Genomic DNA, 66,819 nt, shown 5'->3' on the forward strand with positions numbered 1-66,819 from the left:
TCCTTGACATCTGGGATGCCTCCCCCAGGCCCTGGGGGACCCAGAGGCCCAGGAGCCCTTGGTCATCCCAGCTCCCACACCCAGGTGGCTGTAGGAAGGTCTGGAGGAGCAGGGAGGGGCCCTCAGGGAAAGACTCTGGGGTCCAGGACAGTGGGGGGCGGGAATCCCTCCCCCGTGAGGCCAGTCTAAGCATCATGCCAGGAAGCCATCGCAGACTCACAGGCACCCCTTCTGGCCAGCCCTCTGCTTGGACACCGGGTGTCCTCCCATCCTTGACTCTCGTTTCCCAGGACAGCTCAGGCTCGTGGATATTTGGTAGGAACTCAACCACAGGACAAGGGAACAGAGGCACAGCCCAGCCCGCGCCCCAGGCAGCTCAAGACCTACACCCGGGCTGCCCTCCCCCACCCTCGCCAGCACCCCGACACACGGTCACCTCCTAGAGCCTCCAGACCAGCACCCACCACCTGTCCTCCTGCCTTTGGAGCTGAAGGAATGGCCCTGGTCCCCTCTTCAAGGGCCACCTTAGTGTCTGCAGCCGAGGGGGCTGATGTAGAAACCCCCACCCCACTCAGGGCTGCATGGGCAGCCGCTGCACCCACCTCCTGGCCTCCTGCAGGTCGCTGTGTTGCCATGGCCCCCGCCCAGGTCCCCAGGCCCCCAGGTCACAGCCCCGGCCCCCAGGTCCTCTGTGCGGTTTCCCCCCTGAGGGTCTCTACCTGTGAGCTCTTGCCCCAAGCCCAGGGACTCGCCGAGTCAGGCAGCCCAAACCCACTGGGAGGAGGGAGGCCTGACTTCCACCTGAGGGTTCATGGAGGGCGGGCGGGGGGCTGCTCTCTGAGAAGCCAATGGCCTCCCTTGTGCTCAGCACCACACAGGCCTTTGTGAGTGAGAAAAAGCTGCTGTTCAAACCTTTAGACGGAACATTCACAATCACTATACTTTGCCATCATTTTCATAAATCGAAGGAATCCCAGCCCCCGTCAGCAGGGGACCCCAGGACCCGCCCCTGGAGCCTCCGGCTGGGTGAGGCCTGGGTGCTGCCGGGTGGGCCTGCTGGTAGCGTTGTCGGGCTCAGGAGTCCAGGTCCCTCTCTGGGCCTGGGGCGGTCTTCACAGGCCTAGAACAGGGCAGGGCATCGGGGGCCAGCACCCCCTTCTTGAGGATGAGGTTTCCGTAGAGAGCCGTCTCCCTGCGTAAGGAGCTGAGCTGAGAGCCGGGCTGGGCGGGAGAGGGCCAGGGTGCCCAGATCCCTGCTCCACCAACCACCTTCATCCCACCGCAGGACAGGCCCAGGGACCAGCCTTCAGGCAAACCTCCCCCCCACCGCCCCCCGCCACCCTCCTGTTCCCTGGGGGACATCTAGTCTCAGCCAGGGCAGAAACTGAGTGGGAGTGGGGGGCGGGGGGAGGGCCCCACACTCGGCCCAGACCCAGCTGGATCCACCCAACCAGCTGGACCCAGTGGACCCAGTGGACCCTGCCAGAACTCACCCAGTTGCTACAACAGCAAAAGCCTTTTTGGCCCGGTTGTAAAACTCAAATCTCTCTATCTTTGCCAGGGTGCTCTGGAAGGCAAAATAGCACGGTGCACAGAAACCCTCAGCCCAGCAGGCACAGGGGCACCACGAGGTGTGGCCTCTCTGAACTCCATTTCTCTGGTTCTCCTGGTTGGGTCCTGAGGACACCCACCCTCTGACCTCCGAGGACTGGGCAGGCTGGGACATGGGGGGCTGTGGTGGGCAAGGTGCCTGCCTGGGGCCCTTGCATCCTCTGAGCTGCCCTGGAGGAGTGGGGACCACTGTGCAGGATGGGAGCCCCAGGTGTCCCCTCATCAGATAGGCCCTGCCCAAGACCTCCAGTGGGTGGTCCCAGGAGGACAGGCCCGTCCCCTTGAAGGGTGGAGGGTGACATGCAGCCTCAGGCCAGGCATCTGGCCACAAGACAGGGGCCAGGGGTACCCCGCTTCCCATGGCTCCACTGGGACAGGCTGGGTGGGTGAGGGCCCCTAGGCAGAGAAAGGTGAGGATCCTGGAAGGGAGACTGGGGGCATTGGCACGGGGGTGGCCAGACCCCCAGGGTCACTCTTCCGTGGGGGGTGAGCAGGTGCCCGCACAACCATGGGGTGGAGTTTGGGGTCTTGGTGGTTTGCTCCTCCTGGGCCTCCAAGGAGGTGTAGAGGGTCCCCTTTCGGGTGGGCACCACAGGCTCACTGTGCAGCCAGCTCCGAGGAGGATGGACTGGTAGCTTCTCCACACCGGGGTCTGGAGGCCCCTCTCCCGGTCACTGGGCTCCAGCTCCATGACAGCAGCCTGGAGATGGAAGGGGTCACCTCTGTGCCCACCCACCGAGCCATCCTTGGCGCCTCAGGCCCCAGAATTGGGTGATGGTTCAGGGCTCCTCTGATCAGCATCAGGGCCCTTTGTAAACATGTGCCCCTCCGCCCCCCCACAAGTGGGTCCTCTGAGGTCTGGCAAAGGGGAAACCGAGGCCTGAGCAGCGAGGGGACAGCATGGCAACGAGGGCCCTCACCGGGCTCTCCACATAGGTGTCTAGTGGCAGCAGCTTCAGCACGGCCTCCAGGAGCTGTGGGACGCCCAGGCCTGAGGGCAGAGTGCCAGCCTCAGACTCCCGCCCTCTCCCACCCAGCCCCCAGCTGCCAACACCACCTGCCTGCACGACTGTCCATGCCTTGCACACTGGATCCCGCTAAGTGGCCAGCAAGGACAGATTGGGCCCAGGACAGACGAGGAACCGCAGGCACCTGCTTGCCTGCCTGGTGACACTTACTGAGGTCACACTGGCATCTCCCCGCCCTGGCCACGGTGCCTGTCACTGCCCCAGCACTGGCCATCCCCTCACTCTGCACCACGCAGGTTGTTGGTGGTGACCCAAACACCCGTCCACCAGGAGGGGCCACCTCCTTGACCCCGGAAGGCCCTGGAGATGACCCCCGGGGTTGCCACCTTTATCCTGTGACGAGGACAGTGGGGTCTGGGAAGGGGCCTCTCTTGCCCAAGGCTGCCCCCAAACGCCCCCCTGGGCTCTGAGGCCCCCTGCTCTCCTGTAAAGCTGGTTGGTGATCGTTGAAGTGATGCTCTCTGTACAAGATCGGGAAACAAAGTAGCCTGTTAGAGGAAGAACCTTGATCTCACCATGTAGAGGAAGCCCTGCCCCTGTCTGAGTACGGTCCCTTCTGCCTTTTTTCTCTGCATTGCTACAGGGTCAGGCCTTTCTGCATACATACAGTTGGCCCTCCGTATCCGCATACAGAACCCGTCAAAACAAAGGGCTGACTGAAGGACGTGAGCATCTGTGGATTTTGGTATCCTTGGGGGTCCTGGACCCAATCCCCCCCAGATACCGAGGGACGACTGTAGTGACCCTAACTCCTAACTGCTTGCTTTCCACTGACGAGCAGGCTGTGTGTCATTTTTGGTGGCTGTACCGTGATTTACTTAAACAATGCTTGTGGTCCTTTCCCACGGCCTACTTTGTCCCACCTCCTTGGGGAGACCGGGCACCTCGGGTGACCGGGCCCACAGGGTAAGCCAAGGCATGGCTGGCTCAGCTCCCTGAGCACAGGGTAGAAGCCGAGACCACGGGGTCAGGAACGAGCAGCCCACCACGCAGGCCTGGGACCACTGGTCCGCTCCATCCAGAGAAGCTGAGTGTACCCCACACTTCACATCTCTGTGCCTCAGTGGCCTCAACTCTGCAGGGAGAGTTGTGTTCCTGCTTCACAGCATCACTGGGGTGGGGGTGGGGCAGCCAGGCATGGCTGGAGCCCAGTGCCCATTCAGGCAGGACATGACCAGGCAGGGTTCTAGTGCCCTCACCCCACGCCCCCAGTTACCTCTGGTACTACTAACTCTGCTTCTACCAACCCCAGGGACCTGGCTCCAGGCGCCTCTGAGCTTCACCTCTTGCCCATCCCCAAGGGTCAGAGACCCAGCGTGTGGACGCCTGGGGCCTGTGAGGCCAGGTCACCCGTGCTGGCATTTCTATAGCACCGTCAGGGCTGAACACTTGACCTGGGGCGGGGGGGCACCACTGTTCAGCCAGCTGACAAGGTGCCAGGCCTCAGTTTCCCCATTTGCAAGAAGTCACCAAGTGGAGTCTGAGATGGAGCAGGAGGCCCAGGCTCACCTCTGGGGGCTGGGGGCTGCAGGGAGAGTCTCGAGGATCTGGTACTGGGATTTCCTGGGTCACTGGTGGGTGCTTGGTAATGGATGGGGAGCCGAGGTCCAGGATGACTGCCCAACTTCCCCAACCCCACCGCGCAGGAGGTGGTGGCTCACCGTCGGCGCGGATCTCCTCGGGGCCACACCTGCAGACGGCGGAGGTGGGGAAGTTCACGTCTGCAAGAACTGAACAGCGGGCCGGTTAGACACCCTCCCCACCGCGCGGGTGGGTCTGCGCAGCCCACCCTCCCACTGCGCCGGAGGGGGGGGCCGCAGACCACGCCCACCGCCCTCCCCCCACGCAGGTCAGACAGACCGGGAGAGGGAGCGGCCAGGTGCAGGAGACTCTGCTGGCGTTGCCGCGACCAGGGCGGAGCTCGGACCGCGGCCTCCAGCCCGGGTCCGGCCCCGCAGTCCCCGCCCCAGGCCCACGGCCCCAGGAAGAGAAACCACCGCAAACGTTGGGGGGCAGCCCCGGGCCGGCGGGGGTGGCCCTGGGGGCCGTCTGTGGAGGGGTCTGCAGTCTGGGCGGCACGCAGGGCCTGGGGCCGGACATGCCCGGACGCAGCCCCGCCCGGACCAAGGGCCTCCGTTCTCGTGACCGCCCGGGGCCAACCGAGGCCTGGGGAGGGCCTGGCCGCCCGCCCGGGCCTCAGTTTCCTAAGGAATGCGGACGGGGCGGCCGGAGCGATGTCGCCGCCCCGAGACCCGGAGAGGACACGGCGTGGGCCAGGCCCCGCGCGCCCGCCGGACTTCTGCCCCGGGGTGGGGGTCCCCGAGGCCCCGCCCCCGCCGCTCTCACCGATCTCGCCCCGCCCCCGCCGCTCTCACCGATCTCGTCTCCGTGCCCCATCCGCGCCAGCGCGAAGAGCAGCTCCGGGGACAGCACCGCGGGGACGCCCTTTAGCACCACCATGCTCGCTGGCCTGGGGGGCGGGGCCTGGAGGGAGGGGCGGGGCCTGGAGAGGGCGGGGCCTGGAGGGAGGGGCGGGCCTGGGGAATGTGGGGCAGAACCGCGGGAGGCCCTGGAGGGGGCAGGGCGGGACTTCGGGGGAGGGGGCGGGGCATGGAGGGAGGGCGGGGCCGAACCGCGGGGGGCCTAGAGGTGCGGGGTCGACAGAGGACGGGGCAGAGCCGCGGGGCCGCGAGAGGGGCGCGTGCGGCTGGGCCCTTCGTGGCGCACCGAGGACGTCGCATCGCGCAGGCTGAGCCAGGGTGGGGGCGACACATGGCCCAGCCCCGCAGGCGCCTTTCGGGCCTCGCGCCCCTCGCCAGGTACAAGCCCAGGGCGCCGCATGTCATTGTGGTCGGGGCTCCCCAGCGCCCTCCCCGCAGCCACCCCACGCCCTGCCGGGTCCCTGGTGTCGCAGGGTGGCGGTCGGGGGCCGGGGGCGGGACAGCGCGGACTTACACCTTCAACCAGCATTCTTGACCCGGCTGGAGCAGGAAGGACACCTCCTGGAGGGCCTCGGCGGCCTCGGGGCTCAGCAGATGTGCCGGGAGCACCCGGCTGGGTTCCCTACCCCGTCCCCCAGGCGTCAGATCCCTCAGGTACCTGGCTGGGGTGCAGCGCCCCTGCCCAGGATAGCAGTGTCCTGACCTCTGACCCAGGGGCCCCAGCTGCCCGCCCTCCACCCCACCTCACCACTGGTGGACCAGATGGGCGAGGGAATGCATCTGCAGCTCCTTCCCCTGGAGAGAGAGCAGCTTGCCTTCAGCTGGCCAGAGTCCCCTCCCCCTTTGACCTGGCCACTAGTGGCCTGGAATCTGGGATGCCGACTCCTCATTAACCCCTTCAGAGCAGGGACCACCAACCACACTGTGCCTCCCTGTTCAGGGTGCCGCCACCTCCCACGCACTCCCTCCTGGGAGAAGATGACCACCACTCCAGAGGGGCAGCCACAGCCACCCCACATCTAGTGCTGTGTCAGAATCGTGGTTCTTGGGCCTCACCCTGGTTGGGGTGTTTAGAAGATTGTGTTTTCCAAAAATGGCAGCACCACCATATCTCCCATCCCACAGTGCCCTGGAAAGGCCTCCACTGAGAGGTGGGCTCTGTCCCCTTCCCTTGAACCAGGTGGACCCTTATAACTGCCTCCACCAATAGAATCTGCTGGAAATGGTGTGGCCTGGCTTCTGAGGTTAGGTCATAAAAGGCAGCAGCCCAGCCCTGCAATGCAGCAGGCTCACTTCTCGAAATTTAACTGACGTGCTTACACTGAGGTGTAAGGATTCATGCAAAGAATGTTCACCACATTGCTATGCATGACAGTTCTGATAACAAGAAACTGGACACAGTCTATATATCCAATACCACAGGAATAAGTAAATTACGATACACCCATATCATAAAATACTTCAGGGCCATTAAAAAGAATGCTGGTATTGTTATTTGGCAATGAAAAGAAATGAAAGTCTATTACATGCTACAACCTGGGTGGACCCTGATTTACTAAATTCACAGAGACAGAAAGCAAGCAGAACAGGATTCCAGGGACCTGGAGAGGGAGGAACGGGGAGTTAGTGTTTAATGGGGACAGAGTTTCTGTTTGGGAAGATGACACAGTTTGGAGATGGATGGTGGCGATGGCTGTAGAAAACTGTGAATACACTTAATGCCACTGATCTGTACATTTAAAAAGGGTTAAAATGGTAAGTTTTCTGTTATATGTTTTACCACAATAAAAAAGAATGCTAGACAACAGTGCACTTATATGCACCTGTAAGTAGAAGGACACCCAGTACACGTCACACAAGTGTGTACACGGAATACCACTCTCGTAGGAGGAAAACTGAGCTGCATACCTCTGTGTGTGTGCGTGTGGGCAGAGAAGTCTCTAGAAGCTACACACCTGTTAATGGTGGTTGTCCTGGACTGTGACAGGCTGACTGACTTTAAGGACTCTGTTTGAATCTTGTCATTTATGACAAAAGTTTAAAAAAAGTGATAGAACATTCAACTCGAGATGATTACAGTAAGGACAGTGTGATCTCACATCTGTCACTCAGTCAATAGCACATCTCTTTAAAGCGCCCATCAGCGACGCCTTCCCCGAGGGTCACGGTCACTGGCCGTGACCCACACGCTGGCCGACCACGTGCTCTGTCTGAGCGTGACGTGCTGTACTAAGTGACCGTGTTTGGCCACGAAACTTCTCTCAGTTCCTGAAATGAAGTAAAAACACGCTTGACAGCGCTTCTCACAACTGGTGGGTGAAGACCACCTGCCACGCACGGCCCCGCAGAGTCAGAGAGAAACTGTCACTTTTACTGCCCTTTAAAAGAGAAGGATTTATTTGCTTCTAAAGCTAACAGACCATAGTTTTCCTCTTCAGACAGAGGCTTTAAGGCAGAGGCGGCCAGTGCTCACTGGTCTTTGAAGTTGGCCTGCCTCTTCTCCACGAATGCAGTCATCCCTTCTTTCCGGTCTTCCTGTGGGAAAGGACAGAGCAGAGGTGGACAGTCACACTTTGCTACTTAGCCGAAGTGCAGGGCTCTGTGTCCGGGGTGTGCTGTCGTCGGGTTCCCCCTGCCTTCGGCCCTCCACACTCACAGGGAGGCTGCAGCAGGATCACCCGGAAACCTGGGAATGCTCCAGACTACCTGACCAATTAGGGCCGGCCTGGGATGGGTATTCTAATATACCCCTGCCAAGTGACGGTCACTCAGGAACCACTAACTTGTGTGTCGAATGAATGCTCACCTACAGAGAACCTCAGACGCACACATTTGGGTCATTCACCAAATCACCCCCTGCACTGGGTAGCTATCTGTCAGGTAGTATCCCGAGTGTCAAGGAGGAGGACACGAAAATCCAGACTCCACCTCTGCATCTTTTCCTGTGCGTACACACACACGTACACACGCATCCTCACCTCAAGAGCCAAAGCCATTTTTAATCTTCCTTTCATAAAACCCCTAGATATGACTTCCTGATAATCAAAGGAATGAATTTTAATGACTATTAGAAGAATGATTTCCTTTAAGTTACTGGCAGAAATCCTAGAACATACTGCTCTAAAGCTTCAGATTATAGTATTACAATACAGTGGAACCCCATTCCAAGTAACTGGAATGATCTAGGAACGTTATGGGGGAATGGACTGCATTCAAACACAGGAGCTTGCTGGTTAAGGGCCCCTTGTAAGTTTGTGCACTTTTGAACTTCCACACACTGTACTTATTTGCAGAAGTCCATGCTCACAGATAGAACATATCTGACCCAGCCACGGCAAAGCTAGCCGTTCTGACTAGAGGGAAATGGTATTTAATGATAAAATCTACGAGGAAATTCCCAGCAACTTCTATGGCTGGAACGTGTGATTCTCCATCTGGATGTTGTTTACTCACAGTAGCAAAAGTTGAATAGAAGAGTTTCTTCTCCAGCTTATTTCCCTCTGTTAATGTCATCTCGAAAGCTTGAGAAAGAAAACTCTGAGTTACGAACCAAGATGCTGGATGTGGGAAGGCAGAACTCTTTTCTATGGCGAGAGGAAACACTCCTCACGGAATCACACGAACTTTAATTTCATCCTGATTTAAAATGCAGCCTGGGGGCCGGCCCGGGGGCTTAGCAGTTAAGTGCGCACGCTCTGCTACTGGCAGCCCGGGTTCGGATCCCGGGCGCGCACCGATGCACCGCTTCTCCGGCCATGCTGAGGCCGCGTCCCACATACAGCAACTAGAAGGATGTGCAACTATGACATACAACTATCTACTGGGGCTTTTGGGAAAAAAAAGGAGGAGGATTGGCAATAGATGTTAGCTCAGAGCCGGTCTTCCTCAGCAAAAAGAGGAGGATGAGCATGGATGTTAGCTCAGGGCTGATCTTCCTCAAAAAAAAAAAAAAAAAAATTAAAATTAAAATGCAGCCTGGGAAGCCCCAGTCCCATGCGTGGCTTCTGGGTCCTGCTCCTTTGCCTCCCTTTTCACACGCACCACCCCGGCCGAGAGACCAGTGAAACAAACTGCTCTGAGGGCCTCCCACTCCTGGGCCCCGAGTGTCACTGACAGTGGCCTCAAGAAGGGACAGGCATGAGGAACTGGATGAGAAGGTGGAACAGCAAACTCTGTCCAACCACAAGAGAATTTGAGGTAGCCTACAAAATTGTATTAAGAAAGCATAGGGGCCGGCCCCGTGGCTTAGCGGTTAAGTGCGCGCGTTCCGCTACTGGCGGCCCGGGTTGGGATCCCGGGCACGCACCGACGCACTGCTTCTCCAGCCATGCTGAGGCCGCGTCCCACATACAGCAACTAGAAGGATGTGCAACTATGACATACAACCATCTACTGGGGCTTTGAGGAGAAAAAGGGAAAAAACGGAGGAGGATTGGCAATGATGTTAGCTCAGGGCCAGTCTTCCTCAGCAAAAAGAAGAGGATTGGCATGGATGTTAGCTCAGGGCTGACCTTCCTCACACACACACAAAAAAGTATAAAAAATAATAATTAAGGAAGAAAACCAGAAAAGGGAACATTGTGCCAGAACAGAGAGCAGCCTGGGCGGTAAGAAATGCCCCTGCTGTGGGCCCTGTCTTTCTGCGAAGGTGAACAGGCGTGCTGCTCTCGGGAAGCACTGCCCGTGGCCCGAGCCCCTGGAGTGGGGGTGGAGCAACAGCAGGTGCCTTCAGCTGGGGGTCACTAACCCCACAGTGACAGCGGCGCCCCCTCTCCAGCGTGTGCTCAGCCCTATGTTGACTCTTCACAAACATTAGCTCACTCAAGCGAGGCTGGCAGCAACCCAGGGGACATGACTGTGCTTTCCTGCAGATGAACACGGATGCGGAGAGGCAGAGTGGCTGCCTGAGGGGACACACGTCTGTCCCAGGACAGTCTGACTCCAATGCTGAGAATAAACTGCTATGTCAAAACTCAAGCAATTCTGAGGAGGAGGTCGGAGCCGCTCTGCTGGCAGAGAGCAAGCGCAGAGGCCAGAGCAACAGTGAGCAGCGTGACCTCTGTCCCCGGCTCCATGGGTGTTTAGGGAACCTGCGTCGTCCCTCAGCTGCAGGCCGCTGACCATTTGCACAGCCCCTGACCGATGCAGGCAGGCTATTAGCTGAGGAGAGGCATGTCTTCAACCGGGGCCCGGGAGGTGAACCGTTTCTCAGGATCCAGACTTGCTTTCCTTTAGGGACTGCCACACCCATCTTGCTTCCCTCCCTGCTTCCAGTGACTGTCCCCAAGGCTGGCCCTGGTCTCAGGTCCTGGTACCAAGGGGAGCTTGGAACATGTCAACAGAATTTCTGAGCCAGCAACTAGAAACCAGAACTCTACAAAGAGCCAAAACTGAAATATTGAGCATCCTAACAATTTTTGTCCAGGACGGTTTAGGATGCATAATTCAGAGCCCAAAACTTCAAGCCTCACAACTACTCCTGTGCAGTCCTGGGGGCCCTCTCCACTTTCTCCTCCTGGTGGAACCCCACCTGCATTCACTGATTCCTTGGCCATCGCTGCGACAATTTTAGAATTGCTGGCAATTTTCTCTGCACACTGGATGGCTTCTTCGACCAGTGTCTCAACAGGAAAAATTTTGCTGACAAGACCTAAAACACAAAGAGGTGAACAGCGTACGAAAACCACTGGTCACATTTCTCTGAGTCACTTTGAGAACAGAGGTCTCCGGGTGCTAATGGGGCTGCAGCGACACAGGGAAGGCTCCACACCGTCCCCGAGGCGGCCCATGCCTTTGGCTACCACAGCCACTGCGCTCTTACAGATGCACAAACGGGAAGAAAGGCAGTTGCTGAGGTGGGGGGTGGTGAGGACATGCCTGCGAGGGGCCCAGGGACCCCCCCCATTGCTATGCTGGGATTTGGGGAAACGGATGGTTTTATTATTACTCTTTAACCTGCACGTATGTTTTAATTACCCTTCAGTATATATGGCATTTCAAATAAAAACAAAGGCAGTCAGTCCCCTGGGTCCTCCGGACACCCGACAGTTCTGTACTGATCACCCCAGCAGCACCTGGACGCAGCCCTTGCCCTCCGCTCAGCTCCCCGTGAGGGTAGCTGCACGGGCGGCCCTGGCCCTACCTGCTTGCTTGGCATCCTGGGCTGAGATCCGGTCACCAGTGAGAATCATCTCCATGGCCAGCGACTTTCCGACGGCCCGGGTCAGTCTCTGGGTGCCTCCCGCACCTGCAGGGGCAGAGGGCTGCTGGTCACAGCTGGCTCTGCGGCCAGTGCAAGCTAAGATGCCACAGACATGCTACTGGCAAGTTCCGAGGGGCTGAAGATGGCCCCTTGGGTGGGGTGTGCGGATAAAACCGAGGTGGCCAGCAGGTAGGGAAGGGGAAGCAGGAAGAGAGCCGAGAAACCCCGGAGGAGGCTCCTCTCCCTGCTCAGGGCCCCTCCTCTGGCGCCTCGGGTCCCCCACATCAGCACCTCTCATGCAGGAGTCAGACGCTGGACAGATGTGCTGAGCTCACAGCTCACGGACTTAGACGCTGACCTGGTCCAACCTAGAAGGCAGCTGGGGGGAGGCCTCCAATCTTGGCCTGCTCCCCTCAGGATATGGGACAGGGCAAGGGCTCCCGCCTCTGGGGCTGCTCTGTATATGCCCTTCCCTCCCAGCACTCTCCAGGTGCCCAGCCCCCCATGGACGCTAGCTGGCCCGTGCCCCGCTCACCTTCCCGCTCACTCAACACCCGCCAGCTGGAGAGAGTGGTCTGCCCAGTCACCCGCCCCCATGGTGAGCCCCGGGGCTACCAGAGCGAGCCAAGGGGACCGGCTGAGGGAGACACCCACAATCCCACAGACTCAGGTGCTGCCTCCACGAAGCGGAGACCTGGGCACTGGGACGGGAAGGGCCTGGCTGTCAGCAGAGCTCACAAAGGGCTTCCCTCGCCCTCAGCCGACCCCAAACATCCTCTCCTGACCCCACAGCTGCTCCCCGCCCACCCCGACTGGCTCAGGTGATGCTTCGGGCTGCAGGCTCTACACGCAGGGCAGAGACTCCATGGGGACATAAGCCTGGAGCCCTCATGAGGCGGACTGCAGCGGGCAGAGGTGTCATTGCCCACTGCTCCTGGCGCCCTTCCTGTGGGGGGTCTGAGTCCCTGCTCTGCTGAACCTGGGTGAGGCCACAGGACTTGCTCTGGACACTGAAATGAGAGCAGACGTACCACCTCTGGGCACAAGCTCTCAGCACTGGCCCACAGTCACTGTGTTCTCTCTTCCAAGCTTCTGACCTACAAGGACCCACCATGGACGCAGCTCACGAGCAAGAATCACTGTGGTTGTACGGCACTGTGTAGCCAGCCTTTCAAAATGGTGTCTGACACAGGATCCGGCTGTCATCAAAGGAGCCGGCACCACTCTGAGCACTGCAGTGCCCCCTTGGGCTTAGTGAGCCAGTCGGCAGAGGGAGCGATGTGCGCAGACAGGCAGCCCTGAGCCACCCATCAGACGCTCCTGCTACTACTGGAAAAGCCCGTAAGACCCTACGATGTGGGCAGACTGTGGGAATTACCTGGGGAGTTTCCGCTAGGGACGTTATCACCCTTACCTGGGATGGTTCCTATCAGGATTTCTGGCTGCCCAAACTGGGCTTTCTCTCCGGCATAAATGATGTCACACATCATAGCAAGTTCACAGCCACCTCCAAGCTGCAAAACAACAGGAAATGTCAACAGGGGAACCAATCAGAAAATCACTCTATTTGCCTATTTAAATTTTATATTAAAATGAAACACAGTACAGGATAGAGCAAAGATTAATATAGGGGCGCAAACCTAGTTAGGTGTTCCCATAAACTACCTACAGATGATTGACACTGACAAACTCTTTCTGTAAAAGGCCAGACAACAAACACTTCCGGCTCTGGGCGTCCTACAGTCTCTGCTGTGGCCACTCCACTCTGCTATGGGGGCCCAAAGGCAGCTACACCGAGCGCGAGAACCAATGGGCAGGGCTGTGCTCCAATAAACATTAGTGGCTGACCCCGGCTTACCCCAGGGAGCTTTGTTACATGATCCTGAGTAGAAACGCTCTCTTCACTTCTCATAAGCCACGACCAGCCCCAGCACCTGCGAGTAGTCCACGTGCCTACAGAGACCCCGATGCACCAACAGAGGACATGGACTTTTCAACGGTGGCAGAAGAGGCTGGTTTATAGGTGCAGCTCGGGTTGGAAAAACTGCACAGAAAAGCCAACACCTGCACCTTAACCTAGTAGAGGGGAGACTGTGCCCAGGGGTCACGGGGTCACAGAGAAGAGTGGGGGGGTGGGGGGGCGTTACTAACAAAGGAATCTGAGAGCCAACAGCTAGCCTCTGCTGACAAAAGCAGACGCTGAAACACCTCCTCTCTTTGCAGTCCTTGGCTCCTCAGCCCCATTCGGTAGGAAAGGCCTGCTGGCCTGGAAAGCACACTTAGGCCTTTACAAGGTAACCGCCACACAAGCACGGTCCTTCAACCGTGCTGAGTGAGAGGAGGAGACGTGCTGACACTCACAGCATAACCGTTGACAGCAGCTATGACTGGCTTCTTGACCTGGGTCAGTTGGTCCCAGTGGCTCAAGAACTTGCGGGAGTAACAGTCCTGGAAAGTTTGGTTCTGCATTTCCTTGATATCGGCTCCAGCTAGGGATGGAAAGGAGGTCCCACTTACCAGAGAGCAGGGACTCCACTGCTGCCATATCCCCTACACCAACCGGTAGCTAACGTGCGTCCACCGTGTGCAGGAGATGGGGGCTGCTGGGATTGGCTGAGGCAGGGCCCCGCTCTCAGGGGCCTGTGAGGCGATGGCCACATGGGCACATAGGTGGGCAGCAGGGACAGTGGCAACACCCTGTGATGTGCGTGGACAGAGGTGACACAGAGGGACCAAGGGACAGGACAGACTTGAGGTGGACTCAGAGAAGACTGGGCTCATTCAGTCGTCACTAAGTCCTCAACACACACGACACCTGACCGTCGAGGACCTGAGCCACTCTTATCTTGCTGGCGGAGCACACGTGAACGTCCGACACCCAGAGCAGCCACTTTACACAGGAATAAACCACCAAGCTGTACGGAGGCGTAATCTGACTACAACAGCTCACACCCCAGGTGCCAGCACAATCGCACTGCCCTTGCACGCCTGGGTGACCTGCCACCACACGCACACCACACCTGCAAATGCCTTCTCCCCGCCCGTGACGACGATGGCCCCCACAGCCGGGTCCTCCTCGAAGGCCTCCAGTGCCTGGTTGAGCTCAGTGATGAGGCCATTGCAGAGCGCGTTGAGTGCTTTGGGGCGGTTCAGTCGGATCAGCCCCACACTGCTGTTCTTCCCCTTCTTCTCCACCACGATGTACTCAAAGTTAGTGCCTGGGGGAGAAGGGAAAAGGATTTCCATTTACAAAGGCATCACACTGGGGCGATCTACCCCCATCAGGGGACAGAGTGACCCCTGCCCAGTCCTCAGTGGCAGCTCTCAGCTGCATGGGTGGCCTTTGTACCATTCTTTGCTTTCACAGGTGTTTAAACATTTCCTTAAGTTAAAAAACACCCAGCAACGAACAGCAGCCTTCCCACTCCTGAATGCCTTGGTCCGCGCTTCCCAGAAGGTGCACTAGAGGCAGCCTGCGCTTCTGCAGAACCAACGGATGGGGAAATTCATCCTTTGCGTAAGTGCCAACTAGGTGAGGGGAACTAAGCTGCGAGCACAACAGAGTCCGGCCTTGCTGGGCAGACAGCCCGGTGGAGGTACACACAGGCAAAGGGCGACTGCCATGGCCGGAGGGGCAGCCCGCTCAGACTTGGGGGGTCAGAAATGACCTGGAGAGGAAGAAGGCTAACCCGGGAAGACACAGGTGCCGGCCTGCGTGTTGGGGCAGCTGCTTTCTTGACCGCAGTACCCGCCCCGTGGGCTTGTTGGGGAGGGACGGAAATAACACAGGTCAAGTGTTCCGCAGCAGCATGCCTGTCACATACAAGACCAGGGCACGCCTGCCGATTACAGGCCAGGATGCGGAGAGGAGGGTCAAAGAGAACTCAGAGGACCACTTGGTAGCTAGGTAGTTAACTGGATCCCCGAGTGCAGGAGAGCACGCAGGGACTCCCCCAGCTCAAGGACGGGGCCGCTGTAGCGGTAATGCTGCCGGCGCGCGGAGGGGGCGCCGCAGGCCGGGGGCAGATCCGGGCGAAGCAGCGGACACGCGCGGGCCTGCGCAGGAGGCGCCGCAGCACGAGACGTGCGCCCCTCTCCAACACCGGGGCCCACACCGCGGGGCTCTTACAGCCGTGTCAACCCGCCGAGTCTCACGCCCAACACCCACGGCGGGACCGGCCGGAGGTCTCGGAGCTCAGCCCGCTCCCCGAGCAGAGGGGCGCCGGCGACCGCAGGGCTGGGCCAGCTCCGGCCGCGGGCCCGGGAGCGGGGCCAGGCTGGACAGGGCCCCTGAGGACGCGGGGGTCCCGGTGCGGCCGCGGCGCCGGGCCCCCTGCCCACTCGCACTCACTCGAGGCGAAGCGGCGCGGCGCGAGGCAGCCGGGCGGGGGGCGCAGCGACGCGCGGACGCGGGGCAGCAGCGCGCGCAGGGCGGCCATGGCTTCTGCAGGCGACGCGCCCCGCCCGCCCGCGCCAGTCAGCGCCCGCCCCGCCCCGCCCCGCCCCGCCCCCGGCCGGCACCGCGAGACCAGCCCGGCGGCGGAAGCGGACGCGCCGGGCCGGGGGCGGGGCGACGAGTCTTGGGGCGGGCGAGGGGGAGGGTGAGGGGCGCTCCCCTCCCGACCCCGCCCCGCCGGCCGCTGGGCACCCCGAGCGCTGGGAAGTGCGCCGCACACCCCCAAAAGCAGACCCACCCAGACCGGCCGCTCAAGGAGTCGGTTCCCGGGTCTGACCGCCCACAGCGGACCCGGGAGGAGCGCGCGGGGCGTCGGGCGCCCCGTGCTCCCGCCCGGCGGGCGGCGCCGCCTCTTCTCGCGGGAGTTGTGTTCCGGAGCACGTGGGGCGGGGATGCCCACTCGGCTGTGGACTCAGGGGCGGTGCCATATCGGGTGACAAAGAGGCCGTGAAGGGCCCGCTCAGCCCGGGGTGCGAGGTGTTCCCTCAGGCGCACAGTCGGCGCCCCTCTCCCGGCCGTCAAGTCCACGTGTGCAGTCCGGTTGTGTAGCTGCCTTGTCTCCAGTTTCCCTGGGCGCGCGCCGGGGCCTTGCGTCCAGGTGTGGTCAGGTGTGAGCGGGACCAGGGCACCATGGGGGGCCGCGTGGAGCAGGTCCTCAGCCTAGTGATCGCTGCCTTCGTGGTGCAGGACCCTGTCAATCAACAAGAAGATCAAGGGTGATCGACCAGAATTAAGTTTGGGCCCCTCAGACCCTGTTTTGGCCAGGTTCCCACCCAGGAATGGTGCGGGCAGAATCTTGAAGGTTCTGAATAGGCCTATGAGGGCCCAGCCTGGTGGCATAGCGGTTCAGTTCGTGTGCTCTGCTTCGGTGGCCTGGGGTTCGCTGATTCGGATCCCAGCTGCAGACCTACATACTGCTCATTCAGCCGTGCTGAGGTGGTGTCCTACATAGAACGACTAGAAGGATCTACAACTATGACATACAACTAGCTACTGGGGCTTTGGGGAGAAAAAAGGAAAAAAAGGAGGAAGATTGGCAATAGATGTTAGCTCAGGGCCAATCTTCCTCAAAAAAAAAAAAAGGGGGGGGGCCTATGTAATCTCTTATCCTGATCTTTACCAGGAGACAGTGGGCTGGCCAAGAGGAGATGGACCAGGAGGAAGTGAGAAAGGCAGAGCTGGAAGTCTTCGAGGTGGTCCGAATTCCTGGGGATACCAAATGCCTGGAGCGGAGCATCATCGAATACCTTGACTAGGGCCCGTTGCTGGGTGGCCATTGGCAGATTGTAAAGGGATGGAAAGGCTGAAAACATGTCACAGGGTAGTTTCAAAGGTGATAGACCGAGCTGATGGGACAAGGACAGCAACGCTGCAGCTTGAAATTGTGGCAGCAGCCGGGAGGCTCCGCCAGCAGCCCAAAGAGAAGGCCAAGGCCCGGGCAAGGAGGCCTTCACTCCAGGAGCCGCCCGCAGAGGCGTCCGTCACAGCCCCACGGGTGGTGTCCGTCCAAGGTGGCAGTGTGCTGCTGTGTCGGGCCAGTGGGCTGGGCCACCAGCTCCCCCGGCAGCTTGATTTCAGGGCTCACATCAGGGCCCTCACAGTGGGCATACCTGTGAGAGACCCAGAGACCGGCGGCCAGTTTGTGGAGTTTGGGGCCCCAAAGAGTCTTCAGTCTGCCGACTGACGTGTCCCCGGTGGTAGACCAGACGTCTGGGATGTTGTCAGCAACATAGTGACCCCCACGGGCTTCAGCTTACCTGAACCTTGGGAGAACGTGGCCCAGGCATGTAAGGGAACCTCTGAGGAGGAAGCCCCCCTGAGCCAGCAGCTTTGCTTCAGGCGGCAGAGTGGGGGGAGTTTCCCCAAGGGGAGAGCTGCCCCACTCTGCAAACAGGTGACACTAGGGCCAGGGTGGCTGCACCCCAAACACATATTCCATTGGACTTCCCGGGTCAGCTGGTCCTTTCCTCCGTGGTTGAGGGATGTCAGGCTGTGTGACAAGGCCAGGGGTCAGGTGGTCAGCCGTACGGAGAGCTGGTCCTAGTCCCAGCAGTTGAGCTGGAAGGTGGTGCTGCTGCCTCTGGGTCCCTGTGGCCACTGCCGCCAAAGGCGCGACTCTCTGGTTTCTTCCCGGGGCATTGTGCTGCCTTTGCACATCCTGGGGATGTGCAACGGTCTGGTGGGAGCCTTGGACCAAGGAGAGCCTCGAGGCACCAGCACACTCCGAGCCCTGGAGGCTCCTGTCCCTTCGTGAGCAGTGTGAACCCTACACTTCATCCAGGTGCTTTCCCTTTGGGACTTCAACGTGGTGTGACGCAGCCCCCTGTCGGGCTTAAAGCGCAGGGGGTGCGGAGTGGGGCTCATGGATTGCAGAGTGAGGAGCCCAAGGCCACAGGCCCGGCAGGCAGCACACACTGAGGCAAGCGGCACACAAGCCACCCTCTGCCCCGCCGTCCTGGCAGTGGGCACCTTGACCTGCTTAGTTGCCTATAGGACCAGCTACAGAAACTACTCAGTATCAGGACACGGGTCAGCATGCAGTCTGGGCCCTCTGCAAGGATTTTCAGAGACTGCTTTGGGCCCATGGCAACACCTCTCTCAACGTCATCCTTTTAAAGTGCACACATCCCTTGCACGAACATTTCACTGAAGAAAACTATCATGCATATAAGTCTATTTTCTGTCTCCCTCCGCTGAACTCCATGAGGGCTGGGATTTTGCCCCTGTTACTCAGCGATGAGTCCTCAGCACCTTGAATTATCTGAATAGGTACTGTATTCTCAGGCCTAGGAAGCAGGTTCCTAACCCCCTTTTCACAGTCCAGCAGTGGCACTGAGTGACTGTCTGGGCCCCCTGCTGGCAGCAGCCTGAAAGTCTCTTCTCTGCCTGGAGGGGCTCCAGGAGGAGGATGGCAGTTGAGGGTGAGTTTACCTCTCCACTCCCACCCACTCCTTGGATATACTGGCAGCTGGGCCTCTATGCTCCAGGCAGGAGACTGGAAGACTCTTCCCGGGGAGCCTGACCAGCTGGAGGAAAGACCTAGAGATACTGACAGGGGCTCCCCAACTAACAGCCCCCCTGGAGCACCCTGGAGTCAAGCTCACGTTTGATGGGTCCCACTCACAAACCTGAGGTTTCCAGACCTGCCTGACATGCCTCCTCATGAGCAGACAGACTTTACCTGACATCTCGCAAAGCTTCTTCCTGGAAGACAGAGCCAAAAGAAACAGGAAAGAGACAATTTGGAGCAAACACTAAGCAGGAGAATAACTTCAGTGTCTCTCACTGTATCCTCAGAGAAGCAAGGACATTGCTTCCGTGAAATGAGAGAAAGCTCAACTAAACTGAGTCGGGGAGGCCTGGAGGGGGAGCTCTCATCCCATCACATCCTCAATGTCACCAAACAGGAAAAGAGGACTCATCTCTGACAGGAAGTACAACTACTTTACTACTGAGGGAAGATTTTTCTCCCCACCCAGCAACAGCCCAGCCAATCAGAAATGCTGCAGCTCATCCAATGAGAAGCCATTGCCACCCTGAACTGTCACTCTCCCCCAATGGACTTTCCTTTAGAACAGCCCCTCCCTCTCCCCCTCTTTCTCTATAAAAGCAGCTCTCTCCTTTGTTCTCTGGATTTGCCTGTGGTTCTCCATAGCAGGCACAGCCTGAATTACAATTCTTTTGGCTATTTTTTTTTTTAAGCAAGATTAGCTCTGAACTAACATCTGTTGCCAATCCTCCTCTTTTATGCTGAGGAAGACCGCCCTGGGCTAACATCCGTGCCCATCTTACTCCACTTTACATGGGACGCTGCCACCGCATGGCTTGATAAGCGGTGCATCGGTGCGTGCCTGAGATCTGATCGTGCAAACCCTGGGCCACCAAAGTGGAGCACACAAAGTTAACCACTATGGCACCAGGCTAGCCCCCAGCTATTCTTGAATAAACTTGTTTTGAAGGTAAAATTACAGGTGAATTTGCTTTTTAAGTTGACACTTCCGTAAAGCATGAACAGAACAATTTTCTTCTTTAAAAAGAAACATTTGTAGAAGAAAGAGCTCTTGGAAATTAAACACTATGAAAGCAGAAACAAAAGCCTTGATGGAAGAAATTCTTCAGAAAACAGAGCAAAAAGATAAAGATGAAAAACAGGAGAGAATATATTTGACTATTCAACGGCCAGTCTCAAAGTTCTGACATCCTAAAATAGGAATTCTAGAAAGAGGTAACACCAGGGGCCGACCTCGTGGCTTAGCAGTTAAGTGCGCGTGCTCAGCTACTAGCAGCCCAGGTTCTGATCCGGGTGCACACCAACGCACCGCTTGTCCGGCCATGCTGAGGCGGTGTCCCACATACAGCAACTAGAAGGATGTGCAACTATGACATACAACTATCTACTGGGGCTTTGGGGAGAAGAGGGGAAAAAAAGGAGGAGGATTGCCAATAGATGTTAGCTCACGGTGGGTCTTCCTCAGCAAAAAGAGGATTGGCATGGATGTTAGCTCAGGGCTGATCTTCCTCAACAAAAAAAAAAAAAAGAAAGAGGTAACAGCAAACTGGGGAGGTGTCATTGGTAGAAACAATTGCTCACTGAAATAACCAATGAAGTCACTTCCTAGGACTGAAGGACAGGAGTTTCCAGATTGAGGGCCCTTTGAGTGCCCAATACAGTGAATGAAAATTGAGGCACAAGGAGGCACTACGTCATGAAATTTCAAGAGAAGATCCTAGAAACTTCCAGGGAGGAAAAAGCCTCCACTGCATGTGAAGGATTAGAAATTAGAATGGCTGTGAATTTCTTAATAGCACCAGAACGGAGGAGACAAGAAAGCAATGCCTTTGTAGTCTGAAGGAGGAGGTTTCTCACCTAGAACCCCATGCCTAGGCAAACTACAAGTGTGAGAGCAAAATGAAGACATTCTTGGGTTTGAATATCTTTAAATAATGATCTCCCAGATACCTCTTCTCAGCATCACCAAAACAGGAGAATGTACCAAAGAAAAAATATATGGGGGCCGGCCATGTGGCGCAAGCGGTTAAGTGCACACGCTCTGCTGCGGCGGCCCGGGGTTCACCGGTTCAGATCCCGGGCGCACACCAACACACCGCTTGTCAAGCCATGCTGTGGCGGCATCCCATATAAAGTAGAGGAAGATGGGCATGGATGTTAGCCCAGGGCCAGTCTTCCTCAGCGGAAAAAAAAAAAAAAAGGATTGGCAGATGTTAGCTCAGGGCTGATCTTCCTCAAAAAAAAAAAAGAAAGACTATATGGCTGAGGAGGGCCAACACAAGGAGAGAGAAGGTGTCCTCCGGGAGATGGAGAAGGAGCTAACTCAAGAGTGTGTGGCCGTGGCCTGCAGGGCCCCTACCCCTGGCCACCCTCACCCAGAGGGAATAGGTGGCCCAGAGAGTCCACGGAGGCACCACCGGGTGGGTCAGAGCATCAGGGCCCAGTGTGTGGCTGAGAAGGAATGACAAGCCCTGATAGGGTGTTACAGGGAAGCCTGATGACCCTTTAGCAGAAGGCAGCAGCTTTCTAATCCCTGCAAAGCATAGAGAACAGACCTGCCTGAAGGAGAGGAAGTCCAGAAATGCCTGCATGCTGGAACCGGGATGGGGGGCACGAGAGGCATTTCTCCTCCACCCTTCATTTATCCTCAACTTTGTCCTGTGAAAATTAATAAAAGGAAACCTCATTTAAAATGGAGTCCAGTGGCCAGAAGAGGGAGCTCCCAGCAGTACCACTCCAGGTCAGTTACAGGGAGATAGTCACTTACAGACCCCAACAGAAGTCCTCAACAGGGAAGAATCATCCATTACAGGGAGAGATGTACATTGCATCCCAAACAGAAATGGAGGACCTGGCAACTCAGCCAATGAGAAACCATCACACCTGAACTATCGCTCTCCTCCAGTGGACTTCCCTTCAAAACCACCCCTCCCAACTTTCTCCCTTTTCTGCATAAAACAATGTTCCTCTCCTTTGATTGCTGGATTTGCCTATGGTCCGCCAAGGCATGCACATCCCAAATTGCAATTCTTTCTTTACTCCCAAATAAACCAATTTTGCTGGTAAAATAACTGGCTGTTTTATCTTTGTGGTTGACAAGTATCTTGTGTGTATTATGTCCTGTGTGTATGTAGACATGTGACTACACATACACATACACACACACACACACACAAACACAGAGAATGCTGTCCTCGCCAGCAGACGACCTCACAGAACCGCTTTGGAGTTGTTAAGCTCTCCCCGTCCCACCCTGACACCACAGGACCCACCAGACCCCTCCTTGGACTTCCACCATGGGCTCCATGGGGTCCCAAGAGAAAGGCGCTCGCCCCATGGGGCGGGAGGGAGGCGCCTCTTCCGCCTTCTGGTGGCCGATCTCACGCCTCCTTTGGAAGGAGAAACGAGCCACATGGCCAGCCTGCCCGATTCTCCCTCCGTGGAGACACTTGCCCGCACCTCCTGGCAGCGGGGGAAACACACCGACCCCTCCATGCTCGTTCTCCCCTTCCCGGCGGCCCGCGGAACTCGCACAACTCCGCCACCGTCCTGGGCCGTGGGCCTGGCCTCCCGGAGAAGCCCCAGGCCACACCTAGCGGGTCCCGCGGAGAAGGGCGGGGCTGACGCGGGGGCCGCCCTGCGCCCCGCGCTCCACTTCTCTTCCTGCGCGCCGCGCCCCCGCCCCCACCCTGCGTCCCCTGCACCGGCCACGCGCCCCTCGCTCCACCTCTCGACCTGCGCCCCCACCTCGCGCCCCGGCCGTGCGCCTCTCGCTCCACCTCCCGCGTCCCCGCCCCCACAGTGCGCCCCGAACTCGCGTCCCCGCCCCGCGCCCCTCGCTCCACCTCTCGTTCTGCGCCCCTACCTCGCGCCCCCGCCCTGCGCCTCTCGCTCCGCCTCACGCTTCCCCGCCCCGCGTCCCCGGCCTGCCTGTGCTCTCCTCAGTGCGCTCCGGACCTCCGAGCTGCAGGGGCGCGCGGGGACCGTCCCGGACGGCGTGATGGAGTCGAGCGGCAGCACGGAGGCCCCGGGCCTCGGCCCGCGGGTGCTGGTAGTGGGCGGCGGCATCGCGGGGCTGGGCTTAGCGCAGAGGCTCTGCCGGCACCCGGCCTTCTCTCACCTTCGAGTCCTGGAGGCCACGGCCCGAGCCGGCGGCCGCATCCGCTCGGAGCGCAGCTTCGGTAACGGCCTCTCCCGGAACTCCTTCCCGGAACCCCTTCCTGGAACCACTTGCCGGAGCTCAGGCGGTGCTCCCCGAGCTCTGCTGCCCCCTGGACCGGCCTGCGCCCGGGTTAACCGGCTTGGAAGCGTTACCGGGCCCTCAAGTCCATCCCTGCCTCGCCGCACTTAACCGGCAAAGATTCTGGTCCTCGAAACTCAGCTGCCAGCAGTCAGCGGGGCCGGCCCCTCCGGGGAAGGGAAGCTGTGGCTGTCCACGGTTGCCCCTGGTCCACACCCACGGGTAGCTCCCTCCTGCGGGTCTCCCAGGCCGTCTCTCCACGTGTCCTTCGAAGGCAGGCGCGGGCCAGCACCCCCGCTGAGGTGTTCCCCTTAAACTAGGTCTGACAGGCCCTGCCATGAGGGACTGGTCCGCAGGGACCAGATGGCCCTGGGGCTGGTTTTGAGAGCATATTTGGGAAGGGCAGGGCTGAGTGTGATCCAGAAGGGCTCAGGGCTGCCCTTCGTGGAGAGAGAACCTCAAGGTGGCATCTCCTGTTCCTTCCCAGGTGGTGTGGTGGAGGTAGGTGCTCACTGGATCCACGGGCCCTCCCAGGGCAACCCTGTCTTCCAGCTGGCTGCCAAGTACGGGCTGCTGGGGGAGAAGGAGCTGTCCGAGGAGAACCAGCTGGTGGAGACTGGGGGTCATGTGGGCCTGCCGTCTGTGTCCTATGCCAGCTCCGGGAGAACTGTGACCTTTGAGCTGGTAGCGGAGATGGCCAGTCTGTTCTATGGCCTCATAGACCAGATGCGGGAGTTTCAGCACGCAGCGCACACTCCAGTGCCCACCGTTGGGGAGTACCTCAAGAAGGAGGTCAGTCGGCACATGGCCTGCTGGACAGAGAATGAGGAGACCAAGAAACTCAAGCTGGCCGTGCTGAACACCTTCTTCAACGTGGAGTGCTGTGTGAGCGGCACCCACAGCATGGACCTGCTGGCCCTGGCACCCTTCGGGGAGTACACCGTGCTGCCTGGGCTAGACTGCACCTTTCCCAGGTATGTGGCATGTGCACCCAGTCAGTCCTCCGTGCACCCCAGACCCCCTCCATCTACTGCAGACCCCCTCCATGCACCCCAGACCCCCTCCATCTACCGCAGGCCCCCTCCACGCACCCCAGGCCCCCTCCATGCACCCCAGGCCCTCTCCATCTACTGTAGGCCCCCTCCATGCACCCCAGGCCCCCTCCGTCTACCGCAGGCCCAGTCCACGCACCCCAGAGCCCCTCCATCTACTGCAGGCCCCCTCCATGCACCCCAGAGCCCCTCCATCTACTGCAGGCCCCCTCCATGCACCCCAGACCCCCTCCATCTACCGCAGGCCCCGTCCACACACCCCAGATCCCCTCCATCTACTGCAGGCCCCCTCCACGCACCCCAGAGCCCCTCCATCTACTGCAGGCCCCCTCCATGCACCCCAGAGCCCCTCCATCTACCGCAGGCCCCTTCCACGCACCCCAGGTCCCCTCCATGCACCCCAGACACCTCCATGCATCCCAGATCCCCTCCATGCACCCCAGACCCCGTCCATCTACCCCAGACCCCCTCCACGCACCCCAGACCCCCTCCATCTACTGCAGGCCCCTTCCACGCACCCCAGGTCCCCTCCATGCACCCCAGACACCTCCATGCATCCCAGATTCCCTCCATGCACCCCAGACCCTGTCCATCTACTGCAGGCCACCTCCACGCACCCCAGACCCCCTCCATCTACTGCAGGCCCCGTCCATGCACTCCAGATCCCCTCCATCTAGCGCAGGTCCTCTCCATGCACCCCAGAGCCCCTCCATCTACTGCAGGCCCCCTCCATGCACCCCAGACCCCCTCCATCTACCGCAGGCCTCTTCCACGCACCCCAGGTCCCCTCCATGCACCCCAAACACCTCCATGCATCCCAGATCCCCTCCACGCACCCCAGGCCCCCTCCATGCACCCCAGGCCCCCTCCATCTACCTCAGGCCCCCTCCACGCACCCCAGGCCCCCTCCATCTACCGCAGGCCCCCTCCACGCACCCCAGGCCCCCTCCATCTACCACAGGCCCCCTCCACACACCCTAGGCCCTTTCCATGCACCTGACCTCCCTCCATGTGCACCAGACACCTTCATGATCCCAGACACCTCCGTGCACCCCAGGCCCCCTCCATGCATCCCAGGTCTCCTCTATGCACTGCGACCTCCCTGTACCCAGCTCCCTCCATGCACCCCAAGCCCCCTCCACACACCCAGCCCCATCCATGTACCCCAGTCCTTTTCCACGTACCCCAGGCCCCCCTCCGTGTACCCCGGGGGCCCTTCCATGTATCTCAGGTCAAGCTTTGGGAGGCAGGGGAAGGGAGGGACTCAGGGCTGTTCGTCTTTCCTGTTTTCGAGAGATTGGTTGGTTGTTTCTCCAGCTTGGCTAATGCTAGAAAAAGAAAACAACCATTTTCAAGAAAAAGTGATTAAAAGAAGGAAACGCGTCTTGCAGTGCTTTTTACTTCCCGTGGTTATAAGGCCTCTTATGTGCTAAACTCTGTCAGCCTCAGAGATGGGCAGATAGGCCGTCTCCCGTGGCCGGTGGCTGTCTCCCCACCCGGTACTGTCCCACTGGGCTCTCCCAGGTGTCACCCTGGTGTGATCGTCCCAGGCTCCCACACAGGGGAGGGCACTTGTGACTCAGGAAGTGCTCAGAACTGGGGGGAGGAGTGGTCAGGAGGCGGCCGTTGTTATCTTGGGAGCTTCGTGTCCATTCGCTCTTTTAATCCTTCCATTAGCCCTGGAGGTGGGAGGTGGGTGTTAACAGTCCTGTGGTGGACTCAGAAAACCGCAGGGTGGAGCCCACTCCCTGCCTTCCTTCCCAGCGGGCCGCCTCCTGCGCTGAGCTGAGCCCACAGGTCAGGACCAAGCGCTCACTGCAGCTCCCCCATCCTGCTTCGAGCCTAGAGGGCTTATTTCAGCGTCTTGTTCTCTAAACAGTGCCAACACTGTGTCTCTCACAGGGGCTACCAAGGACTCACAAATTGCATGGTGGCCTCCCTGCCCAAGGACACAATAGTTTTTAACAAGCCTGTGAAGACCATTCACTGGAATGGGTCCTTCCAGGAAGCCACGTCCCCGGGGCAGACGTTTCCAGTGTCTGTGGAGTGTGAGGATGGAGCCTTCTTCCCAGCGCATCACGTTGTGGTCACCGTGCCCTTAGGTGAGCCCATATTTCTTGCCAGGTTTTCCCCTTGTTCCCCATCCCAGGTGCCCCTGGCCTCTGGCTTCCTCCTTCCTCAGGTGGTTCTGGGGCGTTTGCTTGGCCACTAAGCTTACATTTTCCTTCTATGTTTCGGATCAGATTACTTTATTGTGTTTTGTAGCAAATGTGTGCTTTGGAATTAAGCGTTTCACAATAAGAGAAAACGTAAGTCACTGTCTTCCTGCTCCTTTGGAGATAATTTATGGAAGGGTTGGGGTTCCCTCTGGAGGGTCACCAAACTGCTTTCTCCGAGGTGGGAGAGGCCGTGAAAGCCAGGTCTCAAGGTTAGGCCCTGGCAGAATTGAGGGAGGAGTCATGTATATGATTCTGTTTAATTCTAGATTTGATGACAGGAGTCTTGAGTAGGAGTTGGCAATTTGATGAAAGGTGGGATGGTTGAAAGCCAAGTGTCCCTGCGTTACCTCACTTACTCCTCAGGCAGCCTGGGAATGCATCTGTCCCCATCCCCGTCTGACAAATGGGAACAAAGATAAGTCGATAATCGCCCAAGTTTACAGAGCCAGGACAGACAGGACTGATGCGCTCCGTGGGCCCCATGCCTCGTGCCGCGGGGCCTCCTTTCCTGCTGGGCTGTTCGTCCTTTCCTGACTAACTTTCGAGTCATCTGTGTCTTAAGGAGATCGGCTTGTGCCGCAGAGATTTCATCCCCTTGTTGACTTTGAGCTAGGTTTATTTTTGCCATGCAGATTGATGTGTATGTGGCTTCTGGATGAAGCCTGCATATCTCACCGCTCCTCCACACCAACGTTGAGTAGCATGGCCTGCAGAGGTTGGAGGCGGAAGGCTCGGGAGTGAGAAGCTGTCGCTACAGAGCAGCTTGTGTGTGTGCAAACTGTCCTTGCCGACCAGGTGGCCTCGTGGCTTTTGTGTCCTTCCACTTTGGTGCTGGTCATCCGAGGCTGTGAGGCCCGACGGCCAGTGTGGCATGGTCGCTCCTGGACAGGGCGTTTTTGGAGGCCTCTTTCTCTGACTCCCCTGACGGAGGTCAGGGCAGTTCCTATCGCCGCCGATTCCACTTTGAGAGATTTATGTGGTGTAAGTTGAGTCCAATTATAAATTCTAGGTTTTCTTAAAGAACGTCTGGACACCTTCTTTGAGCCGCCACTGCCCGCTGAGAAGGCAGAAGCCATCAGGAAAATCGGCTTCGGGACCAACAATAAAATATTCCTGGAGTTTGAGGAGCCCTTCTGGGAGCCGGGCTGCCAGCACATCCAGGTGGTGTGGGAGGACACGTCGCCCCTGGAGGACGCCGCCCCTGAGCCCCAGGCCGCCTGGTTCAAGAAGCTTATTGGCTTTTTCGTCCTACCTTCCTTCGAGTACGTACGCTCCCCGTTTCTCTGAGGAGGCCTCGGTTGTGGGCTCCGAGTGGGGGCTGGCTCGTGGGCCTCGGTTTGCTTGAGGACCAGCAGTGTGTCTGTTCGCTGTGAGGCGTTTCTGGAGGGTTTGATGGGTGGGGACCTCAAGGGCACCCCAGAGCGCTGGTGACAGACACCCAGGGCCTAACCCCCATGAAGACGGACGGAAGCCTCCGGTGCACAGCAGGTCAGCATCTCTTGGGCCTGGAATGTGCTGGCGGACCGGAAAGCACTTTCTGTCAGTAGGAAAGTATTTACTGAAATTCTCAGGAAGCTGGGGCCGGTAGGTTACAGAAGAAATTGGAAACATGGATGTGCCTATAGCTGGGAGACAATACTTGAACCCAATGCAGTAATTGAACAGAACATCCTTATAAGTCGTGGACTCATAGAGCCATAAATGAAGGGCTAATTGTGTGGCCCAGCTATTCAGCGTAAATAAGGCAGCGTGTGTGGACGTGGTGCTAACTCAGAAAACAAGACCACGTGTACTTTAGGGAGGGAGAGACTGATCTTCCCGGCAGGATTAAGACACAGTGCGTTGTGGTCTGTTGGCAGACATGACTCGAGGTTTCCGTGTGGAGATGTGGTGGGGTTGCGGACCACGTTCTCGGCCTGGAGGACTCGGGATAAGAAGGGAGGTGCGGACAGGCCTGCCCTCGGGGCTTGTCCCCAACACCATGAGAGCGGGATGCCTCGGGCTGTCCTGGCTGCTCCTCCAGCCTGTGGGGCCCCGGTGTGTGTCCTCTGCCCTGAAGGTAAAGCTGACATCCAGGGGTTTAGAGGCATGCTCGGCCGCCTGCTCCAGGCCCGGCTCTGCAGCCTGCGCTCTGTGCTCAGGACGTTGGGGATGACAGTCCTGGGGACCCTGGGTGCCCTCGTGGGACACTTTGTGGCACGGGGCAGTGGCTCTCACAATTTGTGGTGTCAGAACCTCCTTTTATAGTCTTAAAAATTATCCAGGATCCCAAAGAGCTTTTGTTTATGTGTGTTGTATCTGTGCATTCACCACGTTAAAAATTAAAACTGAGAAATTTAAAGATATTTATTCTTTAAAATCATAGTAAACCTATTCTGTGTTAGCATAAATAACATTTTTAATGGAAAATAACTGTATTTCTAAAACAAAATATAGCGAGGAGACTGGCAATGCTTTGTCTTTGTGCAGGCTTAGTGGAAGGCGGCTGGACTCTCACGGCTGCTTCTGCATTCTGGCCGAAATGTATGAAGCATATGTGTAGTTGGGAAAAGGAGTAGTATTTCAATACTGTAGTTTTCAGATAATTGTGGGTATTCTTTGATATTACACCAAAACTCAAGAAGTGGTAGTTTCTTAGAGGTGGAGCATGGAATCTGGAACCACGTCAGTGGATGTTCGCACTCGGTTACACTCAGGTCCATTTGTCCGTCTCACACTGTGAGTGGATCTCTTACCATCCATGTTTTCGTCTTTTGGAAAATATTGGTTCATGCATTCTTCCAAATGTTGATATATTTCTTTGTACAATATCAAAAAATTACAATAATTGATATCACCACTGATCTCAGAAAAATCTCTCAGTATTGGGAACGCATCAAGCTGTTGGTGGCGGATACAGGTTTTCTAAAATTCTAATTTTTGCTCGAGAGCTTAAATTGTATCACCGGCAGTAAATCCTTGCGGTAGTTTTCCATGTGACAGACACACTTTGCTCATTTTCAAGAAAATATCTGCCAGACCCCAAGCCTGAGCACCACAGCTCGTCTGTGCGTCGTCTTCCAGGGAAGACGGTGTCTGAGCTTCCTGCCCGCTTCCCGTGTCTTCACACGGACTGTTAGAAGACACGCGCTCGAGTCTGGATGTGACACAGTTAATGACCGAATGCTTCCTCAGGGCCCTTCTCGAGGAACTCTGGCGTCTTTACTGTGTGTCTGTGGCGGGAAGAACACTGTGTCTGCTGTAGGTTTGTGTCGTGGCCTCGATTCTGCTGAGGGACAGCAGCTTACCCTTCGGTGCAAACCTTGGCAGAGTGGACACGGCAAATACCGTCTTAGTGTCAGGGAAAGGTCCCTGGGGTCTTGGGGCCCCAGAGTCTGGCCCACACTGGCAGAACTGCTGACCTGAGGGCACTCTTTGGGTGATGTTGGGAACTCCCTGCATGGTCATTGGGTCCTGGCCAAGAGACCCGGGCGACCAGGGGAGAGCTGCGCCGGAGGCAGGTGGTCTCAGTGGCGTTTCTCTCCACGAAGGTCTGTCCACGTCCTCTGTGGCTTCATTGCCGGGCTGGAGTCCGAGTTCATGGAGACGCTGTCGGATGAGGAAGTGCTTCTGTCTCTGACCCAAGTGCTTCGCAGGGTGACAGGTACTGACCACCACGACCGTGGCACCGCCTTGTGCTCGTTTTGGCTGATCTCGAAACGGGAACCCAACGTTTCCAAACAGAAGAGCCGAGTGTGGCTCTGTGAACCTCTAGGGACAGCCCTTCCTCATGTTAGGGGGTCTCTGAGACTTCTTGTCTCTGAGGAACTGAAACGGCTTTGCAAACACTTTCCACTTCTGTTTTCTAAACTGCCACCAGAATAAACGCGGCTGTCCTGAGAGCCTCACAGATGAAGAGGCTGGGGTCACGCCCTCGGCGTCACGCGAGGGGACTCAGGACTCAGCCCGCCAGGTGGTGTCCCTGTTAGGGATGCTGCTTCTCTAGGTGTTCCGAGTCCAGCAGAGGGGATGAGAGCCTCTTGTTCATACACCCGTGGCTTGGTTTTCTTTCTGGTAGTTTCTTCTGTTTTAAACTGTTCAGACTGTACATTGAAAGACCAGTCGCAGGTGTGGGCACGAGTGCCGGGTTAACGTGTGGCCTCCCTGTGGTCCAGGAAACCCACAGCTTCCTGCGCCCAGGAGCATGCTGAGGTCTTGCTGGCACAGCGCCCCATACACCAGGGGCTCCTACAGCTACGTGGCCGTGGGCAGCACCGGGGATGACATTGACCTGCTGGCTCAGCCCCTCCCTGCCGACAGCAAGGAGGCCCAGGTATGATGATTATTAAGAATAATTTTAAAATGTATTATTTTTATCAGAATTATACATATAGCTTGAAGTATCAGAGAATTCCACAGTGCTGGCTAAGAAAATAAAATAACGAAACAGCGCTGCTGGAGGGCACCCAGGGCCCTCGCCGCCTGTTCTTCCAGCTGAGTCGTGTGTTTGCATTGTCTGTGTCTCTAAATAACACGTCTGTGCTACTGCTGTTTACAAACATCTAATTGTGGAAGACTCAAACGTACCCGAAAGTGGGCAGAACTGTCGGGTCCCACCTCCAGCTTCTTGGCCGCCAATCACAGCTGCCTCACCGAGTCTCTCCCGCCTGTTGTTCGCACGTCCACAGGTGACCGCGTTCCGTCTGCGCGTAGTTCAGTGAGCGTCTCTCTAAGATAAAGAACATCCTCTTAAGATGTGTAACTAGAACACTGTCATCACACTAAAAATTCACAATTAAAAATGAATGTGTTCCCAACACGCGGTGCCAGTGTTCAGGGGCCTTACGCTCGCTTTTCAGTTTGCTTGTTTGGCGATGTCCCTGCCGGGTTTTCAGGTTTCGGCTTCACCCACCGACTTCTCACTGTGGCAGGTGAGGTTTGAGCTTCCTCCCGCCTCTGCCCACCAGCTGTCCCATCTCCCGTCCTCCCCCGTGTGAGGAGGCGATTTTGGGGAGCCTCTGGTCAGTGTGCTCGTCGTCTTGGCTCTAGGGCTGTGCACACCTGAGCCGCCAGGGGCCAGGGTTTCTTTTCCTGCCTGTTTGTGGATGCTAGTATGAGGGTGTGTCTGCGAGTAAGTGTACGTGAGTGGGTGTCAATGTGTCCGTGGGAGTGTGTGTCCATGCTGGTGTGTGGGGGCTCAGTCTCCTGTGTGCCTCTCTGCCTGGGCTCTGCTAGCCGTCTCCGTCACCTCTCCCTTCCCTCCTGTGCACAGGTGTCTGTGAGCTTCAGCTCTGCCGGGCATGGCTGGAGCCCGCCGCACCTCCCCCACCCCGGGACCTTCCACCACCACTGTCCTGTGCCTCGCTCCTGCTCTGGACCCTGCTCTCTGTGTTCTGCATCATCTCTTGGTTTGCTCCCCTGCTTTGTGGGAGCACTTATTCCAGTAGCTTCCTGAGAAAGGGGAGCATGGGAGATAAATTCTTAGAGAAAGTTTGCCTGTGTGAAAATGCCTTTTTTCCTACCGTTACACTTCGGGTGTTCCAGTCCTGATTGCTATGTAACGAACCACCCCGAAACGAAAACCCGGTGGTGGAAACAACCACGTTATTATGCTGACAGATTCTGTAGGTGGGCACAGTGGGATGGCCTTTTTCTGCCCCCTGATGTCTGGGGTCTCAGCTGGGAAGACGGCCCCCTGGCGGTGACTCAGACCCAGGGCCAGGGTCACCTGAGGCAGCTTCTCTTGCATGGCTGGCCCTGGGCTGGGGAGGCTCAAGGGCTGAACTCGGCCTGGCGTGGACTGAGCACCTGCCTGTGTCCTCTCTGCGGCCGAGCTTCCTCAGGGGCGGGGGCCTCAGTGCAGCCACCCGGGGCTCCAGCACCACGTCCCAGCAGGGTGGGAAGCTGTGATGCCTCCCGTGACCAAGCTGGGAGCTCTGAGAGCACCACTTGTGCCACACCCCGCTGGCTGAAGTGGTCACAAGCCTGCCCAGACTCGAGGGGGACACAGACCCACCTTTCTGTGGGAGCAGTCTCCAGGAATAATCGCCATGTGAAAGCCCCACAGAGCGTATAAAGTGCTAGTGTGTGAGTCCCGTCCCTCAGGGTGGAAGACAGTCTCCAGAGCTGCTGGAGGAAGTCCACCGCTGTTCGGATCCCGTTCTTCCTTGTCATCTGTGTTCACATCTCTGAGGAAGCTTGGAAGAGCATCAGGCTGCACGCCTAGTGCTCACCGAGCCCGGCGCTGTGCCGCCCTCTAGCCCGCAGTCGCTCAGCTCACCCGTCCCCTTGGGCCGGTGCTTCTGTCGGAGCCCAGCTCTTGGTCAGCAGGGAAATTCTCTTGAATTATCTCATCTTCTGTTTTTTTTTTTTTCCTTTTTTCTGGGATTTCTGTTATTTGGATGTTGGACTTCTGGACTTGTCCTCAAATGTTCTTATCTTTTCCGGGCTAATTTCCACCTCTTGGTTTTTCGCTCTGCATTTTGGGTGAAGTTCTCCATGTTGTTTCCCAAGCTGTCTGTTGCGTTTTCCATTTTTGCGGTCACGTGTACTGCCAGGGGTGCTGCTGTCTGCGGCGCCCTCGCTGCCTGTGGCGGCAGCAGTTTGTGCTCTTGTTTCCCGACGACGTCAGGGAGTGGGATTAAGGGATGAACAAAGCCACACCCGCCGTCAGCTCTGTAGCCGCCAGTAAAAGGCGCGAGGCTTGCGGCCGACCCCTGGCCTCTGTTCTGAACCAGCCCTTCTCTGCAGCTCCAGGTACTGTTTGCTGGGGAAGCGACACACCGGACGTTTTACTCCACCACGCATGGCGCTCTGCTGTCCGGCTGGAGGGAGGCCGACCGGCTCATCGCTCTGCAGGACTCGCAGGCACAGCTGCGTGGGCCCAGGCTCTGAGTCCTCCTCCGTGTGCTCTGAGCTCGGCTCTGCTCCTCCCGTGCCAGGGGCGGCCGCGCCATCCTTTCCTCGACAGACGGTGTTCAGCCTGGCTGGAGACGTGGGGATGTGCGTGCATCCAGGGATCAGCTCTCATTGCTCACGTCTGTCGCTGGAGTCCGGCCAGGGCTGAGCTGGAGCTGCATGGGCAGACTTCCTAGAGAAGGGAGACCCGGGATGCCACGCTGACGGTGTGCAAATAAAGTGTGTTAAAGCCTCCTGTGTCCAGAGTCGTCCGTCCGCCTCAGCGCTCCAGCGTCTGTCCCTTTTGTCTTTGTCTCTGTCTCTCCCCAGGCCCAGGTCCTTGCAGGGCCCTGTGCCCCCTGGACTCTGGGCACTGTGGCTGCCCCTCGCCCGGGTACCTTCAGGTGTCCCTGAGTCCTCGTGGCTGGTGCCTGGACTGCAGTGAGCCTGCAGACCTCCTGCTGTCATCGACAGACACTCATCAGCACCTGCTGCCTGGCAGGCTGGGCGAGGGCCAGCGGGTGGTGGCACGTGAGCGCACAGGGGCCACCTGTCCTGACCTGGGGGCCAGTGTTTTCTGGGGGTAGAGAACTAACAGTGAGGTCTCAAGAGCACAGAGGACTGGGGTAGCCGGGCGGAGTGGGCGTGTCCGGGTGTCCTGGGTGGTGTGGGGTGAGGGTGTCGGGGTGCACCGGGCGGTGCGGGGCGAGTGTGTCGGGGTGCCCTGGGTGCTGTGTTCAGCTGCCCCCATCTTACCTCACTGCATCCTCAGAGCGTCCTGGAGAATGAGTCGCACTGCCCCCCGTTTTCACAGCTGAGGAAACGACAAAATGCCCGGAGGAGAAGCTTAGTAATCGCCTGGTCTCACGCTGCCGAGGCAGAGTTTGGGCATCTTTCCACGACAGGCCTGGGGGAAGCTGGTGCAGCTGGAGGGCAGTGCTCTGGAGGAAGGTGCAGGAGCCACAGAGGCCAGGACTCGGCACTGCAGGAAGTGGGACCACCGGCCCCGCACCCACCTTGATGGAGGTCAGCCGCTCCTGTCCCTCCTGGTGCCTCAGGCTGCAGTCTGGGTCCTGCTCAGGGGGTCCCTGGCTGCAGGAGTGAGCGTATGCGTGCTTAGAGGAGGGGCCTCGGGCCAGGCGGGTCTGGGCTCCTCTCCTGTCCCTAATGGCAGGCTGTGGTGCCAACGTGCCCTCCGCCCCAGCACTCCAGCCTGGCTCTTTGCAGGGCGCCTTCTCATCCTTCCCAGCTTGTTTCACATCGCTCCTCCAAGGGGTCTTCCCTGCCGCCTGCCCCAGGGTTAGGTATGTCTGTCCACTGTTTTGTGTTGCTGGAGTGGTTCTGTTTGGGACACCTGCAAGTCAGACAGATGTGAGAGAAATCCAGAGTTCAGCAGGGTTTTGTTCTAGTTTATGGTCCTAGAACTAGGAGAGTGCAGCTTCCATGAGGCACAAAGGGCTGTATTGTTGACATCCAAGGTGACATCTCTGTATCCAGAGACAAAGGCGAGAGACCCAGGCTGCCCTCTGGGTGGGAGGGTGGCTCCGCGGGGAGGGGCTGGGGCCTCACTGGTGTCTGACTGGTAGGAGGCTCGGATAGTGTCACTCAGCGGGCGGGCTGGTCTCCCGTGGGCAACTGTCCCTCAACCCCAGGACCGTTTAGCACTGAGGATCGAGAGGTCTAGACCAGGAAGACGGCAGTCATGATAGTTCTGTGCTGACAGTCTGAGCCTGCTTGGAAGTTTAGGAGCTGGTTTCAGAAATTCCATTAGAGTAATGCTCTCGTCACCGGATGAGCAGTCACTTAGGGTCCTCTGTAAAGGTGAAATGGGACGACGTTTACATACAGGATGGGGCAGACTCATTGTAGTAACGGTTTAACTTAGCAGAACTGCAGTCACTGTTTACAGTGTAACAGTTTGCACAGTTTGTGTGTTACATTGAAACCTGGAGAACTTGAAGAAGAATAGAAAGATATTACGTTTGTAAGGTAAATTGAAATATTTGAAAATTTTAACCAAGTTTGTAAAAAGGGAGCAAACACTGACAGGGGACTGCTAAAGTTTGGTACAGTTATACTCAGGATACGCTTAAGGAAGAACTAGGATTTTTTTTTATCTAATGAATGTTAATGTATCTACGAATTCCTTAAAAAAAATGCCCTAAACTCAGGAACCCTGAGAACTGCCCGGACTGCGCATGTCCCGGGTCGGCCCGTAGAGTTGTAGCCCCGCCTACCCGGCGCCCCGCTCCGCCCCCGACGCCGAGCTCCGCCCCCTGGGCTCCGTAGCCGCCCGAGGCAGCGTCGTGCGCACGCGCGGGCAGCCAGCGGAACCTCGGAGAGCCGGAACCTCTAGGCTGCGTCACGTGCCCGGCGGAGCAGTCTGTCGCTTGAACGTTCCCCCGCGCACAGCTGCGGTCGGGACGCGGCGCCATGAGGCTGAGCCCGCGCGCCCTGTGTGACGCCGCCCGGTCCGCCTGGCGGGAGACCTTCCCCCTGGGCGGCCGCGACGTGGCGCGCTGGTTCCCGGGCCACATGGCCAGGGGTGAGTCCCGCGGGGCGGCCCCTCGTCCCCGCGGCCCGTTCGCGCGGCTGTGGTGGAGCCCATGCGCTCCTGACGGTGCCGGGGGGTTGAACGGCGGCCCGGGCCGGCGTCCGCGCCGTCACACCGGGGGCGTGTCTCTCCCGCGTGAATCCCGCTGTCGGGGTGCGCCCCGGGAAGACGCGCCGGGCCGGCCCCTCCGCTCGCCCGGGACGCCCTGGCTCCCGCGACGCGGCGCCCGCGGGCGGGGACGCGGCGCCCTCTGGTGGGGCGGGGATGGACGGAGGCGGGGACAGGACGGGGACCAGGACGCGGCACCCGCGGGCGGGGACGGACGGGGACGGGGACAGGACGGAGGCGGGGACAGGACGGGGACGGGGACGCGGCGTCCTCTGGCGGGGGCGGGGACAGGACGGAGGCGGGGACAGGACGGGGACGGGGACGCGGCGTCCTCTGGCGGGGGCGGGGACAGGACGGAGGCGGGGACGGGACAGGGACGCGGCGCCCGCGGGCGGGAGCGTAGGGCGAGCTGCAGAGGGCTCGTGGACGGCGGCCTAGCCGGGCGCGTCGCTGCCCCTGAGCGGGAGCGCGGCGGGGGAGGAGCTCGTTGCCGGGGCTAGCTAGGTGCCCCAGGAGCGAGTCTGGGACGCGCAGCGTCGTCGCCTCCACTCGCACTGAGGGCCCACGAGCCCCGTAGTCGCTTTTTCTCTTTTACAGCCGAGACCGCGACCCGTGAGTTACACACTCCACGGCAGTCGCCCCGGCCTCACGTGTGGAGACGGGCCCTGTGTCCACTCCTCGACCTGTGGCTGTCCCTCTCCTGAGCCCCTCGTGTTGCGCTTGCAGGAGGCGCCCAGCGAGTGGTGGTCAGTTATCGCTGCTTAGAGCGCCTCACGCAGATGTTTTCCTTTAGGTTGTTTGTGGTGGTGTGTCATTCTGGACAGTTCAACTTAAATTTCTCACCACTCTTGAAAGGTTGTGCATCCCATCCCTTAGCTGTCCTTTTTCTATTTTCAGGGCTGAAGAAGATGCAGAGCAGCCTAAAGCTGGTGGACTGTATCATCGAGGTTCATGATGCCCGGATATCCTTTGGTGATTGTGATACTGTGATTTATAATAAGAAATATGTGTTTGGTTTTTGTCCCCATTGCTGGCCCAGAGCTCCTAAAACCCTTGGAATTTCCTGAGATGGGAGCTAAAAAGATATCTTTTGTTATGTTAATGAGGTGAGTTTTGGGAAGCCCCCAGGTCACTTCGGTGGGGCTGGCTGCCAGGGGAACCAGCCCTGATCTTGGAGGGTTGGAACTTTCAGTCCCACCCCCGACCTCTGGGAGGGGAGGGGGTTGGAGATTGAATTGATGAGTAGTGGCCATGATTTAATCAATCATGCCCGTGTCATGAAGCCTCCATAAAAACCCAAAACGAGGGGGTTGGGCGAGCTTCTGGGTTGGTGAACACATGGAGATTCCACACGTGGAGATTGGGGTGCACCTGGAGAGGGCCCAGAAGCTCCACGCCCTCTCCCACAATCTCGCCGTACATGCTCTTCCATCTGGCTGCTCCTGAGTTCCATCCTTTTACAATAAACTGGTGATCTAGTAAGTAACGTGTTTCTCTGAGTTTTGTGAGCTGCTCTAGCAAATTAATTGAATCCGAGGAGGGTCATGGGAACCTGCAATCTGTAGCCAGTTGGTCTGACACACAGGAGATCACCTGGACCTGGGATTGGTGTCTGAAGTGGGGCAGAGGCAGTCTTGTAGGACTGAGCCCTTAACTTGTGGGATCTGACGCGATCTCCAGGTAGACTGTCAGAATTGAGTTGAATTGTAGGACACCCAGCCTATTGGAATTGGGTGCAGAATTGTAGTGGTGCAGGGGAGGCCTTTCTTCCTGAATCAGCGAGAGCTCAAGGAGCAAGAAGCATTCCTGGCTTGTTACCTTGTTTCCATTCACCTCTGTGTGGTCCCTGCTCTGGTCCAGTCAGCCACACAGCAGTGGCCAGCAGCTTCACCTGTCGTAGTTGGCATTTAAAGCAGTGGCTCTTAACCCTCGTTACACATTAGAATTCATCAGGAGACTTTTAAAAATACCGGTGCCTGGGCTCCTTTCCAGACCAGTGAATCAGGATTTCTGTATGGGGTTCAGGCCTTGTGTTTTTTGAAGCTCCCCATTGATATGTACGTAGCATAGTTTGTCTCAGACCTCTGCCTGGCATGCGCAAGCCTTCAAACCCAGTCCAGCAGTAGGGATTTCTAGGTGGGATAGGAAACCTTGATTTAAATGTTCCTGCCCACTGGGCCTCCTTCTGTGCTTGAGGTGTGAATCAGCAAGATGTGATGATCTTGCTCATTAGCAAGTGTACTTTTCAGACCCTGTTTTTGTTGATTTGAGCTACGTTTAGATTCTCTGTATATGATGAAGGTGTGGTTTGAGAGTGGTTACTATCTCTAGGATGGAGGATGAGGGGCCATTTTCACGATTTCAAAGGCTTGTTGGAACTTCTGCAGTAAAGTATCGTAGTTCTTTGCTGTAGGCTAAATATATCAGTTCATATGATATCTCATGGTGGTCAAAGTGTTTACTGGCAATTACATGTCTGATTATTAAACTAATAAAACCTGTAGTTATTGCTCAGTGTACTGTGTTGTTGAATGTACAGAGGACATCTCCTCTTGCTCTCTGGACTTCTTATCTAGGGCATGGCAGGGTGGCCGCCCTGTGAGGGAGTCTGGAGGCTTTTGGTGTTCTGAATTAGCACTTGATCTGTTAACCTTTGAGGGAGGAGTGTGATTTATGGAAAGTCCCTTTGTTGTGTGGGTGAGGACACAGCAGCTTAACTGGTGCCTGGACCCAGGGCATGCCAGAGGCCTGGGGAATTTCACAGCTGGACTTGACAGGAGATGAAGCACCAGGAAGGGGCTGAGTGCTCAGAAGATAAAGACAGAGGACTCCCCTCCTGTGTGTGTTAGTGTGTGTCACAGGAGGTGGGACGCTACAGTGAGCCCTAAGGGTCCCCGGCTGAGGGTCTCCTCTCCGTCTCCAGAGGTGGCAGTGGTGCTTTGAGATATGCTGGTTAAGACTTTAAGGGAGGCACTTTTTTTTGAGCAATCAAATCATTCATTTGGAACTCAGGAACCTTGGCAACTAAACAACGATCTGGGTATAAAACCTTCCTCTGAGCTTTGTGTTTTGTTTGCCAGCACTATTCCTGTTTGAGAAGCCCCGTGAGAGCCACCGCCCTGCCTGTCCGCCTCTGGTCTGCAGGAGGCAGCGTCCGGCCTGCAGTGGCCCTGGGGCAGTGAGGAGAGGCACACACCTTCCCCACCGCCTTCCACACCGGGCGGGCAGCACTGGGGGTCTGTTTCTTAGCGTTGAGGTGAGGCTGGTGGTGGGCGCTTGCTCTGAGACTGGGCTTCCTCCTCCCTGCGTGAAGACCTGGCCATGGTGCTGATCTACATACGGAGATGAGGCAAAGTAAATGCCCTGCTGGGAAAGCTCTGAAGGAATTTTCCCTTAATTCCACAACATCCCACTTTCAGGCCGCAACCCTCTGTTTCAGGAAACCCTTGGGCTTAAGCCTCACTTGCTCGTCCTTAACAAGATGGACTTGGCGGATCTGGAGGAGCAGCAGGTGAGGGCCCGTCTGCAGACACCCCAGCACAAGGGTCGCTGGTGTCCACTAAGACTCGCTGGTGCAAACACTCGGTGTCAGTGTCCAGGCAGGCTTGCCTTAGCGCACAACCCTGTGTTTGCAGAGGGGTCCCAGCAGTTTCTCACAACGGTGCTTCCCTTGTACCTGCACGTGTGATCCACGTGATCCAAATGTACACTCCCACGGGAGTGGGCCGGGAGGTGCTGCCAGAGCAAAGGGCCCCACGTGGCTGTGGGCACTTGAAATGTGGCTTCTGCTGCTGCAGAACTGCCTTTCACTTTAATTAGTTTAATCTTCAGTAGCCTCGTGAGGCCTCTGGCCTCAGGCCTGGACAGCGCTGGCCTGGAGGTCTCCTGTGATGGCCGCATTTGCTGCCAACTCTCCACACTGGCCAGTTCCACGGCCTCCAGACCCCACCTTTCCTGTGGGCTGCCCTCTGCACACCACGTGATCTGGAAGCTGGAAGTGTTGGGGAGGCCCAAAGGAGCTAGCGGAGTTCTCCAAAGCCAGGCGGGCTCAGGGGACATCAGTGACCAAGTGCAGGATATTCCCACGTTCCCAGAGGTAAAAGGAATGTGAGGATTCTGGAAATGTTCATCTCTGCTTTTCTTGCTCTGGTGTCAGATCCTTCGCAGAGTAGGCGTCAGAATCTTGAACACCAGCCAGTTTTGTTCAAGATGGTTTGTGGTGAGAACTTTTCTTTCTGTTGCAGCAGCGAGGACGTGTTTCAGGTTTCCTAGTTGACTGTGGTACCTTTGAGTTAACTTAAACCCCAACCACAAGCCTTCACCACAGGTTTCTGGGGAAACAGCAGACACTAAAGCCTCGAGATTGTTTGTTCATTGAGATCCCAATGAACAAAGAAGGCTTCTCGCCCAACGCCCGCCCCTCCGTGCGCTCACAGCCCATCATTTAATCCCTCCTGCTGTGGGAAGGAGGCGGTTCAGTCCTCGGAGAACAAGATGTTCCCGGTTTTCACTGCATTTGCCGTCGTAGTATTTATCATCACAAGCTTTCAGTTGATTTTATTAGTTGAGACTTAAGTCTTATGAGCACTTTTGCCCTTAAATGCAGATTTCTGTAGTGTGGTGGGCACATTTGGTGACCCGATACAGGGACAGGAGTGTCTCACCTGGTTGGGAGGCGGCTGGAGTGTTTGCTCCTTCTCTGAGGTGCTGCTGCTGCGGCCGAGGTTTTGGAGAAGAGAGGGGAGGGGAGGCCCCCGTGAGGGTCCCCCCTTGTCTGCCTCTGTGCAGTGCGGACATCCTGTGCAAATTTATACACTTCAAAGTGTGGCTTCAAATATATCTTTTTGTGGTCTGTATCTTAATCTGCATCGTCATAAAGAATAACCAAAATAAGTAACTGAAACAACTGAATTAATGCATGACATTTTTGTTCATTTAAGCGTTGATCATATCTAGCTGGTCAAACAATATAATACTGGTTTTAAAAAACATGAGTCACGTGCTTTCACTTAATGTGAAGACCAGTAAATTCTGGTCACACCTGGCAGACGGGAGCCTTCAGTCTCAGATCCTCAGATTTTAGTGAATCACACCACCCATATTTTCATTTGGTATTTAAAATGGAAATGTCTTGTCTCTTTCAGAAAATTATACGACACTTAGAAGGAGAAGGGCTAAAAAATGTCATTTTTACCAACTGTGTAAAAGATGAAAATGTCAAGCAGGTAGGCCTGTTTCTGTTTTGTACTCTGATGCTTCTGCTTAAATACGTTCGAGAGAGACTCGCTTATTTCGTGCTTTCACAAGAAGCAAAGTTTTGGAGATGATCCATGGATTTGTGGGGGTTTCTGGGGGGCACTTGTCTCCTGCTGCCGAGAGCAGGATTGACCCTGGGCAGCCTTTGGTGGGTTTGAAAGAGCACCAGATCGGGCCGTAAAATCCATTCCAGGCTGATAAATAGGAGAAGCCTTTGGACAGTCTAGTGCCATATTTTTCCTAGTTGTGTTTGGGGAATTTCATTGGCTGACGTGTGTCTTTGTTGGAAGGTGTTTGCTGTCACAGCTGTCACCCCCCGGGGGACTGTCCTGCTCATTCATGGTGGAGTGACAGGGCGGTGCACAGGTGACCCCCCCCACCACAGTGCAGTCTAAATCCGTGATGAGGGCAGAATCCTAGTTTCCCGGTGCTGGAGACTAGCCTGTACCACCTCCAGGAGCTGGGGAGGAAGCCAGGTTTGCATGTGAAAGTGCCTATGTGTGGTTGGTTTGTTGCAGATCATCCCGAGGGTCACGGAACTGGTCGGGAGCAGCTACCGCTATCACCGAGGAGAGGTTGGTTGGGAGGCATAGAGTTGGCCGAGGGACAGTCCCTCCTGCTGAGGAGCCCACACCTCACCTGCTGAGCAGTGGCTGAGCCCCAGAACTCCTGGGACCTCGGCACAGACAGGGCCTGTCACATCTCTGTGCACCGCTGCAGGCGCAGAGGAGGAGGGGGTGCTGCCCCAGCCAGAGGAACCACCCTCTGTCCTCTCATTTGCCCAGCAGGAAGGACGGGGTGGCCCTGTCGAGGTGGGCAGGGCCTCTGCACTGACCTTCCTTCCCCTAAGCTGGCCTGGGCTTGTGGGCCCCATTGTGTGGGCTGGGTGGGGGTCCCGGTGGGGCCCTGACTCGCTGCTCTTCTGCCTCTGCAGAATCTAGAGTACTGCATCATGGTGATCGGGGTCCCCAACGTGGGCAAGTCCTCACTCATCAATTCCCTGCGGAGACAGCACCTCAGGAAAGGTACCGTGGGCATGCACGCTGGGGTGGGACGCCTCCATCTTTCCTGGCAAGCAGCCCTGCTTAATGTTCTGAGACAAAGCCCCCACGGCCTCACAGCTCCTCGGGGTTGTCTCTTCCCACCAGAAGGACCCAATTAGCGGCCTCATGTTCAGTTGAATGGTGAGACAGAGTCATCCTGTTACGCATTTTATACTTGATTTGTTCTCTCTTAAATATTAAATATTTAAGATGTTTAATACATGGATGATTTTACTAAACTCTGATGAGTTGTCTTTTCATTTATTTAAGCCCCTTTGATCGGTTGTAGGCAAAGTTTTGTGCAGTAGATAGGGTCTGGTGTCAGGCTGGAGGCCGACGTCCGACCGAGGTGTCCCTCACGTCGTGACCTGGGAGAGAGTGCGTACTTGTTCTCGTCGAGTGGGGTCACCGAAAGGCTTTGCACACCTGCGTGGGAGTCGCGCTGGGAGCCCTGTGGCCTGTCTCCCGGGTTCAGGCTATTCTCTGACTTCGAGTCACAAGCGCCTGCAGTGCTCACTTGCTGTGCCTTCACTCTCTCCTCTTGAGTGTTTGAAGGCTGTTAGCTTCCTTTTCTACATCACGTGAGTTGTCTGTGGACAGACCTGTCCCAGTGCACAGACCAAAGACTGTAGACCATGCGGAACCGTCACTTCGCAGGTGGTGGTTTTGATGCTCATTGGAGAGTTGTTACAGTCATCTATTTTTTTTTAAGTTTATTTCTCTTTAATTGTGGCTTTAAAAAAAATCATTGAGGGGCCGGCCTTGTGGTACAAGCGGTTAAATTTCGAGCGCTCTGCTGCAGTGGCCCGGGGTTCACTGGTTCGGATCCCGGGCGAGCACCGACGCACCGCTGGGCAAGCCATGCTGTGGCGGCGTCCCATATAAAGTGGAGGAAGATGGGCACGGATGTTAGCCCAGGGCCAGTCTTTCTCAGCAAAAAAAGAGGAGGATTGGCACATGTTAGCTCAGGGCTGATCTTCCTCACCAAAAAAAAAAAAAAAAAAAACAACTAGAAAAAAAAATCATTGACATTAAGTACATTCAGTGTTGTGCAACTATCATGCTATCTATTTCCAGACTTTTCCATCATCTCAAACTGAAACTCTGTCAACATAACTGCTGACTCCTCCTCCCCCTTGGAACCTCAGATCTGCCTTCTGTCTCTGGATCTGTGACGATCTGGTACCTTGTATGAGTGGAATCACAGCATTTGTCCTTCTGTGTAGGCTTATTTCACTGAGCGTCGTGTTCTCCAGATTCATCCATATTGTAGCCTGTGTCAGAGTGCCCTTGCCTTTTAAGGCTGAGTAATATTCCATTGTATGGATGGACCACATTTCTCGTCTGTCCATCCACCAGTGGACACATGTGCCCCTTTCCTCTCGAGTTGATTCGGCAGGGGCAGAGTCTGCTTGGGACACACCCTGGGCTGGGTTCCAGAGCAGCCAGTGTTCAGAGCACAGGCTGGCAGGTCGGTCAGGAGCTCAGCAGACTCTGCAGGGTGTGGACTGGGTCTCGGGGGCGTAGGGTCATGTCTAGGAGGGAGGAGGGTGGCTGTGCTGAAAACAGCAGCTCTGGTCTGACCGTCGTGGCCTCTCAGCAGCTCTTGGAGCACCTTTCCAGGCACGGGGGAGGCGAGTTCTGGTGCCTGGCGTGGAAAGAGTGCCTGCTGTGAGCTGGTTTGGGGCTGAACACTGAATGCAGGCTCATTTGGGCCTTCGTAGGTTTCCCTGTGTTTCATCGCTAATTCTGAGGCTTATATGCCAGGCCTTGTGTGTTTAATGTATATCGGACAGCCCCTTTCTATCTTGCAGGAAAAGCCACCAGGGTGGGCGGCGAGCCTGGGATCACTAGAGCTGTGATGTCCAGAATTCAGGTAGGTGGCCTTGGTTGCCGGGCCCAGAGCCTCACACATGGACGCCCGGCACTTCCTGAGGGCTTGTGAGGTGACCCCCTCTGTCCATGCTGTCCCTTCCCTCTGCTCTCCATTCCCACTGAGTGCTGGCCACGGGCTGGGCACTGCACCAGCCCTGACACCAAACCTTTCGGGAGGGCATGCTTATTATCCTTGTTTTAGAGATGAGGAAACTGAGGCGCGGCGAAGTTACATCTCCTGCCCAAGGCCACACAGTGGTTGGGGCTGAGCTGAGCCTGTCCTGTCAGCCACTGTCCAGCTTCTGTACATGTTCACTTGTCTCCGTAGGTGGAGAAGAGACGGGCTGTTTGGGCCTGTTGCTTTTATTTATTCTCCCAGTTAAATGGGAATCAAATCCTGTGGGGAAACTGAGAACTTGATGAAAATGATGACACCCATGGGGGCAGATTCCTCGGGCAGGTTCCTCGGAGCCTCAGGAACCCAACACGAGGCTCAAGGGGGCACCCAGCGGAAGGCCTGGTGGGAGGGGCTGCTCAGGACTTCCTGAGAGCCCGGCCCGACCACCTTCTGTACCTGCAGGTGTGTGAGCGGCCCCTGATGTTCCTGCTGGACACTCCTGGGGTGCTGGCGCCTCGGATTGAAAGCGTGGAGACGGGCCTAAAGCTGGCCCTGTGTGGTGAGCTGGGGCCGCCCTTAGGGCCGCACCCGCTGCCTTGGCGCGGGGCCCCCACCTGGGTGGGCTGTGCCTGCCTTAGCCTGGCTGCTGCAGACACCCCCACAGCTGTCGGGAGAGGGTGTCTCAAGCAGCGTTGTGCAGTCTTAGCGGACAGCTGACATGTGCCAGGCACCCTCTGACAGCACTGACCTTCACAGTTGTCCTTGGAGAGAGTGCCTCTCTTCTCCCATTTTATAGACAGGGCAGAGGGGTCAGGTCAGGCGGCCACCGTGTGGCCTGCTCCTCAACAGCACCTCTGGCTGAGACCGAGACGGGTGCACTCGAGCACAGGTGCCGGGCTGTCTGGCAGTGCTCACACTGGGCCTCCTGTCTCCAGGAACCGTGTTGGACCACCTGGTCGGGGAGGAGACCCTGGCCGACTACCTTCTCTACACCCTGAACCGGCACCAGCTCTTCGGGTGAGTGCAGGATATGGGGCAGGCGGGCCCTTCCTCTCTCTCGTCCCAGCCAGGTGTGATTAAGAGCAGGCAGCATCATGAGGGTAATACAGACGCACAGAACCTTCTCTATGGTGGCGTCAGATACAGTGGACGGTTTTGACACATGGCTGCATCTGTGAAACTGTTACGCAGTCAAGAAAACCCCCAAATTTCTGGTGCTGCTTTGTAATCCCTCTTTTCTACTCCTTCCTGCCCCCACCCTGCACCCCTGTAACCATCTGCTTTCTGTCATTTTCGGGAACTTCTGTGGATGCAGTCGTGCAGTGTGTCCCCTGTTGTCTGCTTCGTTCTCTCTGCTTGATGGTGTTCAGACGCCTCTGTGTTGTCACGTGTATCACCAGTCATCCCTGTCACTGGCGAGCAGTACCTTCCTGTACACACATGCGCTTTGTTTGTTCTTACCAATGAGTGTGACGTGAGCTGTGGGTGTTTCATAGATGTCCTTTTTTTTTTTTTTAATAATTTTATTTATTTATTTATTTTTTTCCCCCAAAGCCCCAGTAGGTAGTTGTGTGTCATAGCTGCACATCCTTCTAGTTGCTGTACGTGGGACGCGGCCTCAGCATGGCCAGAGAAGCGGTGCGTCAGTGCGCGCAGGGGTCCGAACTGGGGCCGCCAGCAGCGGAGCGCGCACACTTAACCGCTAAGCCACGGGGCCGGCCCTGATAGATGTCCTTGATTGCACTGTGAGGACATCAGTCTGGTTTATCAACTTGATTGATTTTCCCCTAAGAACCGGCTTTTGGTCATTTCGTCATAGCTTTTCATTGACTTTCTCTGTTGTCTTTCTGTTTCGTATTTCATTGATTACTGTTCGGTCTTTGTTATTTCCGTATTTCTACCTTGCTGGCTTTCTTTCTACTTTTACCATCAATTATTGAGGGAAGAGTATTGAAGTCTCCAGCTCTAACTGTGGCTTGTGTTTTTCCTTGCAGTTCTGTCAGTTTTTGCTTCATGTACTGAAGCTTTATTGTTGGCTGTGGAAACACTCCGGAGATTATGTCCCCTTGATGACTTGATGCCCTTATTCCTTGAAATGGCCTTTATCCTTCAGAATGATTTGCTCTGACGTATGCCTTGTTTGGTATTTGTATAGCCACCCCAGCTTTTTTGTGCTTGGACTTAACATGGTATATCTTTTTCTCTTTTTCTTTACTTTTTACTTCTGTTCTTTTATTTTGTGTCTTTATATTTAAAATGTGTTTTCTTATAGACTGCATATAGTTGAGTCTTGTTTCTTATCCAATCTGACGGTTTCTGTCTTTTATTTTAAGTATTTAGACTGTTTACATTTAATGTGATTACCGATGTTAGTGTTACGTTTGTCATCCTGCTGTTTGTCCCATCTGTTCTTTGTTCTTCCCTTCCTCTCTGTGTCTCTGTCTCTCTCTCTTTGGCCTTTTCTTTAGATTAACTGGATACTTTTTATGATTCCACTTTATCCCCTTTGTTAGCTTATTATCTATGACTTTTGGAGGAGGTTTTTTTAGGGTTTATAGAAGATCTTTAAGGGATTTTATAACACGTTGCTTGTAGCTTAGCGCCTTATGGTACTGTGTTTCCATTTTTCTCAACCTGACCCTTGGGCTGTTGCTGTTCTGTATCTTACTTTTAGGTTTTTATAAACCCGAGATACGCTCTTACTGCTTTTTTTTGTGTAGGTCCAGGTTTCCATCTGGTGATATTTTCCTCTGTATGAGCATTTACTTTAACATTTATTGTAATGCTGGTGACGAATTTATTAGTTTGTCTGAAGGTGTCTTGATCTCACCTTCCTTTTTGGAAGGTATCTGCCATGTGTGCACTCCTGGATTCACGGTTTTGTTCAGTGTTGGAAAGATGTTCCCCGCTTTTCTCACCTGGGTTGTTTCTGATGAGCTGTGTGCTGTCGTGTTTGTCTTTATTCTTCTGTATATAATGTTTCTCCAGCTGCTTTTAAGATTTTCTCTTGATCACACTTTTTAGCAGTTTATGACGATGGGCCCTGGTGTGGTTTCCTTCATGTTTCTTGTGCTTATAGTTCGTTGAGTTCTTGGATCTGTGGCTTTGTAGTTTTTATCAAATTTGGATAATTTTCATCCATTACCTCTTCTTGGGTTTTTCTGTCTCCTCCGTCTCCTCTCCTCAGGACTTAGATCACCCACGTGTCGGCTGTGGACGCTGCCCCTGCTCAGCGATGCTGGCCTTCAGGCCCTCTCCTCTTCTGCAGTGTCTGGTCTACTATTAGTCCCTGCCAGTGTGTGTTTCGTAGTGTTCCCCTCTGGAAGCTCTGTTTGAGTCTTTTTTTAATATCTTTTGTGTCTTAACTTTGTAACCACATGGAGTGGTTTAATGTCTTTGTCTTGTAATTATAACATCTGGGGCAGTTTCCACTGATTGATTTTCTCCTCAGGACAAGTCTAGTCTGTTTTCCTGCTGTGCAGGCCTGATAATTTTTGCTTGGATGCTAGGCATTTTGAATTTTACCTTTTTGGGTGATGGGTAACTTCATATTCCTGTAAAGATCCTTGACCTTTGTTCTGGGACAGCTGTCTGGAAACAGTTTGGTCCTTCCAGGCCTGTGGGTCTGGAGCAGTTCCCCTGACTGAGGCAGGGCCCCCAGCCCCTCCCCAGTGCCCCGTGGGTCATGAGGTTCCCTCTGTTCCTGACTCCGAGCAGCGCCGGCTGCCCCCCTGCCCTCCTGGGCGGTTCTCTTGGGCTCTGGTCTTGGTTTCCTTTATCATGGTCCCTCCTCTGCTGGGTATCTGAGGGTGGCTCTCTGCAGATTTCCGGAATTCTCTCTCTGGACAGCTCTGCCTTCTCTGGTTCTCTCGTGTGACCTTTAGCCGCCCTGGCCTCCCAGCGCCGCTCCTCCAGCCGCTTCCCCCGTCTGCGTTGTCCGGGCTCTGCGGGCTCCCTCCCTGCGCCGCGGCCTGGAGCTCTCCAGGCGCTGACTGGGCCTCCCCAGGCCCCTCGTTCATGTTCTTTGTGCCCGATGTCTGGTGCCTTGAAAATGGTTGTTTTGTGTTTTTGGTTGTTTCTTCCTTTTTGGCTGTTTCAGATGGGGTAGATCCAGTCCCTGTTGCTGTGTTTTGCGTGGAAGTGGAATTTCGGATGTCGTTTTTTGGCTTTGTTTTCGTGGGGCTCAGTTTGCCCCTCAGGTTCTGTGGTGTTTCTGGAGGACGCAGCAGCCGAGCGCCAGCAGGTGCAGCTCTCGGGTGTGTGCTAGCGGAGTCCTCAGGGCCTGTGGCCTCCTGGGACAGTCCTTGGGATGCGGGGACGCGGACCTGCAGGGCTGCTGCTCTCGGAAGTTTGATGTAGGACCGGCGTCCCTCAGGACTCAGATGTCCCTGAGACGGGGCTCTGACGCTCACACGGGGCCTGGGCCTGTGTCTCTGTTTGCCGGGTGTGTAGCCTGAGGCCAGTCTGAGCACCCTGGCCTCCAGGGGGCTGGGCCCGCACTCTGTGTGGGGCCTCGAGGCAGATCCCACCACTCTGTCTGCCCATCAGGAGGCTCAGAGTGGAGACTAACTGACTTGCTGCGTCACCTGGCGGGAGTGTTGCTCTAAGTGTCTCCTGGCTCCTGAGATTTAGGGAGGGGCTGGTCTGTGGATGACGTTTGTCTCCTTCAGCCGCTCAGCCTCAGCCGTGCCCAGGCCCATGCTGCCGGCCCTGTGCTGGCCCTTCCCATCAGGCCTAGACCCCGTGTCTAGTGGGGACAGGTGTCCTTGAGAGTCACCGGGCAGTTCTCAGCAGCGGTGGGGGCTGAGTTAATCCGTGCTGCCGTGGGCTACAGAAAATGCCGGTCAGAGAGACCTGTCCGTTCTCCAGCCATTGGACAGAGTGCAGGTGACCCTGGCTGTCCTGACCTGCATGGCTGCCTGGAGGCACCAGTGCACCCGCAGCAGCAAACTGAGCGTGTCTGCTGGTGGCCTGCTGTGTGGACCTTGGGCCCCAGGCCCCGGGCCTGCTCAGGGACAGGATGGACGCCGCCTGTGAACAGCAATGGTTCACCCGTTGCAGCCCAGAGCTCTGGTGGGGGAGCCACCCTCAGGGCAGCTGGCCTTGGCCACGGGGGAGGACAGATGTCGGTGACTCTGCAGTGGGGCCTCACGCCCCATGCCCAAGCTGTGGTCACTCACACCCACACCCACACGGGGTCATTTGTGGAGCCAGGCATGATCTCGCAGGGGCCGGCCCTGGTTCCAGCTGACCGACCGGCAGTCTTTGTGCAGGTACGTGCAGCACTATGGCCTGGGCAGGGCCTGTGACAATGTCGTCAGTGTGCTGAAGCACGTGGCTGTGAAGCTGGGGAAGACACAGAAGGTGAAGGTGCTGACTGGCACAGGTGAGATGAGGCCGGCTGTCGGGGGAGGACACAGTGGGGACACGTGGCTGCTGGGAACAAAGGTTCTGAGAAGAAGGGGCTCTGCACGCAGGCCGGGGCGGTGCTGGGTGCTCCTGTGTGCACCCCGCCCTCTGAAGCCTCTGCTGCTCCAGGCGCCCCCAGCTCTGTGTCCTCTGACCAAAATGCCCAGTGCCCGAGCTCCACAGACACCTTAGGGTCCCCAAGGGCTGGCGGGCAGAGGTGCGTTCGAGTCTTGGGCCTGCCTTGGGTAGAAGCTCCTCCCTCACGGCCCCCTCCCGTCTCCCCAGGTGATGTGAATGTCGTTCAGCCCAACTACGCTGCAGCAGCCCGAGACTTCCTCCACACCTTCCGCAGTGGGCGGCTGGGCCCCGTGATGCTGGACCGGGACGTCCTGCAGAGCCTCCCCGAGGCAGGGGCTCAGGGCCACCACCCTGCCGAGATGGACCCCTGAACTGGTCACTCCCACCTGGCCCTCGGCACCAGAGACATGTCATGTCCCGACTTTCACGGCTGGGGGCGCAACGCTGAGGAGTCCCTTCCGGAAGCCCCACGCTGGTCACTGTACACTCAGCTCTCCACTCCAGGACGGAGCCCCTCCCGCTGCTCCACGGCCTGGCTAGCTCCTGGTCACGGGGGACTGTGCCCGGGTGTGGACATCAGGACGGCCGACGTCCCCGAGTGGCCCTGCATGCCTGGCCTGGCGGGGAGGCTGTCTCACGCTCAGTGTCCCTTAAAGAGAGCTGACGTCGTCTGAGGAGGAGGTGAAGCTATGATCTGTAATTTTAACGTTTAAATTAAAAGGCCTGTCTGTGGTGTTGGCCCATTCGTTGTGCACCAGGAGCACCCTGGGCTGTGTGGTAAGCCCTCTCTCACCAAGGAGAAACGGGACGTGAACCGGTTGGTAGCTACAGCTCTTGTGTCCGACTCCCCACACACTGTCCCGGGTCCTGCAAGAAGGAGGAGTCTTGCTGCCAGTGGGTGTTTATTCACAACACTACTAAATGTGCGCACAAACAGGGACGAGAGGTGCCACGTAGCCGTGCAGCACCCAGGGACCACCTGTTTCCTCAGTGCCCTGGGGCCATCTGCTCACGGTCCAGCTGTGGACAGGCTGGAGGGTCGCTGGTGTGGTCAGTGAAGACCCCAGGGCTTCCCACGGCCTCAGAGCACCTTCAGCTGACGGGACCGTCCCAGAGGCGCCTCCAGCACTGTTGTAATCTGTGCACCTGACGGGGTCCAGCCTGTGTTCCGGGGAGGGCAGAGAAAGGGAAGGTGGTGTGTGTGGGGGCTGCACCTGGTCAGGTTCACCTGTGTCCAGTGGTCTCCGCCAGGACACTCCCTTCCCGTGGTCCCTTGAGGTCTTGCTATTCGTGTGGCTTCCTCACACCCGTGTACACTTAGCAGCCTCTCCTGAGAGTAACCGTTTTGCGGGCCAGAGCCCTGACCAGTAGGATGGGAAGTATTCAGAGACCCGTGGCTGTGCCAAATGCCAGACACCCTCCTGGAGTCAGGCTGGTGCGTGGTCAGCTTTCGACTTAAGAGTGTGATGTTTCTGTCGTGTAGAGTGTGCGCGCAGCCCCCGTGGTGCTGAGCAGTGTGTGAGGGTCTGGTCTGGCCACAGCCGTTGTCCGGGGGGCAGAGGGGCTGAGTACAGCCAGGCTGGGCCCATGCTCCCGGGCTCCCTGGAGAACTGAGCTTGCCCAAGGAGCCACCTGGATGCATCTCCCTGTGCGAGACTTCAGACTCTCCTGCCGCCTGCGGGTTAAGTGGCAGAACTGTCACGCTGCCTCTGGGGCCCTGTGCAGGGCCTGGCCACGGCCTGCTGGTTTTTGGTAGCATCAAGCTTGGTCTGGAATGGACGGAGGAGCATCTGGGCTCGCTGCACCGTGAGAATGCTGGCAGTGTGGATGCGGAGGCGTCTTGCAGCTTAGCGTCCCTCTGGAGAAGAATAGTCCCTCCAGGGTCCCGCTGACGGCTTGAAGACTCTCACCCTGACCAGAGCCACGTGCCAGCTGTGGGAGAGCAGAGGTGGCAGGGCTCCCTGGGAGGGGCTGGGCTCGGCTCTGATGCTCATCAGCTGAATCCAAAGGCCCCGAGGTCCAAGGGGTGAGGGCAGGTTCTGAGATGCAGCCCAGTGGTGGGTGAGGCCCCTGCCGAGCACCGAAGGAGGGCGAGATCCTGAGGAGCTGGCCTGGGAAGCCGACCTGCTGTGGAATAAGGGGCATCAGAGCCAGAGGACGTGGTGAAGAGCTGAGGCCCCAGGGCTGAGCTCATGGACAGAGAACCAGGCTGGTGGCTGGAGGGAAATGGGCTGTTGGCTGCCCCCAAGGTAGAGGGCCGGCCTTAGGCACGGGTGTTGGGAGCCAGAGGGAAACCCTTGTAAGGACTTGCCTGGCGTTCCCTTGGAGGCTCCTCTGGGTAGTGGCCTGTCCTCAGACATTCTTGGCTGTTCAGACAGCCCACGGTGGTGGTGGAGGCACTCAGCCTCCACGCATTCTTCCGTTGAGCCCAGCCGCTGTCACGTCTGGCTGTATGAGCTGGGTGCTGGGCCTGGCTACTGCTGGCCTTCCTCCAGGGACCTGCTGCGTGGCCATGTTGGCTGGGGGGTCTGACTTGAGCCCCCGGCTTCCTTCGTTCACACCACCTTCCGAGGGGGGCTGCCCGCTGGGAGATGCTGCTGCCTGTGGAAAACCTGCCAGAACCACCCCTGGCTGTGCCCGGAGGGCTCTTAAGCGGGGTGGTGGTTGCCATCCCTGTGTACAGGGTAGGGCTCTGACCCCAGATGTGAACCTAAAGCTCAAAGGAAACGGAAAGCTTGAAGTTGAAACAATTTTTTTTCTCAAAACGGGTCCCAAGAAGGGTTAAGTGATTTGTTTCAAGTCGGAGCAAAGTGGCTCCAAGGGAGCCCCTAGCAGTGTGTCTCCCAGGGCCTCTGCCCAGAGAGGGGGATGGGGTCTTTGGGCCAAGGGCAGGGGCAAGGCTGGGGGCAGCCCTCGTGGGAAAGGAGTGTTCTGGGAACCATCTAGAGAACTATGATGGGCATGCCTGGGCTCTGAAATCCATAGACCGCCTCTTCTGGACGTGAGGTCAGCACGCTACAGCCCATGAGCGAAACCTCTCCTCTCTCCTTCCCCCGGGGTTCCTCAAGTCCTTTGTTCCATTCTGGCAGCTTCTGTGGGCAGGCCACCATGGTCCTCAGGGCTGGTGGCAGAACCAGCACAGCCTGACAGCCCGCCTCTCCACCTGGTGGTCAGCACTGTCACACCTCTCAGGTGCCCAAGGTGAGGTCAGGGGAGCCGGAGGGCCTGAACAGCCTGGTCTTGGCACCTCTCTTTGGGCGGCTCTGCAGACGATGGACAGCTGGCCAGGATGGTCCAGAAACGACTGGACACCTGCCTTTTGGTGTGGAGGACCCTGGACCCTAACCTCCAAGTGGAACGTGGGGCATCGGGCAGCGGGTGCTTGGTAGGGTGGAAGATGGGGAGGCTGGGGAGGGGCTCGGGCAGGGGGTGAACAGAATGCCGCCTCCCAGCCACAGGTAGGAGAGGCAGCAGCTCCTGCGCGACTGGCCGGGATTGTCCAGGCAGCCCCTCTGGGCTCGGAGACTGGGCAGCCAAGGGAAGGCGCGCACGGGGCGGCCTCGGGTGGGCTTCGGGGGCCTGAGGGGAGGGTGTGGCTGGGGGCCGAAGTGACCCCGAGCCCAGCCGGGCCTAGGGCCGCAGCAGCCGCAGTGCGCCCAGGGCGCCGCCCAGTAGCAGGCTGAGGCGCGGGCTCTGCGTGGGCCCCGCGCCCGAAGTCCACGCGCGGTAGCTGTGGACGCCTCGGCCCGTCCCGTTGCCGCCGGGGGTCCCGTTCTCGTCGTCGTCGTCGTCCAGGCCGCGCGCCCCCAAGCCTGCGGCCCCCTTCGAGCCCAAGCCCGCGGCCAGGCCCGCCGCCCCCGCCACCCCGGCCGCTGCGCCCGCCGCCGCCACACGCAGGGAGGAGCCCGCGTACCGGGGCGCGGGCCTCACGCGCACCCTCGAGGTCCCGCGCGCGCCCCCGCGTAGCCCTCCCCGCGCGCTGCCGCGAGCCCCCCCGCGGCCGCCCTTGGCCGCGCCGCTGTCGCAGAGGAAGGCGGCCGCCAGGAGCAGAGCCCAGCACGTCGCCGCCGTCCAGTTCATCTTTGTGGGGCAGGACCTGCGGGAAGGCAGAGGAAGGGACCTCAGCTTCTGTGAGGACCGGGGGGCCCAGGGCCTGGGGTCAGCGGCTCTGGCCCTGGGGACAGGGGCCCAGGGGCTGGGGACAGGGGCTCAGAGACTGGGACAGAAGCTCAGCATCTGGCGGTTCCTGGGGCCTCCAGCATCTTGGAGGACTACTACTCAGGGCTGGGGTGGGCTGAGAGGAGGGAGTTTGAACGCTTGAGGATTAAGGACTCAGGCCTGGAGCGGGGTGGGGGTCTCGTTCAGTAACTGGGAAGGGGTGGGTGGGGGTGAGAGGGTTCAACATCTGCGGGTTATTCTGTGCCTGGGGATGGAGAGGGAGCATGAGCGGCGAGGGTGGGGGGGTGGTGGTGGTGAGACCCTGTGGTGAGGGACGCTCGGGCCTGGGGGAGGGGGCTCCATATCCTGGGCTGCTCCGGAAGGACCAACCCAGGGCTCGGGGGAGGCCATGCTGGGATGGGGGTTGTGTTTGAAGGACGCAGTCTTAGGGACCGAGGCCCCCCCCAAAGACCCAGATTGGGGTCTGGAAAAAGGACCTGTGCCTCGGCCCGGCTCTCCCGGACCCCTCGGAGCGGCGCGCACTGGGCGCAGGGCCAGAGCCGGGGGTCCGGGCCTCACGGGCTGGGGATACTGTGCGGACGGACCCCGCCCCCGCAGGCCGCGACCCAGGGGCCAGTCCCCTCCCGCCCCACCCCGCCCTCCATTCCACCCCTTCCCCGAACGCCGGGGACGGGGCTGGTTCCGGGCGCAGCGATCTGGGCGGCGAGTCTACCCTCCTCCCGGGCCCGCTGGTCTCCTTGCGAGCCCTTTATCCCCAGCCTCCCGGCCTTACCCTCCACGAGCCTCGGTCGGAACCGCGGGCTGGAGTGGCCGCTCCAGAGGCCGGGAGGAGCGGGAAGGGCGGGCTGTGGCGGAGACCCTCCACCGCCGCGGAACCTGGATGTTGCGCGAGGCCTCCGCCCTAGGATTGGGGGCGGGCAGACGCGGAGGCTCATTCCCTGCGAGATGGAGGGGAGGAGATAAAGGCAGGCCCTGCGCAGCGCGCAGCCCCTCTCCCTTCTCAGCACCCCCATCCTCGCTGCACCCCTTCTTCCTCTCCCCACGCCTCCCCCTCCTTCCCCAGTCCCCATCCTATCTCCCGCTTGCACACACGCCCGCCCCACTCCGTCTCCCTTACCGAGTGCACAACTAACCCCTTCCCATCCCCGCTGCACACCGCGCCCCACCGAATCCGTCCTCAACCCCCTTCCCCGCTCCTCCCCGCCTTCCCACACTCCATCGCATTCCCGCCCACCCCAAACCCTAACCTCTCCCACCCCACCCTCCCCCATCCGTCATCTTCATCCCTGCCCCAGGTGGCTGTGTCCCAGACGCAGGGACCACGGAATGCCGTGTCAGACCCTGAGCTCCAGATCGTGGTGTCCAGCGCTCTGCATTCAGAGGCCCAGAGAGGACAAGACGGCTGTCCAGATCCCCACAGGCTGGAGTCCTGGGGCAGCAGGCCCCCTTCCCAGAGCTGGGAAAGGGGCTCTGGGCCCCACTCCTCCTGCCCTGCAGTGCCGGCTGTTCACATCCCTCCAGGGGGCCACTCCATGGCAAGGTCACCTGTAACCCCACTGCCCAAGCCAACCCAGTTGCTGCCGGATTGGACTCTGGGATCCCTTCTTGAAATGTTTGTCTCGCCTCTGGGACCTCCCCCCGCGCCCCCGTGGACACTAGGCCTTCATCCCAGCCACTGCACGTGGGGACACCAGGCCTTCTTGATGGTTTTAGGAGTGGACACCCGGCCCTCCCTGACGGCACAAGATTGTTTCATGTGATATGCTCTCTCTCAGCTTCGGTCAGATCCTCACCATCCCCTAGAACCGCCATTCCTCACGTGCTCCTGGGCGACCTCACGCCCTCTCCGTTTCAAATGCTTCCTGGGCTGGCGGCCTCTCCCAGCCAGACCCCTGGTCTGCTGCACCCCAGAGTCGGCTGGCGCCTCCCTGTGACTTCTTGGCTGCGGGCACTTGGCCGTGAGTTCAGGGCCCGCGTGGTGACTCCTTGTTTTCCCTGAACTTAGGCAACCACATGGGAGGCCCAGCAAACATTTGATGAATAAACATGTTTCTGTCTTCTAACTTTCTGGATAATTCAGAAGGAAGCATTGTGGGAATAGAAACCAAGCTTATTCTTTTAAAGTATAACTACTGTTAAGGATCGGTGAGGGAGGTCCTTGTATCTTAGCCTCTCTGGTTGAGACACGACAACAGTGTTTTTTGAACCCCTGGCAAGAAAGGACTGGAAAAAACTGGTATTTGAAAGTGAGACGGGTCTGTTGGCTCTAGGTCCACCCAGCTCCCTTCCCTTCTGAGGCCTGATGAAAATCACAGTAATTAAGTTTGCAAGGAGAAGGGGAGGGGCCCTCAGGAGATTCAGAGGAGGGTGCTGGCTCATTGGGCGCAGGAGGAGTCCACCTGGAACAGAGGGCAGCGGCTAAGGAGAGAGTGCCTGGCCTCGGGACTTGGGAATGTGATGATGGTTGGCCCAGAGAAGTGAGGGCAGAAATGGGGGTCACCCAAGGTTTGCATTCTCTGGTTGAGCCCCTCCCTGGTCCCACGCACAGAGCAGCGTCCAGCAAGTTGCTCACCCCAAGGAAACAAAGAGGTTTCTCTGAAGAAATCAGAACGAGCTGGGTGCCTTGGCGTCGGTGTTGGGGCCTGCAGTGGACAGCTGCTGCTTCTGCCCCTCAGCGTCCGTTTCCCTTTGTTCTGGTCCAGGAGTCTGTATGTGTCCCCCGGGGAGCCAGCCTCCTCTTATTTTTGGCCCATGGGGTCTGGCTGTGACTGCCCCCGCCCCTGGCCCTGTGAGGGGACGTGACATGCCATGTGGTTCCTCCCAGTGCAGGCTGAGGACTGCAGTCTGAGCTCCTGGGAGATGCCCCTCTCCTCTGGTGACTCTGGAGGCGTGAGGCTGAGTGTGGAGCTGCCTCACATGTGGAGCTGTCCCACAGAACCTGAGAGAAGCCGCCACGGGGGGCAGGACCGAGGGGAAGAGAGGTGGGTCCTGGCCCAGCTGGGTTTCCTGGGTCAGGCAGTGCCAGAGCCAGCGCTGTGGACCTTGTTTAGATACGTGCTCTCGGTTACCTGCAATTAGAAGGCTCCCAGCCGACGGCTAGTTCCCTGCCCCTTGTTGTAAAGGTCCCCCCCCGCCCCGAACTCCCAGGCAGCATTCCCGCTGCTGTGTTTTAAAGTACGAACGACAAGGGGTGTTTATCAGACGTTCAGGGAGAGCTGCATCATGGCAGATAAAGAACAAGGTGAAGACACAGAGAAAAAGAAAAACAGGTCAGGAGGTCTGAGGAATCAGAGGAAAACCTAAAATGCAAACATTAAGAAAATACTCCAATTTATAGACGCAGAAAGACTGGGGGAGATAATATATTTATATAAGAGCAGGATGCTGTGAAAAATGAATAGATAGAGACTAAGAAAGAACTTTTGAAAAAACAAGATGGCAAAAAAACCAACAGAATAATTGAATTATCAAGTTAAGGAAATCTCTGGATGAACAGCCAAGAGACGGCTGAGAGAAAAGGGCCTCGACCTAGTGTTACCGAACCAGGTTCATTTTTGCCTGTCGCCCGGAAAGGCAAACACCGAGACGACGAGATTGCAGAGAGAGAGGGTTTAATCACAAGGCAGCCAAGTGAGGAAGTGGGAGAATGAGTCTCAAATCCGCCTCCCTGAAAATAGGGCTCAGGGATGTTTATGGGGAGGGTGCAAGATGGTCTGAAGTGTGCAGATAGATGATTGGAGGTGAGGAGAGGTGAGCAAGCGTAGTCAGACTTCACGCCTCTTCATAGGATGCATGTTCACAAAATGGCGGCGTTGGCATGACCTGAGGGTGGAGTTTTTAGCCTCTTGTTGTCTAAAGGTCGCCTATCAGACATCTGCACTGGCCCGTTGTGCAGGCTTGTCTCAACCTGCCTGAAGTGGACAAGGGGGTCCTAATTCCTGAAAAACAGCTGAAACACCCATTACCATGGTGACCCCGGCTTCAAGGAGACATGATCTGTAGGGACCTAGTGGAGTCCGATAGCATGTTGCCTAAACAGCACAGTTAACACTGGGCGGGGGAACAACTACAAGCTACAATCAGTAATTGCAAAAAGGAAAAAGAAAAAAAATTTTAGTTCCCAGCTACTGAATCATCAGTGCCTGTTTGCCGGTTTCACTAGAGGATCAGCTTCTGGGCTCTGAGAGCAGAGACGAAGGAGAACCAGTGACACCAAATAGGACGAGGCCCCCGCCGACTTTGTGAAACCCTAAACCTCATGTCCTAAGATTCATGAGGGAGTACAAGACATAATTTAGACTATTTCATGTTTGAATATCAACATGAAATTCTACATGAAACATGAGCACAGTGAACCCAACGGCACATCAGAGAGCGTCACGTGAGGCCAGCTCAGCGCAGGGGGTTCCTGCCACGAAACACGTCGATGTGCTTCACTCGCTAGTGCACAAGGAGAAAATACTTGTGATCTTCTCCAGAGAGGAAGACAAGGCATTTGATTTCCTTATTACTTTATTTTTAAGTTTTTTAAATTGAACTATATTGACATATAACATTGTGCAGATTTCAAGTGTACATGTTGATTTGATACATTTGTAGATTGTGATGTGATCGCCATCATCAGAGCATTTGATTTCAATCAACACTCATTTGTGGAGGAAAAATGCCAAGGAGACTAGTCGTAGAAGTGAATTTCTTCCTTGATAAAGGCCATAGTTCAAAAACCTCAGCAGATATTATACTTAGTGGAGAGCCTTTAAATGCACTTCCTTCAAAAATATGAACAAGAACAGATGGCCCACCCTCACCTCTTCTGTATCAAGGTATTGGCAGAATGGCTAAGAAGAAGAAAACGATGCATTGAGGAAGCGGCTGACTCTGCACACTGGCGGCCCTGACACTTACTCCCAACCCACAGACGCTGAGCACAACCTGCAGCTGGGGAACTGGGGACGGGGCCTGGGGGAGCTTTTGCCCCCCAAAAAGGGGGCTATGCAGAACTTGCATGATCGTTTCCTGGGTTGTGGACTTGGAGCCGGGAGTTGCTGCTGCCATCTGCAGACTGCAGGTGCTGAACACGCAGGCTGAGTAGGGGGAAGAAGGGCAGACCTAGGCCGGACGCACAGCCAGGCTGCTCCACTGCCCCTGCACTGCCACCGCCTGACCTCCTGTCCCTGTTCGTCTCAGTGACTGCCACCTGGATGCTCCGACTTTCAGCCACATGTGTATCTTGGACTTGATAAAATCAAATTTCTCTACCAGAACAAGAAATAGCTAGAAAATATAAAATAAAATGCCATTCACAGTAGCAATCAACACTCTAAAAAACCTTCCACAATGCAAAAGATCTCTATGGTGAAAAAAAAATTATTAAAGAACATAAAAGATCTGTATAAATGGAGGCATAAACAAGGATAGCACAACTTAATATTTTGTGTGAAATTCACACTATTTTGTGTGAAAATTCTCCACAAATTATTCCATAAATTCAATGAAATTCCAATAAAAATCTCAGCATAATTTTTAAAAGAACCTGTCATAGGCTGAACTGTGAATTGTATCTCTCCCCTCCATTCATATGTCGGAGTCCTGACCCCCAAGACCTCAGAATGTGACTGTATTTGGAGATAGTGTAAAGAGGTAATTAAGAGGTAATATCTTCACCCCAAAATGAAGATATTGGAGTGAGCCCCAATCCAATTTGACTGGTGTCCTTATAAGAAAAGGAGATTAGGACATACACACTCACAGAGGGACGACCATGTGAAGACACAGGGAGAAGACGGTGTCTACACACCAAGGAGAGAGGCCTCAGGAGGAGCCAACCCTGTGACACCTTGTCTCCGGTTTCCAGCCTCCAGGACTGTGAGAAAATGAATGTCTGTTGTTTAAGCCCCTGGTGTGGGGACTTTGTTATGGCAGCCCTAGTGGACTAATACAGAACTCAAGGGTTCTAAAGTTCATATGGAAAAATAAAGGTCTAATAACTAATTTTGAAAAAGAAGAGGGGCTCACCCCGTCAGATATGAAGATGTTGTGGAAAAGCCACGGTGATAAAACAAGTCTTGGCAAGGAACAGAGAGACCAGTACAAGACAACAAGGGCATCACTAACAGACTCTTGTGGGAGCTTGTTCATGTCAGCAGGAATAAAACAAGTTGGGAATTTTGATAGAGAATGGGAAACTGTAAGAAGAGCCAAAAGGAAATGTATAACTAAAAAAATACATTTAAAAACACAGAAGATTAGATATGGCTAGAGAGAATTAGTAACGGAAGATCAGAAGAAAATATCCAGAAGAGAGTACAGGTAGAAAATAATCATACAGCGGACAGAACAGGCTGCTAGGAGGCATGGGGGATGCTACAAAGAGGTCTGATGTACACGTACATTTGGAACCAGAAGGAGAGGAGGGAAAGAATGAGGCAGATGCAGTGTGTGAGGAAACAATGGTGATAATTTTCAAAAACTGATGAGAGAAAGCAAGTCGCAAATTCTAGAAGTATTACAGACTCCAAGCATGACAAATCCAGAGAGACGCATACTCTGGAAACCAAACACATAAAGGTCCTAAAAGCTTCCAGAAATGTGGGAAACTCAATTACCTAAAAAGAGTAAAAATAAGACCAACAGCTGACTTCTCAACAGAAGCAGGGAGCAGCTGCCAAAGCAGAAATGTGGTTTGCAGAGTTCCAGTTACAGCATCACAGAGCTGACAATAGAAGGGGGGTTAGAAGCTGAGAGGCAACAGATTAATAACCAGCACAGATAAAAAATATATATTATACAAATAAACACTAATGAAAAGGAAGCTGACGTAGCTATATTGTCAGACAAACTAGACTTTAAGCCTTACAGATTAAGGCATAAAGCATTACTAGATACAAAGAGTAACACTGCATAATGATAAAAGGTTTAATTTACCAAGATGATGAAACAATTGTAAATTTCATGCACCTAATGACAAGACCTCAAAATACATAAAGCAAAATAGTAAGAAAGAGAAGATTTACAGGGCAAAATCATTTACGAGACTTTAAGACTCTCACACAAAGCACATGACCCATCTGTCGATAATGTACATGCATCTCCAAGGACATACACAAACCTATTACATGGTGGCTGTGGTGAAGGGACTGGGATTGGAGTGTGGAAAAACCATGAAATTGAGTGAGAGAAGTGCTTGCCCTGAGCAGTGACAATGGCCCAATAAGAAGGGAAGAGCAGGATTAGCCCAATTTCTGCCCCCAAGCATCAGAGGGGAGAGAAAAGACAGAAAAAGCAGGAATGCCATCTATTCATTAGACCCATCAGGTTTTAAATAAAGCGACTTTCTCGTTTCTGGGGAAAGGTGGCAAGTGTGTGGCTGATGGTGCTGCCTGGACTTGCTTAGTCTACCGTCCAGCTGGCTGAGGTTGGTTGCAGGGTCTGCTCTGAGGACCTGGGACCTCAGGCAAAGGAGGCCATCCCAGTGGGCTCAGGGACAGGGCACACAGGGTCCAGGAGGGCCAGGCAGAGGGGTGGCCACCACAGAAACTGGCCAGATCCCAGGTGGTGGGGAGTGACCATTGAGAGGGACCTTCCTGTGAGCTGGGAAGTGAGCTCTTGCGGGCTGAGGGCACTGCTGGGAGCTGAGGAGCTGTCCACTGCTCTGGTGCTGATGCTCCCTGGGAGAGGCTGGAGCCTTTGGCATTTCTGCTGCTCCTTCAGCTGCTCTTGTGGCCACTCGGTGCTCTTGGCAGCTCCTTCTCAGGTGAAGTGGAGATAGAGGACATTGCTGCTGTGCTGGTGAGAAGGAGCCGTGGCCTGCCTGGTGGTGGGCCAGTGACCATGAGCAGATAAGAGGGGAGGGATCTGGAAGTTCTTCCTCCTGCAACTGGTGCTCAGGAGGGGCCAGGGGCCCGGAGGAATCTGGCCAGTGCCTCCCTGATGTCGCGGTTCTGCAGGCAGTAGATGATGGGGTTGAGCAGTGGGGTCACCACCGAGTAGACCATGGACACCAGCTTGTTGAGGTCGAAGGAGCTGATGGCGTGAGGCCGGGCGTACATGAAGATGGTGGTGGTGCAGAGGATGGCCACCACCACCAGGTGGGAGGCACAGGTGGAGAAGGCCTTCTGGTGGCTGGCCCCCCTTGGCATCCTCAGCACTGTGGCCAGGATGTGGCCATAGGATACCATGGTCACCAGCAGGGAGGTGGAGAGCACAGCCAGCGCTGCTACAAAGTCCGACACTTCGACGGTGGTGGTGTCAGAGCAGGAGAGCTGCAGTAGGGGTGATATGTCACAGAAGTCGTCGTTTAGGACATTGGGGCCACAGAACCTGAGGCGGGAGATGAGAGCTATGGACACAAAGGAGGCCAGGAAGCCAGGCACTGAGGGCCAGGTGCAGGCAGAGCCTCGAGTCCATGATGGCCGGTAGTGCAGCGGCGACAGATGGCCAGGTACCAGTCACAGGCCATGGTGGCCAGGAGGAAGCACTCAGAGGAGCCCAGAGAGAAGACAAGGAACAGCTGGGTGAGGCATCCAGAGAAGGAGATGGTCCTTGCCAATACCAGGAGGCCAGCCAGCAGCTTGGGGACGGTGACCTAGGTATAGAGGGTCTCCAGCACCGAAAGTTTGGCTAGGAAGAAGTACATGGGCGTGTGCAGTTGACGGCTGGCTCGGACGGTCACCATGATGACCAGGCTTTCCAGGATGGTCACCACGTAGATGGTGAGGAATGACCCGAACAGCAGCCCTCGCAGGTGGCACAGCTCTGGGGAGCCCAGCAAGATGAACTCTGTCACCGTGATCTTGGTGGAGTTGCTCATGGCCCTCCGTGGTGGGGGGAGGGTCACTTGTGAGCACCCTGGAAGGGCAGAGAGACACGGGTGTGGTGTGTGATGGGCCAGGCCTTCTGCTTTGCTGAGCAGCATGGCCGGGTTGTGAGAGCTGGGTGAGTGTACTCTAACCCTCCTCAGAGGGGTCTCAGAGGTGCCACACTGCTTCCCTGTGGTCCCCACCCCTCCATCAACACACATAGTTACTCAGAGCTAACGTTGGCAAAGGGGCTTAGGGCTCACACCCACCAGTCTGTGCAGCTACCCCTTCTTATGTGCACACTCACATAGACATTCTCAGTTGCACACTCTTCTGTGCCCAACACAAAGGTACATGGCCAGGTGTGTGTAGCACACCCCCTCATCCACCCAGGTGCCACACATGCAGGTGCATACAGACACACATAGGTGCACACACCCACATCCACCCAGGTGCACACACACAGAGCTGCATGCACACATACCCAAGGTGCACACACACCCAGGTGCATGCACACACACATACATACTAGTGCACACACATATACGGGCACAAACCCCCATGCACCCAGGTGCACGCACATACATACACACAGGTGCACATACACACACACACCCAGGTGCGCGCACACACACACGGCACGAGAGAATACCCATTCTGCTTGGTGTGCCTTCTCGGGCTGTGTCCCGGGCACTTCCCTGGCCTCATCCGTGTGGGCCCCCGGGGGACTGCTCCTTCATGCTGCTCTCTGGTCAGGGGCCCCTCATGCCGCGGGAAGGACACCACTTCTATCAGATGTCCAGCGGGCTGTCCAGGGGTGAGCAAAGCCTGGGCCAGGGGGTTTGCGGAGGGGAGGGATGCTCATCCCCACCTTTGATGACCCCACGCGGACCTGGCCTTGAGCCAGCCTGACTTCTTTATCTTGTGTTTTCTGAGCAGCAAAGTGGCCATTGGGGGATGGATGGAAGTGGTCCACTCAGAGCCTCTGAGAGGTCGCGCTGTTTGGAATTTTGTGCTAGAACATCCCTGGCGTCGGTCTCTGAGGGATGGCCGACATCGGGCGGGCTGGGACAGGGCCCCACGCGGGCGGGCCAGGGGCTCCTCGGGCTTTCCAGTTCCTCCTGGAGGAGGTGGGGCCTCAGGGCCTCCCCAGCACGCCGCTCTCGTGGTCTGTGGAGCACCGCCAGGAGTCGCACTGAAGGCGGAGGGAGATTGCCTTGGAGAGTGTAATTCTTGGGTGATCCCACGTCTGTTGCGTCTATGATTTGCCCTCCTCCCACGGCGCGGGTTGAGTTGGCGGCTGCTCCGGGCTCACCTGGGAAGGGGAACTCGCTGGGTGAGCTGGGGGCTCCGGAGACCCCACTGCCAGCGACGCGCTCAGCCCTGCGGGGAGGGGGCTGCGGAAGGGGTGCCGCGGGGATGCTCAGAGCTGGTGGGGGCACAGGCCAGGGTGCACAGGGGACTGAAGACTGTCCCCCAGATCCCTGGCGATGTGAGACCTGTCAGCAAAGCAGCAGGAAGGGCCTGCTGGAGCTCGGTCAGTGGGGCCAGCTTGGACCCCCAGGCTGAGGGCGCCGGGCTCAGGGCATCAGGGCTGGGGCTCAGGAGCCCGTGTGTGGAGCCCCGGAAGGTGCTGTCCTCGTGGCCTCTCCAGGCCCTTTGCCTCAAGACCAAGGTCCCGGCGAGCAGAACCTCCCCTCACAGAAGGTGCGGGGCCTCGGCCGGGTCCCTGCATGTCTCTGAGCCGAGGTCTGTGGGGAGCACGGCGCATCTCACCAGGTCCCCGCCGCCTCTGGACCCAGGTGGCTTTTATGGGGCTCCTTAGTGGCCTTGTCCCCACCCCCGTCTTCTGCTCCGAGTCTGGAGGACTCTAACTGCAAACTCTCACCCCTGCGGGCCTCTCGAGCTCTTCCTGGAGGCGCGCTGCAGGGTCCCTGGAGGGAAGGGGTAACGGGGCGCTCAGCTCGGGGCCTCCCCGCTTTCTCCTCAGCGGCAAACAGCGCTCTGCACGTTACCTGCCCTCCGGGTGCCCTGGCCCCTCCCGGCCTCAAAGCCCTCCCCCTGGGGTTCAAGGGGGAGTCAGCGCTACCCAGCAGCTTTCAGATCACCCGCTTCCTTTCGTGTCTTTCCACGCGTGACGTTTGTTATTCATTTAGTTATAAAATAATGTGAGGAACACTTGTAAACCTACTCTCCACACAAGACAGACAATCGCTGACGAGAGATCTCAGCTCCTTCCCTCTCCCACCCCGCGCTCCCCTCGCAGAGGGACCACTCCTGGGTCCCTGCTGCTTAAGGCATCCTAAGTGTAGATGAGGCATTGCTTCGTGCTGCTTGTGTCAAACCTGGTGACGGAGGGCGTGTGCTCTGTGCCGTCTTCTGGGTCTCGCTTTGCTGTTACTGGGTGCTTGCTCCTCTCCGCAGCTGATCTGTTTTGACACCTGTATGACGTTCCCTGGTGTGACTGCCTCACAATTCCTGGCTTGTTCTCTGTGCATAGCTCCTGGTCGCCATGCACCAGCGTTTCTCTTCCAGCCGCAGCTGGGCTCGGGGACGCCAGGTTGAACTTGACAAGAAAATGCCCAGTTCTCTCCCCAAAGCGGCTCCACTGATTACACTCCTACCATTGAGCTTCATCTCCTCCACCAGGAAGTGGGGGGAATTCTTAATCTTGGACGATTTAGTGGGTAAAATCAGCATCTCCTGTGGTGCATTTGTTTTCCCTGCTCCTCTAATCTGTGTAGAATCAGCGTGGCCTCTGCTTCTGTGAGATGCCTGTGTGTGTTGCCATATCTCCCACAGATCGTCTTTTCCTTATTGATTTGCAGGAGCTCTTTATATGTCCTTTTCTGAACTTCTTTGTTGATGTAATTTACACAGTAAAGTGCACAGACCTTACTGTTAAGTTTGATGAGTGTTGATGAATTCATACGTGCACGGAGCCCCCAGCTCATCAAGATACAAGCTTCCTTCACCCCAGGAATATCCCACCTGCCTCTTCCCAGTCGACCCCTGATCCCCCACATCAAGGCAGCCACTGTTCTGACACTTTTCTCCATAGATCAATTTTGTTTTTCCTAGAGTGTGACATAAATGGAACCACAGGGCATCCCCTCTTGTCTCTGGCTTCTGCTCAGTGTGTTTTGAGGCACGTCCAGGGTGTTGTATCCATAGACCATGGATTACCTGGAAGTGTGTTATTTAACTTCCAAATATTTGGAGATTTTCCAGAGCTATTTCTATATTATTAATTTCTTTCTTTTTTTTCTTTGGTGAGGAAGACTATCCCTTGAGCTAACATCTGTGCCAATCCTCCTCTTTTTGCTGAGGAAGATTGTCCCTGGGCTAACATCCATGCCCATCTTCCTCTACTTTGTATTTGGGACGCCTGCCACAGCCTGGCTTGACAAGCGGTGCATAGTTCTGAGCCTGGGATCTAAACCTGTGAACCCTGGGCTGCCTAAGCAGAGCACTCAAACTTAACCACCATGCCATCAGGCGTGCCCCTTGATTTCTGTTGTAACTTCATTGTGATCAGAAAATATACTTTGTATAATTTTGAATCTTTTAAAATTCGAGATTTATTTTATGACTTAGAATATGGGTCTATATTGGTAAATGATCTGTGTTCACCTAAAAAGAATGTGCATTCGCACATGTCATTATGGTGATGTTCATCGGGTCAAGCTGGTTGATAGTGGTGTTGAGTCTCCTATATCTTTGCTGATTTTGTCTACTGGTTCTGTCACTTATTGAAAGACGGATATTGAAATCTATGGCTATAACTGTGGATTCCCTATTTCTCTTTGAGGGTCTATTGGTTTTTGTTTCATGCATTTCTTGGCTCTTATTAGGTGCATAAATGTTTAGGATTGGTTTGACCCTCTAAAGAATTGATCCCTTTATGGTGTTGAAATGATTTCCTTTGTTCCTAATATTTGTTGCTCTGAAATCTACTTTGTCTGATATTAATTAATTCTAGCTTTCTTTGATTGCTGTTAGCATGGTATATCTTTTACGCTTTGTTTACTTTAAATCTATTTATGTCTTCCTATTTAAATTATGTTTCTTGTAGGCGGCATGTTGTTGTGTCTTACCTTTGTGTCCACCCTGACAATCTCTGCCTTTTATTTGAGGTATTTATCCATTTACATTTAAAGTGATTATTGATATGGTTAGATTTAAATCTACCACATTGCTGTTGGTTTACTATTTGTCCTGCCTGGTTTTTGTTTCTTTTGTTATCTTTTCTACTCTCTTTGTGAT

The 66,819-nt window shown here is 56.5% G+C and overlaps 5 protein-coding genes, 1 long non-coding RNA gene and 1 pseudogene across 15 annotated transcripts; 2 read left to right on the forward strand and 5 right to left on the reverse strand.

Annotated features, from left to right (window-relative positions):
* Positions 1 to 653: 653 nt before the first annotated feature.
* Positions 654 to 5,130, reverse strand: FUOM (fucose mutarotase). 3 transcript variants are annotated; one of them, XM_058544352.1, is made up of 6 exons: positions 5,015 to 5,130; positions 4,149 to 4,369; positions 2,532 to 2,585; positions 2,213 to 2,311; positions 1,494 to 1,567; positions 654 to 1,192 (listed from the first exon to the last, which is right to left on the reverse strand). In XM_058544352.1, the coding sequence occupies exons 1-6, from the start codon at positions 5,097 to 5,099 to the stop codon at positions 1,075 to 1,077; spliced, it is 651 nt and encodes a 216-aa protein (XP_058400335.1). In that variant the 5' UTR covers positions 5,100 to 5,130; the 3' UTR covers positions 654 to 1,074. The 3 variants fall into 3 exon arrangements, with proteins under 3 accessions (XP_058400335.1, XP_058400336.1, XP_058400337.1); XM_058544354.1 differs by having other exon boundaries at positions 655 to 1,192; positions 2,532 to 2,602; positions 4,301 to 4,369; XM_058544353.1 differs by lacking the exon at positions 2,532 to 2,585.
* A 1,999-nt stretch (positions 5,131 to 7,129) lies between these two features.
* Positions 7,130 to 15,737, reverse strand: ECHS1 (enoyl-CoA hydratase, short chain 1). 2 transcript variants are annotated; one of them, XM_058544350.1, is made up of 8 exons: positions 15,634 to 15,737; positions 14,303 to 14,500; positions 13,644 to 13,771; positions 12,697 to 12,796; positions 11,223 to 11,327; positions 10,611 to 10,730; positions 8,534 to 8,601; positions 7,131 to 7,615 (listed from the first exon to the last, which is right to left on the reverse strand). In XM_058544350.1, the coding sequence occupies exons 1-8, from the start codon at positions 15,719 to 15,721 to the stop codon at positions 7,550 to 7,552; spliced, it is 873 nt and encodes a 290-aa protein (XP_058400333.1). In that variant the 5' UTR covers positions 15,722 to 15,737; the 3' UTR covers positions 7,131 to 7,549. The 2 variants fall into 2 exon arrangements, with proteins under 2 accessions (XP_058400334.1, XP_058400333.1); XM_058544351.1 differs by lacking the exon at positions 8,534 to 8,601 and having other exon boundaries at positions 7,130 to 7,615.
* Positions 15,738 to 16,337: 600 nt separating this feature from the next.
* LOC131407580 (uncharacterized) lies at positions 16,338 to 22,956 on the reverse strand. 3 transcript variants are annotated; one of them, XR_009220523.1, is made up of 4 exons: positions 22,869 to 22,956; positions 21,304 to 21,406; positions 16,859 to 18,942; positions 16,338 to 16,429 (listed from the first exon to the last, which is right to left on the reverse strand). It is a non-coding gene; the product is annotated as an uncharacterized LOC131407580 (long non-coding RNA). The 3 variants fall into 3 exon arrangements; XR_009220524.1 differs by lacking the exon at positions 22,869 to 22,956 and adding an exon at positions 22,021 to 22,361; XR_009220522.1 differs by lacking the exon at positions 22,869 to 22,956 and adding an exon at positions 21,516 to 21,908.
* PAOX (polyamine oxidase) lies at positions 22,550 to 33,388 on the forward strand. Its single transcript, XM_058544349.1, has 7 exons — positions 22,550 to 22,929; positions 23,476 to 23,962; positions 25,943 to 26,142; positions 27,269 to 27,521; positions 29,790 to 29,902; positions 30,414 to 30,571; positions 32,989 to 33,388. Exons 1-7 carry the CDS (start codon positions 22,749 to 22,751, stop codon positions 33,130 to 33,132), a joined length of 1,536 nt encoding a protein of 511 aa, XP_058400332.1. The 5' UTR covers positions 22,550 to 22,748; the 3' UTR covers positions 33,133 to 33,388.
* A 2,114-nt stretch (positions 33,389 to 35,502) lies between these two features.
* MTG1 (mitochondrial ribosome associated GTPase 1) lies at positions 35,503 to 50,321 on the forward strand. 5 transcript variants are annotated; one of them, XM_058544356.1, is made up of 11 exons: positions 35,503 to 35,680; positions 36,695 to 36,759; positions 39,204 to 39,308; positions 40,942 to 41,022; positions 41,572 to 41,628; positions 41,988 to 42,078; positions 43,893 to 43,972; positions 44,552 to 44,648; positions 45,025 to 45,106; positions 49,363 to 49,475; positions 49,784 to 50,321. In XM_058544356.1, the coding sequence occupies exons 1-11, from the start codon at positions 35,569 to 35,571 to the stop codon at positions 49,945 to 49,947; spliced, it is 1,047 nt and encodes a 348-aa protein (XP_058400339.1). In that variant the 5' UTR covers positions 35,503 to 35,568; the 3' UTR covers positions 49,948 to 50,321. The 5 variants fall into 5 exon arrangements, 4 of the variants coding, with proteins under 4 accessions (XP_058400339.1, XP_058400341.1, XP_058400338.1 ...); XM_058544358.1 differs by having other exon boundaries at positions 35,505 to 35,680; positions 43,911 to 43,972; XR_009220525.1 differs by lacking the exon at positions 35,503 to 35,680 and having other exon boundaries at positions 36,300 to 36,759; positions 49,352 to 49,475; positions 49,784 to 49,872.
* A 2,885-nt stretch (positions 50,322 to 53,206) lies between these two features.
* Positions 53,207 to 53,656, reverse strand: SPRN (shadow of prion protein). Its single transcript, XM_058542730.1, has one exon. It carries the CDS (start codon positions 53,654 to 53,656, stop codon positions 53,207 to 53,209), a length of 450 nt encoding a protein of 149 aa, XP_058398713.1.
* Positions 53,657 to 61,638: 7,982 nt separating this feature from the next.
* On the reverse strand, positions 61,639 to 65,253 carry LOC131407645 (olfactory receptor 6B1-like; annotated as a pseudogene).
* Positions 65,254 to 66,819: the final 1,566 nt, after the last annotated feature.

This window comes from Diceros bicornis, chromosome 6 (genome assembly GCF_020826845.1).
Source record: "Diceros bicornis minor isolate mBicDic1 chromosome 6, mDicBic1.mat.cur, whole genome shotgun sequence".
Lineage (NCBI taxonomy): Eukaryota > Metazoa > Chordata > Mammalia > Perissodactyla > Rhinocerotidae > Diceros > Diceros bicornis.

Bases quoted from the DNA above. Each gene is read 5' to 3' on its own strand.
- FUOM (XM_058544352.1), bottom strand. From the start codon at position 5,099: ATGGTGGTGCTAAAGGGCGTCCCCGCGGTGCTGTCCCCGGAGCTGCTC. The intron at 2,586-4,148 runs GTGAGCCTGGGC...GGCGTCCCACAG, and splicing joins GCAGCCCCCAGCCCCCAGAG to CTCCTGGAGGCCGTGCTGAA. The intron at 2,312-2,531 runs GTGAGGGCCCTC...TTCCATCTCCAG, and splicing joins ACACCTATGTGGAGAGCCCG to GCTGCTGTCATGGAGCTGGA.
- ECHS1 (XM_058544350.1), bottom strand. From the start codon at position 15,721: ATGGCCGCCCTGCGCGCGCTGCTGCCCCGCGTCCGCGCGTCGCTGCGC. The intron at 13,772-14,302 runs GTGTGGTGTGCG...TTCCATCCCTAG, and splicing joins CGGGGAGAAGGCATTTGCAG to CTGGAGCCGATATCAAGGAA. The intron at 7,616-8,533 runs GTGAGTAAACAA...CCTTTCCCACAG, and splicing joins TCTATTCAACTTTTGCTACT to GAAGACCGGAAAGAAGGGAT.
- PAOX (XM_058544349.1), top strand. From the start codon at position 22,749: ATGGAGTCGAGCGGCAGCACGGAGGCCCCGGGCCTCGGCCCGCGGGTG. The intron at 22,930-23,475 runs GTAACGGCCTCT...GTTCCTTCCCAG, and splicing joins CCGCTCGGAGCGCAGCTTCG to GTGGTGTGGTGGAGGTAGGT. The intron at 27,522-29,789 runs GTACGTACGCTC...CTCTCCACGAAG, and splicing joins TTCGTCCTACCTTCCTTCGA to GTCTGTCCACGTCCTCTGTG.
- MTG1 (XM_058544355.1), top strand. From the start codon at position 36,577: ATGTTTTCCTTTAGGTTGTTTGTGGTGGTGTGTCATTCTGGACAGTTC. The intron at 41,629-41,987 runs GTTGGTTGGGAG...CTGCCTCTGCAG, and splicing joins ACCGCTATCACCGAGGAGAG to AATCTAGAGTACTGCATCAT. The intron at 45,107-49,362 runs GTGAGTGCAGGA...GTCTTTGTGCAG, and splicing joins AACCGGCACCAGCTCTTCGG to GTACGTGCAGCACTATGGCC.
- SPRN (XM_058542730.1), bottom strand. From the start codon at position 53,656: ATGAACTGGACGGCGGCGACGTGCTGGGCTCTGCTCCTGGCGGCCGCC.